The sequence below is a fragment of the Electrona antarctica genome, assembly GCF_951216825.1.
Source record: "Electrona antarctica genome assembly, chromosome: 4".
In the NCBI taxonomy this organism is placed as follows: Eukaryota; Metazoa; Chordata; class Actinopteri; order Myctophiformes; family Myctophidae; genus Electrona; species Electrona antarctica.
In genome coordinates this window covers 47142082-47210882 of record NC_136809.1, presented here as the reverse complement: position 1 = coordinate 47210882, position 68801 = coordinate 47142082, and the positions used below count along the sequence as shown (strand labels likewise).

The following is a 68801-nucleotide window of genomic DNA, read 5'->3' as shown; positions in this document are numbered from 1 at the left end:
CATCTTAAAGCTAAAGACCAGCCCACCCGGCGCCCCCGGTCTCTCCCCAGTCCGTCCCCTGTCCCTAAGTTGGCTCTCGTCCTCCCATTCAGGCCCACGGCTTTTAGGCGCAGCCCTTCTCTCAGATGGTGGGCCAGATTAGGGACGGGACAATAACAGTTTTCAATGTAAAATGTGCATCTAGTTAGTCCTTTCTCCTTCCCCTCCTATCCTATGATGGCTAGAGAAAAGGAGAAAGCGTACCCATTCAGAAAGTTATCTTTGGGTGTCTTGTCTCCCCAAAGGGCTGCAGCAGCGCTCCCTATACTCCCTCCAACTTGTCCTGTGTCTGTTTTTAATCTGTTTATAAAGCTCAGTTTTTTTTCTCCTTTTTTTTCTTCTTCTTTTTAGTTTTGTTGTTCACTGAGGGGAAGAATCTCAAACTCTTCATTGTTTGCTTCACAGTGGACCTGGGCTCCCATATGTACGCAGGCAGTTCAGGGTCTCCATACAAAGGTATAAATATGTCTACTTTCCAGTGTGGCTTGACTGGGGCAGGTCTATCATTTTCATCTAGAGCACTGGTTCCCAAACCTTTTAGCCCGTGACCCAAAAGAGAAATTAGACGTTTGCCCGGGACCCAAACTATTGAAAATAGCAGATATACAAGCTCACACAACGCGTCGCTTTGCGCTGCGTTGTGTGCTTGTAGATCGGCTATTTCCACGACTTCTTAAGCACTAGAGCGGTGTCCGTTGGGCACTGGCCTACTTGGAACGATGCAAGTTGGAAATGCATGCCCCACCCAGTAGGGATGTCCCGATCACGTTTTCATTTTTTTGCTTGTTTGATGATCTCTGACTGGGACCAGAAGGAAAACAACTAGCATAAACACAACAGTTTTTACAAAATCTCATTGCTTATACATCTTTCTTTGAGATTTACATTAGACAATTAAAATAAATAAAATCATGTGATCGGAGCCGATTTCCGATCACCCGATCCGATCGGAACAACCCTACCACACAGTTATTTTTTAATTTCATTTTCAATTAATCTCTGATGAATTGAAAATGGTGGACCCTATTGTAAACAAGTGTAATGCTTTATTGTGTCATCCACAGTTAACAGTTTTTGTATTGAGTTGTGCTTGAAATGTAGGCCTACTGTAATTCTGCAAACTGTTAATAAATACATCAATCAATCAATCAATCAAATTATATCTGTGTCCTTTTATGCCCATATATGGAGTTCTTTGTCAGGCATGCTCAAATATGGAGTGTATGCAGATGTCAGAACATCATTGTGATATCAGAATAGGCCAGCTCCATATTTGGAGATATAGGGTGATCAGGTCCAGAGCCCGGGCAGAGGCTTGTGTGCTGGTTCTGGACAACTGGCTATCCGACGGACTCGACACCGGGCACTGCACTCCCTGTGGGGCTGTGGAACACGTGTTGAATTTGAAGTCGGTGGGGCGAACGGTTCTTGAGTGGATTACAGGCGTACGTACACATGTACATACACACAGAGACGTGGTAAGCAAAGCAAAGCAAAGCAAAGCAAAGCAAAGTTACTATATTTACCCAGGGTAACTGGACTAAGCATCAGATGCATCTAAGACTAGACCGGTTCCGGCTGTAGTGCACCGAGTCAGTAACGATGGAAGTTGGAGATCCATGCCCCATGCACCCGGCTATGCAATGCCCGTTGTACCCGTGTCAGAGTACCCGTTCCACCCATCTGTCTGTGTCCCTTTTATGCCTATATATGAACATTTCTGTATCTGTCTCTCTGTGTCCTTGGCTTTATTCCTATATATGGAGTTCTGTGTCAGGCATGCCCAAATATGGAGTGTTGTGATGTCAGAACAGGCCAGCTCCATATATGGAGCCTGGGCAGGGGACCTGTCCAGAGCCCGGGCAGAGGCCTTTTGTGGCGGTTCTGGACAACCATGGGTTTGACCAACTCAACAACGGGCACTGCACTCCCTGTGGGGGTGTGGAACGCGTGTCGAATTTGAAGTCTGTGGGGCGAACGGTTCTCAAGTTACATGCATTTAAAAAAACAAAATTTAAAAACGGACCCATAAAAAATGTGTCCGCGACCCACAAATGTTACACAAACCATGTACTGTTAAATAATTTCTCTTGTGTGGGTCGTCAATGTAAAAGGAATAATTCATAGAGTTTTATTCAAACAAGTGTTTTATTTCAAATAAGAAGAAGTGAAAGTTAATTATTTTTCCGATCTGAATGTTGATTCAAAACTTTAATAACAAATTATCTTGGATTCCGTTTTGAATTCTATGTTTTAAACATTGGCACCATATGCCATTTGTGCCATGAGTTCCCTAACAGTTAATTTTATAAATTTTAGTAAAATGTTATTTGCCTGACGTATGTTATGCTTATCACAACATTCTGGTATTAAAGGACTTTACCAGTGTAAATACATTGTATTACGAAGCATTGTCTCTTTGATGCTCAATAATAGAGGAAAAACAACCATTTATCCAAATCATACATGTGCGAGTGTACAAAACGTGGCATGGGGGATTAAAACAATCTCTCACTTTCGGCATCTTCTGTGTGATGATTATGATGTTTGCGAGCTGGCTCCGTCCTCCTGTTTTGGAAGGTAACTAAGTATATTCAAGTACTGTACAGTTTTAGAAACTTTTACTTTACTTGAGTATTTGAGTAAACCTTTGACTAAATTAATGAATTACTTGCAATTGCGTGGAGCCCCGAGGTAGGTAAATCAATGATGTAGCAGTTGATTTTTCCCCAATAGCGTGAAGTACCGGTAGTTAAAACTATAGGCTACCTGGCTACTTCTATTTCCAGTCGTACAATTTCTAAATTACACATTTGTGTCACATTACAGACTAAAAACAAACTCTTGTTTTGAAATGTGCACCGTTTCAAGAGGAAACCGATTTCTATTGAGCCTCTTGACGACGATTCCTAATGCTAGGAATTCCTATAGTTTTAATTTAAAATGAGATATTTCTCAAAATCTGCTGTAGGAATATAAAAACAAATGAGTGCCGTTTTTAAATTCCAGCCCCTGCATCCAGATCCCTCTGCATGTCCCTGCATACTTTGTGACTTTGTATTAATTTAATTTAGGCAACAATGTATTTATTAACGTTCAACCATTCAAACTCACAAGCGACAGCCGGCAGAGGAAACCAAGCCACCCGCCTTCATGAGGCGCAGTTATAGGGGATCAGATTCTTGCTCAAGGACACACAGTCAGGGATCAAACTGGGCACCTTGTGATTCCAAGACAGAGCTCTGTCTGTCTGACTGCCTCCTTGGTTCATGTTGGTTCAAACTGGTTGTGAGTATCGTTGCTCCTCACTTTTGAATATCCAAGTGTTTGATATTTGGTATTGCCACCTTAGCTTGTTCCAGCTTTAACTTGTTCTTGTTTTGCCATCCAAACAATTTTCTGTTTTATTTTGAAGTAGTTTGTGTGGCTGTTTGTGACCCCGTCACCCCACCCTCCTTGATTGTATCACCTGTGAAAGGGGTAATCAGTCTGCACCTGTGGGAGGGACAGAAGGCAGAAAATTATTGTATATGCTGAAAGATGTTGTCTGTGCTGTTTAACACTACAGAGGAAGCATTTTTTGTAAGTTTTCTTTAGTTTTATTTTATGTAAAGTGTAACACATATTTGGATTTAGACAGAAATGCTGTGATTGATTTTTTTTAAATTTAACTGACAATTATTTGAACGTTTTTTGATGCCTGTATACATCATGCTGTATTGTATTTTGTACACTTTACTGTGTTACAGTTTCACACTGACTGGCTGCCTTAAATTGTCTTTCCAACACCTCAGTTCTCTATTGTTCTAAATGGAATAGCAGCAGCTCATCCTGCAGCAGCTCCACAGCTCCGATGAGTCCACCAGCTCCAGTGAGCTTCATGGAACCCACGATGACCGTTTCCTCCCTCCGGCCCAGCCGATCGAGGCGAGACCATCGTCGGGAGCATGGCAGCAGGTGACAGGTCCCTTTTGGCTTGAGGATTGGTCCTCTACATCTCTCTGCGATGCGTCCGCTGTAGTTGGTGGACGCCATCGCTGTCATTGGTCCTCTTCCTCACCTCCTTCACCTGATGCCCACAGGCACCAACCCGTGCCAGACCCTCTCTCCTCCCTCCCTCTTCTCCCTCCCTTCCCTCCCCCCATTCTCCCCACCCAGCACGCCGTTGTTCTTTTCGCATTGACCCTTCCGCCTCACCCCCTCAGTGCCCAGCATGTAGCTGTGCTCATTCCATCTCCAGCTATACCTCAATTTACAATTTACAATTTAGGCATTTAGCAGACGCTCTTAATCCAGAGCGACTTACATTAGGCAGGAACAAAAGTATGGGAATACATCACATATATAAAATGCATTTATCAAGAAACATGCGTAAGCTAAGAACGTAACTAGAACATATCTATATAATGACACTATACATATTAACTATACATATATACTATACTATGCTATACATATGTACTATGATGTGCTATGACTATATACAATGCAATTATTGTGCTGTCTACATGACATGCTATAAGTCTGTTTCAAATGCTGTCTAAAAAGTGCTATCTAAGGGGGTAGGATAAGTGCTATGGGCCATGATGGAGTCTGAAAAGGTGGGTCTTCAGACTACGGCGGAAGATTGGGAGTGATGCTGCAGTTCTGATTGCAACGGGGAGTGCATTCCACAGTTTTGGGGCCAGAAGGGAGAAGAGTTTGGGACGTGTGGAGCGTTGTCCCGGCGTTTTTAGTGAGGGTACTTCCAGCTTTCCTGCGTTGGCTGATCTGAGTGCGCGGGAGGGTTTGTAGGGTTCAATCATGCTTGCAAGATATGGGGGAGCCATACCTTTGGTTGCTTTGAATGCCAGCATCAGAGTTTTGTATTCTGTGCGGGCAGCGACTGGGAGCCAGTGCAGGGAGCGGAGCAGGGGGGAGACATGTGAGAATTTTGGCTGGTTGAAGACCAGACGAGCTGCGGCATTTTGGATCATTTGGAGAGGCTTAAGTGCACATGCCGGTAGGCCAGTAAGGAGCGAATTACAATAGTCAAGTTTTGACAAGACTGTTGTCCCCCTCTCCGTCCCGTGCCCCCTCCCTTCTCCGCATCCCAGATGTTTTGCTCCTATAGCCTGGCCACATCCCAGTCATCCCAGCAGTTCCTCCCCAGTCAGAGATCGGAGAGGCTCCGCCGACTCATGGCGCGCCGGCATTTACCTGCAGCCACGCGTCGACCAACCAAGCATATTATATAACATTTGCAGTTCAGTTGGCACAGCGTCCCAACTGAGAATACAGTTTAACAAACATTAGCAGCAGCAGGCACATGTGGTGGCCGTGGCCCATTATCAGAACAGTAAAGCAATGCTAAATAAATACCTGCACCGTGTGTTGTCGTCGTCCTCTTCTCCGATGACAACCTCATCAACGCTAATACTACTTAAAGGAGCATTCAGTGATTTGACTTAATCTAAATATCACTTATTTTTATTTTTTTTCTGGATAATCCTCCCTACTATAGAGTGTGCTGACCATATAAGGAGTTCCTCCCTGTCCCCAGTGAGCCCCTGGGGTCAAAAAACCCTAGTTTCAGTTTTGGTGGCGGGTGGCAAAGCCTTCATCCAATCAGGATGAGAGGGGCCTTCCTCCAATCATGATCGAGTGGGGTGCACATTAGAGACTGACATTTTGTCGGGACTCCCGCGGGTCACGGGATTCCCGCAGGATTCACGCGGGATGGGATTAATATTTGTATTAATCCCGTGATCGGGACGGGACGGGAATGTAAATCAACAGGAGCGTGCAGGATCGTGAATGACATTTTCAACTGGTCGCGCTGCCAACCAAAAGAACAGAAGCGCCCATCTTTGTTGTAGTCATCTTTCAGTGAGCCAACACTCTTTTGACTTGCTGACGCAAGTCAAAAGAACTACATACCCCATCAGTGCTAATGCTTCCAGGCTCCGCTGAGTCCGCTCCAACCGGGAGAGGATGAAAACTTCCTTCATGCAATCCAGTGGACGTTTCATTTAATATGAAGACATCGCAGTGCGGCCTTGCATGATTCTGCATCGCGCCGGTGATGTGATATAATCGATTATTTATAGCCAGATCATCCTGATGCATTTGTTTCCCCTGGCAGTGGCAACTTGCAATTGTGATGCTACGTTAGCTACATGCTAACGCTGTTACTGTTGGCACTTGCTTGGCTCCCTGAACAGCTGTCTTAGGCTGAGCGAATGTTCAATACATCGTCTCCCTTCTTTCTCACAAACGAGTCCCATACACCAGTGGTTCCCAAACATTTTCATGTTAAGGACCCCTAAATCAACATTTATTAGCCCGCGGACCCCCATTTGAAAATATGCCAGGGACCCCCATAAGAGAAGATCTGTATTACGTTTATTACTGTGTGTAAAAAATATTTATATATGTTTTTATTGGCTATTATATATCTAAAAAATTTACAAAGCACTTGTCAACAGTCAGAACTGTTCTTGGTTTTGTTTTAATATTGATATGAATAGGATATACTGTATTTGGTAGTCAAAGTTAAATCCACCATTGCCCACTTTATTTTATTTTTTTGTATTGGTAGGCTATCTGTCTTGAGAAGCAGGAAGCGATAGATAGATACCGGTAGATAGATAGATGGATAGATATAGAATAACTTTTCCTAGAAAAAAAAAAAAACAGGAGCGGGATGGGAGCGGGAGTAATTTCGAGTGGGAGCGGGATGGGATCAGGAGTCATTCTACAGGAGTGGGACAGGATGGGATTTTGTTTTTTACTCTGGCCCAGGATTGGGACAGGACAGGATTTTTTCTGCAGGAGTGGGATGGGACAGGAGTGAAAATCCACTCCCGTGTCAGTCTCTAGTGCACATGCTGTTGGCCTGTTGCACTTCCCCCCACTGTAGAGCGTGCATGTGCACATTTTGTTACCGGGGCGAACTGGGTGGTTTTCCAAATCACTCAAATCACTGAATGCTCCTTTTAAGTCTTTTTTTTTATTTGGGCCAACCAAAGCAATCACATATTCGTTTCTGAGCCATGCTGTAAAGTCTGTTGTCTTTGCGAGATTTCACGATGGCAATGTTGTTGACCATAGTCCAATGACCCAGTTCTATTCATAACTCACCATTTGTTTTGAAAACAAAACGCCTGCTGTCCCCAAGGCTAGTGGGACGGACCTATTGCTTCATAAAAGTATGTTCAATATTCCATATGCAACGAACAAAGAAAAAACCCCCGCAAAAGTCGACGAGAGAGACTGAGACTTGTTTTAGTCATAACACAGGCTTGACAATGTGTCAAGGGGGACCCATAGCCACCTATTTCCTCTCAAAGCGGACGGGCATTTCAAAATAAGGGTGTTTTTATTTTTGTACTTGGAATGTGATCATTCAACCCATGTTTTATTTTGGAATCGTACTGGAAATTGAAGTAGCTATGACCATGAAGACACATAGTTGACTTGAAAATGAAACTAAAATAACAATACAGACATATTGTATATTGTATGTGCATTTGGGGTGGCGGTATGCCCTCTAGACTAGAGGGGTACCGGAGCCCTTCTATAGGTAGCGGAGCACAGGAGGGAGTTTCCGTAGCTGAGCTTCGGCAAGTTCCGGCATTAATTAAGCACTGGTTGTTCTGTACTGTGTTCTGTACTGCAGAGTACTGTACTCCAGTACTGTACGCTGCACTGTACTGACTGTACTGTTCTAAACTGTTTGCCTACTGTACTGTATACTATTGTAATAGTTATACTGTATAGTGCACAGTGTGAAGCTCACACGTGGCCAGTCATTGGAGCCGTGTGCACCGCTCAAAAATACACCTACGTGTTGTGGCAACAATGCCTTCATCAGGGTGAAATATGTGTGGGGATAAAATAATTGGCATAGCGACTAAATTGGGGAGAAAAAAGTGGGAAAAAGCAATGCCAGGAGAGCAATACCGTACTCGAGTAAGTTACGGCTGGGTCTTTTACAGGGTTGCTACACTATACATCGTACCAGCATGAATCAGTGACTACTCAGTTGAAGTGTCATTATAATACAAATACACATATGAAGTGTTTTGGTATATTTATGTATCACTCATGTCAGTCATCGACTAACTCATGACTCTGCAAGTTATACTGATATCGAAATGTCTTTTAGCACCTCTAATAAATAGGCTTTAAATTGTCAGAGCTTCTCTGGTGCTTTGCTGACATGGTGAAAAATCTTGCCAGGCAGAAATTAGATTTTCAGGCGTGGCCTATGGGAAGTTGCATCGTGATGAAACTAATCTAGGCGGAAAATATATATTGTACAACTATATTGTACGGTTCAAGAGTTATAGGCCAAAAAGTGAAGTTTCCTGTCAAGAGTCACCATGAGAGGTTCTTTCTTGGCGTAGCTACTGGGAGTTTGAATGCAAAGTTTCACACCGATCAGTCCAGCAGTGTCCCAGATTAGCTGCTCACAGACGCACGGACAGATCCATGGGAAAAACATATTCCCAGTCCCCGGCTGTTCTGGCCTGGCGGAAATAATAAAATACCATTTGGACTACACTGTGTGTTGTTTGAGCTGATGACTGCAGTAATTGACACTTGTTCTATTGTCTCATGTTCTGGGTGTAAGACATCGGTGCCCTGCTGTGAAGGTCATGATAAGGTTGCTGGGGTATGACCAATTCACCAAAACCATGTCCATGATAATGCAACATCACCAAGTTAAACATGGTATTACCGAACATGTTTCTAGTTGACCCTGATGAAGGCCCATGCAGGCCGAAACGCGTTGGTCGTTTTTTTTAATTGTTGAAATTTGATGAAATAAAGGATTTTCTACTTCAACTGGACAGAGCTGCCTTGGACCCTCTTTTAAGTTCGCCACCTTCTTACCTCCTTCCACAGTGAAATTGTCTCATTCAACAAGGTATAGAACTTTTTAAGAACTTGTGTGCTATGTTTCTATCCTCATTCTGATTATGCCCTCAGTGAATATTATTGATTTGCTTCTGATTAAAGGCTTTAACCAATTTATTCTATAAAATGAATATATACATAAATACATGATGCTTTACTGATAAAAAACAACTTTTGTGAAGTTACAACTTATTTAGTTTGAATACAATAACTTGAAATGAAGTCTTCAACAACCCTTCGGCCATGCACCATCGCTGCATGGTCTACCAGTCTAATTTAAGCTTCTTCTTTTTTTTACCGGATTGGTCACTTAGATCATGACCTCAGACGCTGACCTGTGACGCCCTCAGTGTTCCCTTGCTGGCCCTGGACACAGCTAAATGCATAGGAGCGGCTGTCATCTTTGCAGACAAAAGACAGTCTGTCTGTGGGGACACACCTCTCTGGCCCCTCATGAGTCCAGCCAAGCGCACCGGGAGCATATTAGGACTACTGGATTTTATTTATCCTTTCTTCTGGGCTGTGCAAAGGGCTTACTGGGACGTCAAGTTTGTCAGATGCTTCAGCTGTGACTGTTTGACCACATCACCCACACCCTTTTCAGGCTGCCTGTGCACTTCATGTTTGATTTATCTGATTTGCGTTGTCGGTGTTCATATTCTCCATTTTGTCACTGAAGCATTATGTTGGAGAATGGTGCTGGCAGGACCCAACAAAAAAGCCAGCCACGATGCATTCCTGGTCCTCTTAATGTCTTTCTTTAAGGAACCTTTTCAAGTGAATAGAACCTCAGAGGAAACTGAGCGATTGAAATGGAAGAGACTCCTCTGTTCATGAAATGCAATTTCTGATGGGAATTTCTGTTGACGCTTATACGAAGAACACAGGAGAAGCAGCTAAAAGAAAAATACAGAATTAGAAACACGGAACAAATATGGCCAGAGACACAAGCTAACAGGATTGTTAACTAGTGTATCACATTATATTTAAGATTATGATAGACGGTGGCAGTGGTAAACAAAATGCCATGAGTGCCTGAGTGCCCTGACAGCTCATATAGTTTGTGCCTGACGTATATTATTCTTAATCAAGTGTCCTGGTTTTAAAAGACCATGCCACCATCAATAGTGTACATGTCATTTGACGCTTCGGTCTAATCGACCGAAACGTCGACCTGATAAAGAGCAACATTTTGGCAAGTGTCTGCAGTGTGCGGGACCTTGTTTTTCAAAGATACCCTTTAATTGTCTCCACCAGGCCGAAGGCATGGGGAGAGAGTATGTTTTGCACTCCGTCCGTGTGTGTGTGTGTCCGTGTGTCTGTGTGTGTGTCCTTCCGTCCGTCTGTTACCAGCTAATCTCCGGCACCGTTAACCCGGTCGATGCCAAACTTTGCACACACACTCCCTGGATGCCAACGATGAACCTCTGCCCCACATTTTCCAGAACGGCCTGTTATAGCGCCACCAGGAGGCCGCTTTGTGCAAAACAAGTTTTTGGACAGTACACCTACAGATTTTGTCCAAACATCACACAAATTGGTACACAGTCTCTCTAGAGCCATTCAACGAAACAGGTCTTTCAGATTTCTCAGACTCCATCCTGATTGGCTAAGATTGGCTTCCAAAGTTCGCAGGAGTGCTCAGTTTCAAACAAAATGCTGCAAATCATGAACACATCATGTGATTTCCGTGAAATTGTGCACGCACATTCCCACTAGGCCGAGGAAGAAATGCCACATGAACATTTTCAACTCAGCCTCATGGTGGCGCTATAACTGGCCGAAAAGTGTTTTTACCTCTAACTGCATGGATCTGTGGATAACTTTGTATGCCAACTCCCTAGAGGCCAAGGAAAAACCTTTGCCTGGAATTTTTCACATCTGCTCTTTATAGCGCCACCAGGAGGCCGACATATGTAAAACACATTTTCTAATATTACTCCTTCAGATTTTATCCAAATTTCACGCAAATCAGTACACATGTTCTCCATAGTCATGTGATCAAGACGGGTTTGTTTGATTTATCATAATCCACCCTCATTGGCTACGATTGGCTTCTAAACTTTTCAGGAGTAGCCTGCTTTGTACCCGTTTTGTACAAATCGCCACAACTACTCAACGCAGCGTCCGATTGCGGTGAAACTGTGCATGCATATTCCCACTAGGCTGAGGAAGAAATGCCACTTGACAGTTTTCGAATCAGCCTCATGGTGGCGCTACAACAGGCCAAGCCGCGTCTCACACACACACACACACACACACACACACACACACACACACACACACACACGTTTATATATTACTCCTACACATTTTGCCAAACATCACACACACTGGTGGAGACCTGTGCCCGGAAGGGCACTTTTTCTAGTTTTGTCTATTATTGACAGCTTGAGAAATTAATTAAGTTATTGGTAACTAAGCAGACCATTTCAATGGTCCTTATTGTTTTGTTAACATATTGCCTGAAGTAAATCAAATGGAACTGAACATAGCTGAATAACTGAGTCAAAGTTGGCTAAACGTTAAAGGACCACTTCACAGCATTTTCGACCTTTAAATCTTCTCCTAAACCTTTCTAAACTTCTCCTCCACAATATGGTTACATATATTTTCACCTGTTTTTTAACTTTGTGCTAATAAATAACTCGATTGGTTTTGGTTTTTAAGATATTCTTCAAAATATGAATTATTTGTCGACAAAAAGCCTTCAAATGGTAAATCATGTTTTGCTATTTGCCTCTCCTTGACACAGAGCACTTTGATGAAAGCACACAGGAACTGGAATGTGTAGTGTGCTCTTTACCGATCTACCATGCAAAATCACTTGATTTATCCTGAGCACTTTCCCAATGTCACACTGTCTGTGCTTGTGACAAAAGTGCCCCTTGTTGTGGCACACAGATAACCACAGTCACCCTCATGATGCTCAAAGGACTGATTTAAGACTCGCTTTTTCAACCCTTTGTCTTAAAAAACAATGGCAAACAGAGCACTGCACTTTCTCTTGGCAAATGATGCCTTAATTGTGCAAGTTAACAAGCTTGCTCTTTTTTCCCATGAATAACAAAGCATTTGGTGTAATGTTGTGGGTTTTTCTACTACTTTAAGAGATCTGTCAGCTCTTTTTTGGGGAAGTTCCCATGCTGTTGTCTGCTCCCCTTTGGCTCAATGTCTCTGCCAATGAAGAGTGGCAGTGCCCAGTTACAGGGTAGCAAAAATTGCATAACATATTGTAAATAGAACAAGAGGGCATGGCTGAAATTCAGTGCCACAGTAGGACATTTATGTACAGTATTCATTATATGTTCATTTATATCTGAAATGTGTTTGACCCTTCTCTGTGTTTTCTTTATAACAGTACCTCTTTTATCTCTCCATTTTTGGCTCAAATATCTTGGTCGCTGCTCTAAATAGAGGTTAGTGTTGAATAGGACATCTCCATGAATTTGCATAATCTGGTGGCACTGGGGTTGGATTGCTGGTGAGCACATAGTGGGTTGTGCCAACTGCAAAAAGGTAAAGCCCTCATCCCTTGGCAGGGGGTGGGTGCTTTGAGAATCTTAGTCCAACAAGTTAGTAGGCAAACTTTATAGTTTGTGTTTTACATTAATTGATGATTTGGGCAAACAATATCCCAAATCAATATTGTATTGTTTATATTTATCTAAATTGAACTTAAATTTTCTTCTCTCAGCATTGACAGCTATTGACATGTTTTTAAACCAGGTCTTATTTCTAAATATATCTACTGCATACTGTATATACTGTATCTGGAGTGTTACAGTATATGTGATTAGAGTGGTGTGCTTTCACATTAAGAATTCCCATATAGTTTTAAATGAATTGATACATATGCATTGTTTTCCTTTAAGGTTTCTTACAGACTCTATTCATGTCTGTTATGTTCTTACAGTGCCCCTTATTCAGACTGGTGCCAAGGCACTGCCTCTCCCTGATGGGAAACTGTTGCTTTATGGGTTGGGTTGGTTGCCAAGTTTTGGCATTGTTATCTGTGAGGGGAGGGGGGCTGCAGAAAGGGGGCCCTTTAAACCCTGTGAGATAGTGGTATCTGTTGTGGGAATGATCTCCATCCCCAGTTTCGCCCCTATTCTCACTCTCTCCATCTTGCTCACCCTCCTCCTCTCTCATTCCTTCCCCCGTGTCTCCCTTTTCCTTCACCCCTGTCTCTATCTTTTCATACGCCGCATCAGACAGCCATCCTGAGGTGAGCCGGTGGAGATCTGATGATGCCATTGAGGCACTTTGATTACAGACCAGCGCTGACTGTTGGATTTCACACAGCTTGTGCGCTACTTTGGCTTCGCTCCCAAAACCCTGTGTGTTTCCCCAACGACTAAACACCATGCAACACCCCCCCATCCCTCCATCCATAACTGCCCCGACCACAGCCCCGACCGACCCTGACCCCATCCCCGAACACCACACTCCATCCCATGAACAAGGAAACTATAAGTATTCTCAGACGCTTTAGCTAAAAGTCTTATTTTGTCATACTACAGTGTGGCTTTCCGAAAATAACTGTCATTTTTGGTGAGAGACACTGTTGGGGCACTGTTCAATTTAAAGTGATGTCAAATGTAAAAACATTACGTGTAACATTGTTGTATTTTGTTGCTAAAATGCTATTCCTGCTAAATCTAAGTGTTGGCACACTGCCAGTAAATATTTATTTATTATTTCCTTTTATGTTTTACTTAATAAGACAATGATGCCTCTTATCTACAGTATTATATTATATATTATATTATATCATATAATATATAATATAATACTGTAGATAAGAGGCATCATTGTCTCTTATAATAATTCTTATAATATATATATTATAAGAATGATTTACATCTCTGCACAGCACAAACTGAATTGAAATCATTCAACAAGAAAACTTTTCATGTATATCCTACATATTCCATACATGATATATTGATTATCTTTCTCTTCTGTATTGTGGTGAAGGAGTGGATTGTGAATCTTCTGTGTGCGATATTAATGTTGAAGATAAATATTTTCAAATTTGCCAATGAGGCTCAGCCAGTTCACATTACAATATGGTTTGTACTCATTCTTCTTGCTCAATTTATTATTATTCATGTGATGTGCTGTGGCAAATCTGTCTCATCTGGCTGAGCATGAGTCTCTTTCTCTGCTAAACTCTCTGTTTAGAGTCAGGATTTAAACCAATATTGGGGCTGTAGGGACCCAAGTGTTCCTTCAAAGCCCTTGCCTTTTATCATATTGTCAGTTTTCCATCTGTATGGCACTTTCATTTCTTTCTTTTGCTCTCTTGTTGCTTGTCTTTTGGTTAGGGCTGGTTAATGTGGGTTTATCCAGCCATCCAGGCGATTAATGTGGATTTATCCATCCATCCATCCATCCATCCATCCATCCATCCATCCATCCATCCATCCATCCATCCATCCATCCATTCATTTATCCATATGATCCATCCATCCATCCATCCATCCATCCATCCATCTACATAAAGCACCTGCATGACCCATGGGACTGAAGATTATCATGCCACGGTACATTTAACTAATTTGACAGACAAGTTCTGATTACGACTCTAGTTCTGTTTCTACAATAAGCCTGCGTGAGTGAAGCATTTCTTCAGCCTTCTCCTTGAAAAGAAAACTTTGATTTCATGGTTCTGATTATGTTTCTTCACAATCACTCAAGGATGAAGCCCAAGGATCTTGATATTTTCTTCCTTTCAGATGCAGGACAATAGACTTTCCAAATAAATAAATATAAAAAAGGAGTTCCACCCTGCAGTCTTCATGGCACCCTTTCTTCTTTAACTCTCTCTCTCTTCTCTCTTTTTTGGTACTTGCATAATGCTTGGAACCCAAAATAATACAACTTACTCAAAAACAGAGAGACGATCAGGAGATTAGTCCAGTTATTGAGACAGGGCTGGTATATATCACACATGGCCCAGACTAAAACGAACAATTTCTTGATTAATATGACCCCTGGCAGCATAGATGCATTGCACAGTCAAATGCTGACCTTGTTTTGGACCTTGCCCATTAGGGTGCATTTGGTTAAATCGGTGCAGTTTCAAACTTACATAGTGATAAAATGAACACTGGCTTTTTATAGTGTGGTTTCTCCCAACATGGCACAGATTTGTTGAGAGAACATGAGATAAAAGCATGTTAGTACAATTTCTTCCATTTAAGAGTCACAGATTTCAATGCACATCCACGTTTCTTTTGAATCTCCCCAATTTTGAGCAGTTTATTGTCTTAAGCTATTAAGCGATTGAGAATCCATGCCCCACCTGCAGCATGCATGGTTGAGAATATGCACTTAAAATAACACCTTTACCACACACTAATGAATGGCACCCATGTTTGTCTATTGAAACTTAAAGGGATATTCTATTGTCTACTCAGGCTTATGTAACACTAGTTTTTTAGTTGCTCGATTCAGTATTTAGATATTTGATATTCATTGTAGCTGCCCCTTGAAAGTGAAATATCCCTTTAACTGCTGAGTTATATTTTTTTCCACACTGATATTTTCCCGAAATCATTCATAATATTTCACATGCTAAGAAATATCTCTTTTACATCCAAATAAATATGAGACTCCTGCTTCCTTCTGAATTGTGGATTGTTTAAGTGTGTTAAGTTGTACAAGTATGTGTTAAGTTGTAAATGAAAATGCTGCTTCGCTGAGTGCCCTTGGAACAAACACTGTTTCTCTGTAGCTAAAGATTTTTATATCCTGTCAGTGAACAAGACTATATAAAGTAAAATCACACCCGTGTGAAGTGAGGGGTGCTCTTATCATCGTACATCATCAGACACATATGATGTAAATTCTCTTTGTGTAGGAAAGAAAATAGACTATTTGCGCGTCCACATATGACGTACTGTAAATTCTCCATTCAACAATGGGCAATGGGTTTGTGTAAGACGAAAATCTACACTAGCTGAATATATAGGAGGGGCTGGCGCCCCTCAAAAATCACACCTGTGTGAAGTGAGGGGTGCTCTTATCATCATATCATCTCAGTCCGGCCAATCACATTGCATCCTATGTCCAGTTTTTAATGTTTGTGTTTACACAAACACTCAAAACTCATTCATTATAATGGCATGTAATGTTTGTTTTGGGACATTGACGTAAAAATGGCCATTCATTATCAATGGCATTTAATCTTTGTGTTAGGACAAAGTTTGAGTTTACACGCACACTAAAAGCTGGACATGAGGGGCTAGCACCCCTCAAAAATAGACATTTTGCAGTCATTTCAAAATGCCGCACTATAGAATATAAAGGTCTTTAAGCTATAGCTTGATCTTCCAAGACATATCTCCTCAGTTTTACATATTATACAGAATACATTAGACAAATAAGACTTGTACCCTCCTTCTGTTCTCAATAGGTTAATAGTAGGAAATTATTGGAAAATATGTCTTGGCCACATCATAAACTATAAATCACTGCTTAATCAATACTGAACTCCATTTGTGTTTTCAAGAGGTCACTTTTGGTGTGATTGGAAGTTTGATACATTTTTTGTGATATAGGCTATACTACTATATCTATTCCGTATATTTAAGGTTATAAATCCTCATAATTCCTGTTCAATCATGACAAACATAATGTTGTTTAAAGAAATATTTATTCCATTCAGTATGCACAATCTGTATCTATTTTACGCACGCACGCACGCACGCGCGCACGCGCGCGCACACACACACACACACACACACACACACACACACACACACACACACACACACACACACACACACACACACACACACACACACACACACAATATATAAATAAAGACAACAAAAAAACGAGAAAATATTTACATGGCATGTTGTGCACTGTGCAGACTGAACGCGTTTGCGTGCGTGTGACCGATGAAATTGAAATAATGGTGATCGAGTCCCTGCACCGGCGACAGATATCCGCCGTGCTGTTGCGTGGGCGCGGAGAGTGGCACCGTTGGATACGTGATGGTGGGGCTGCGCGTCGCGCTGTGCCAGGAGAAGTGTCCCGTGGGTGGGCTCTGCTGGTGGTGGTACATGGAGTCGCTGGGACTGTGGCTTTGGTGCTCCGGGGAGGAGTGCAGGTGGTGGCCCAGGTAGTCGGTGACCGGCTCTGGCAGTGCGCCAACGGAACCGAACACGGGTTCGGTGATAACGCGCGACTTGGACTGCAAAAAGGCGAGGATCCGTGCGTACTTGATGTCTTTGGTCTCGGCCCGGTCCTCGGTGGTGAGGTAGTGCACCAGGTTCTTCATACACTCGTGATATCCGTAGTGAAAGTAGTTGGCGAACTCAGCCAGCAGCTCACCTGAAACAACACATGAGACCTTTTAGACTTTTGTATTGACTTCATTGCACGGTTTCTTGTCTTTGGTAACGTGGGTAATATAGGCCTATTTCTAAAGTCGCAGCAGTGGGCCTCGACTCCGTCCCACTTCACCTAAGTTTCTATATTTGTTGTTGGCACATAGGCCTACTCAATGGAAGCTGATGTGGTATACATTTATGATAAATGTATATTGATATTGATATTTAGCCTGCTATTTTGATAAATGATTTATCAAAATAGCAGGCTAAATATCAATATCATGCAGGCACATACGCACGGTTAATGGTTATACATACCCTTTTCTCGCCCCCGCGGGAAATCCGCTGAGTGGAGTGCCCGTAGGTATTGAACTGTCATCTCCAGGATTTCTGCCTTCTCGAGTTTCCCAGAATTCTATAATTCAAAATATAAATGGGTTAATAAATATACCATGCAGTCCCAGCCACTGGCACTGATACAGCGTATCGTGTATATAGACATCAATCTGATAAAGTTAAAGTGCCTCACCTGTTTAGCAAGTGCCATGGGCACTGTTTTTCCTAGTTCATTCAGACAGCGGTTAATACGATCCCGTCTTCTTTTCTCAATGACTTTGTGGGAGATGGGAGTTCTCTGTCAAAAAGAGCGGATGAGGGAAATGAGAAGGTGAAATACAATTCGCAATTTGTTCATTAGCCATGGCCCATGGGCCTATACACATCAAAGAAACTGAAACAATATACCCACGCACGGAGTAGTTTGGGTCTTTAGGATATGAAAATGTATACATATTTAGCTAATGATCAACTCGAATACGACAGAAAGACAGAACAAGTATAGTCCATGCAGGCTGTAGCGCACATTGTGGAATTGCGCTTTTGCGCTCTGCTGCACCAGTGCGCAACAGTGACTGTGTGTGCTCCACGGCTATTTTCTATTACTCCACAACTATTTGTGAAGGAGGTTGAGATTATGTTTGGCAGATGTTGTCATTTAAGTGTTAATTTTGTAGTTTATTATAGCATTTATACCAAAATGATATGAGCTCAAGCCTCAAACCCGAGGAAAACCAGCCAGTATCCCCAGGACGCACGGCACATGCGTGGAGTCGGATGCATTTCTCCTTACCCATGTAGCATGAGTTTTCCTTTAGGTGGAGTCCCAGTAATTATTTATTTCAACTATTGATGTATAATATTGAACTCGAAAAAAATTCCAATATAAGAAACCCAAACTTGTCCATAAGAGGCCGTTGTAATTCCCTGGGTCAGTCCTTAAAATGCGGAGCGCGCCAATATAATGCTTACCTTTCGATCCTTCATCTTAGATGCCATCGGCGAGTTTGTGACAGACGTCTTATCCAACAGCTCAGTTGTGAGAGTAAGATGTTCCTCTGATATAGAAGATGGGCCAGACTGAAGTTTTAGGGGAACCCATGGGCCTTATAAAGGGATCATCCATGAGACTCTGGCATTCATGATGCAAATTATTCCATGGGATTAAGAGGCAAGCTTTTGGTAAATGTGTGCGTTTAGGATCAGTTAAAGAAATAGTAAAAATCTCAAGCCATGGGCTGGCAGGGGGGCAAACCTGCTTTGTTAATCCACGTGGCTGTTCAAAAGACACGTGATTATTTTCGGAATATTATTTGCATAGTAACAACTCAGGCGGGAAATGAGAAGTGAGCGTTGGGTTCGCCTCATGCGACCGGGCGCACAGCGCGCACTGAAAACAAAGCCTTGGAAAAAAAGGGCCCTCTTTCTTCCACTCGCGTTTCTCACACGATCGCCTGTTTACAATCTCAGCAAGCGATCTTAACTCTCATCCAAGCTCAGTCTGAGGTTTAAGGCCTGTCCAGTGTCATTAGAGTAATTAAGTAAGCCTTTAATAGGCTGTTCCGCCAAGTTCAGGGGAGATCTTTTGGAGACGGAGTCCCCCGTTTGTTCTCAGCGTTTCTCACACGACTTGGTGACACGTCCATCTTTTATGAGAGATGGCAAGCTTTTTGTTTACATTCTTTATTTTGTTGAAGTCCTCGGCAGGTGTGTGATTAGCCCTGGCACACGAGCGTCGTCTGCGTCAAGGCCGGCGTCTCCAGCAGTCTCTGGCACACGAGGGTTACCCACCACTGGAGACTCTTTGGAGAGGCTCAATTTGTATCCTATTATCCTATAAGAAAATGTCTATTCAGTCGAATGAATAGTTTCATTGGCCTAAATTTTAATAATGCTGTGAAAGAAAGCGAGAAATAAAGAAGAATGCAGCTGGTGTGAACGTGCATTATTCCCCGTCACCTGCAAGATGGGTAGCCTGGAGACCCCTATTCATTTGCCTAATTTCGGTCAACTTAACAAACTTTGGAAGAAATTATACTGCCATTGTTATGAAGGGTGAAGCTTTCTGATCGAATTAACAGCATGTTTTGATCCGGTAAATGTCATTAGAAAGAAAGAAACAATCGCGTTTAAAGGGGCCTGGGTAATGCGCCAAGTGGAGACGCCAAAGCGCAAACTTCACAAAGGGGGCTAGTAAATGCCACAGGGGACTTTTGTACCCTCACATTGCTCAAGTTTTTCCCCCAACAAAGGGTATTATTTTATACTTGAATACATTTCATACAACAATTGCCTGTTTTCTTCAAACATATTTTCACAGCAAGGTTAACAACAGGTTTATTGTGTGCGTTCATTCTCACCAGTTCAACTCGTTTCATGCGCCAAAACAATTCGCTTGGATACTTTTTTTCCATTGAGAACGTTTTAATCTTTAAAGTTTCACTGTGTTTTTCGTACATTTGATCCTGTAAGCAATGTCGAAGAATAAAGAGCAATGGAAATTGTAAAAAAGAAGAAAAAAAAGAAATGAAAGAAAGGATCACAAGAAGCATTTGGAGAGTTTTATAGCGCCCATGGAGCGAAAGGCGCAAGAGAGTAGCAGGGGCATAAAATCCCATTACACGAGGAGTTTCTCTGTATTTGACATTTGAATATGAGAAAAATAACGTATTTTGCTTTTCATTAAGTTATATATAAAAAAAAAATTCTCACATCAGATGTCATTAATCAGAAATACACTATAATCACCTCGGCAAATTAAACCGAATGACGCGTAATTATCCTATATTCGCAATTATTGTAGCTATACTAATTTAATCGTTCAAAATGTTATGCACATAGGCTACACATGACAATTTGTAATAGGCCTACTTGTAGCATAATGTAATGTAAGCATAATTGTATTTAATTTACTTTGGGCACCAGCGTGCGTTTGCACACGTTTTACAACAGCATAACGTGTATAAGGATAACCTGCAGGTGCAATTCTGCAAAAACTGTTACAAGGTCACTAACGAGACGAGTCACTCCTTGTTCTCGACTCGGGTTTGGACATTTGACATTATTTTTCTCGCAACCCTGCTTATATCAATAGTCTATTTGAACGAAGCTAGAAGAAGACAAATACCAAATTGCGCATTCAGGAAAAGCTTATGTCATGCGTATTTAATTGTTACTATTTTATAGTGATTGAATTTATCCAGAAGGTCACGTGCAGGCCGTGTATATAGGCTTTGCTTGATTTAGTGTTGACACATGCTGGATATAGACCATATAATAGCCTGTTAAATATGACCACAGCATCAACGCATTACTGATGCATTAAATTAAGGGAGTCATAGACCTATATAACTGAAAGTGAACTTTTCCCCTCTCCTTATATACGCCATAGGCTTTTAGGTACCTGCACATATTCCGAGTGACAACATGCACCAAATTGGGTTGGATATCAATCAACATCTTCCTTTGCTGCATTAATTTCTAAATTTGATGCAGCTGCTTGACTTGATACTGAATTATCGCTCTGCAGGACTAAATTGTAAATTGTATACTGTCTGACACTTCGTAGACGTTCTGACTTCTGATTATTCCTTTATAGACTTCATCGTGTTTGCTTCATGTCTGACCAGTTATTGCATGATTCAAATTCTGTGTAAAGATCTAAGATAAGGGAATTAGGCTGTAAAGAACCTGCAGGGTATAAGGTCAAGAAAATAATTATATACATTAGTGTAGGCTACATATAATTACACTAATGTAGACTATGGCAATTTAATAAACATAATGGCAGCAGGCTACAAATCCATCCAAAATATTAGTGATATAGGCCTATAGCTATATATACCTCTGATGGTTACTATAACTCAACTCTTGTTTATATAGAATAGACAACAAAAAATAATAAAAATAAATAATAAATACAAATAAATACATAAATAAAAATAGTTAGCTTTGCCTATAGGCTATACTTATAGCCTATTCGTGATTGTTTTCCTGCAAACAATATTCTCAGATCAAACAGAGGATCAAATAATCATCTGGAATTTATGATTTGAAAACACAAAGTCCTATGTGTGCAAGTGTCAGCCATGTGACGCCGTGTTGTCAAGCGCTGCGCTCTGAACCGTGGTGACCTTGGTGGGTCCCCATGGCACAATCCTTTAGCTTGGCGCGCCACCCTCAGCCTGAGCTGCATCAGTTCACACGGCCCCACTGAACTGATACAAATCTGACAGCGCTACACTGATTTAAATGCTGCAGCAAACAGCAGTGCTGCTGTTGCAGTGCAGAAATAATAATCTTAACATGCAAAATAAATACATTGTTTAAAAAAAATAAGATATTGTCAAAAATGTAGGCTGGAGTGGCTGGACGCCTGAATTAAATGCATTATTCAGGTCTGCATCATGCATAGACCATATATGTTTATTTTTTTTCAACAGATTAGGAGCTTGCTAGAAAAAAATATACCCTATCCATCAAGACTATATATAAACAATATATATAAGAAATGTGCCAGACATTCGGAATGTTGAGTAGGCCTATACTGATGCTGGTGCTTTGGAAATAATTAAGTTTTCATAGTAATGATTTAAACTTAACTATGTCCATTTGCTTTGGGAATGGCATTAGTATAGCACTTGGTGTCAGGATAGGCTCCCTCTTGTGGTATAGGCTTGTATGTGAAGATTCTAATTCTAAACATTTTAAAGGCTATCTCTAGGCTGCCTTAGGGAAAATTAGCGAAATGTGTGGCAAATCTGCAAAAAAAATGCTTATCACTAGCTTTCTTCACACATGTGCTCATAAAGGTGCACCTCTCAATTTGTTCCAACCCTACTCCCTTGGGAAACTCATGTGACAGCTGCTGAAAGTTGGGGTACCATTAACCACCTATATAAGGCAACATTATCACAATTTCATTATGCTTTAAGTAGCATGTGACGTGTCTAACTAGGGGGTTTTCATGATTCTGAATCCATTGCGAGCATTAGTTTTGCACGAAAAACGCTCCTTCAGCAAAGAATGGCCATAGCCGTCATCAGGTTAGCACATTTGGGCAAGTGGCTATGACCGAATTTAGCCCAAGGAGTGTTTTTCATGTAAAACTAATGCTTGCAATGGATTCAGAATTATGAAAACTCCATAGTTTGACCCATCACATGCATGCTATAAAGCATAATGAAATTATGAACATTTTGTCGGCTGTTAATGGTACAGAAACTTTCAGCAGCTGTCACAAAGTTCCCAGAGGGAGTTAGCTTGGAACAAATTGATAGGTCATAGTAGACACCTTTTATGAATGCATTTGTGAAGAAAACTAGTGCATTTTTTTGCGCATTTGCCATACATTTCTCTAACTAGGCTACTATGACAGAAAGTGCAGAAAGTGTTTTGGCCTAAACAGAATCATTTCATGTGATTTTTTACCGCCTGCACACACGCACGCACGCACGCACGCACGCACGCAGACGGACGGACGGACGGACGGACGGATGGACAGATTGTCAGTTAAAGTCTGTACTGTACTGTACTGTACTGTACTGTACTGTACTGTACTGTACTGTACTGTACTGTACTGTACTGTACTGTACTGTACTGTACTGTACTGTACTGTACTGTACTGTACTGTACTTTATTATAGGATCCCCATTAGCACTTGAATAAGCGTACACGTACATACACATATACATACACATATACATACACACATGCAGTCATGCATGCACACATATCTCTGCATAGGAGTGGCGCTATAGCACCACTCAAAAGTTAGTGTCGTCAATTTAGAAAACGCCAACGATGCCCACCGTGGACAATACAAAAAAAGCCGAAGCTTGTTTCCATTGTGATCCACCTACACACAGTATAATTTAGACTAGCAATGGATCTGGTTAGGTGACACACCTTTTTAACTTAAAGTGGTATTATGTAACTTTTTGTAGTGAATAAAATGTTATTTAGTCCAATCAGTGAATGAGAGTAGCATATGTTAATCCATTACAACTTAAACAATTGAGGTGGTGTTGGTCTCCCTGCTTTTCTACTGAGACATTTGTGCCCTGTGTCTATAGGCCCAAACCACACTAGTTGCAACTCCTTGCACTCCTTGCACCTAAACAGCTTTTAGGCATGTCACAATGCAACTCCTTGCAACTGCCATTGGGGATAATGGTTGCAAGTAGTTGCATGTTGCAAGGAGTTGCGTGGCGAATGATTGGTGCGGTTTGGGCCTAGACATGACCTTTGACACAACCCGGTTTATGTTTGGCCTGAAGGTCCAAATAGCTATTTCTCCCCAGAGCAAGCAAGCAGCTCAGTCGTAAAATGTCAGCACTTGAGCAGGATATCAATGTCAAATCCGGGGTAGAACAATGCCGTGATGTAGTGCTACATTTTGAAGTGGGGGGACGCCCCATAATACATGTGCGCAACGCGTGCGACTACTATTAAAACATGCAGATGTGTATAGCCTATAGAAACAAGGTTTAAAATGCTTAATCGTATCCATAAAAGTAAATGACAAGTCAAAATACATAATAATTTTAGACGTGAGAGAAGTGGGGGGATGGCATGCCCCCCCCCCCCCCCCCCCCCCCTGAGTGTATTTCAGTTCATCAAGACATTTAAAGACAAACAATAATGTAGTAATGTAATTACTAATGTAATGTATTATGTAATAATTTAATACTATATGCAAAAACATAACTATATGCATATGAACTGAACTATGCAAGGTGCTTATAGCCTAGCTTTCTTAAAATCCGTGAAAGGCTCCTTAAGCATTTCCTTTTTTTATTTTGTTTTATTTTAATTGTATTTATTTATTTGACTTTATTTTTTTTCTTCTTTTTTCATTTGGGGCTGGGGCTATAATGATTAGGCCTATCATGTTATGTAGGAAAGTTGGGGCATTATACATGCGAGTTGGGAAAAAAAACAGCAACCCTATTAATGTGGCCTACTTTACACCAGATGGCACTGGCTAGCCATAGACTAAACTTGAGTCTACGGCTAGCCAGTGGAAGTAAAATGACTCAGAAGCTCTCAGACTGGAACCATTCATATTTTTTTTGTGGAAAGGGGGGCATAGTTATTTATTTATTTATTTTCAGAATGAAAATCATGGGTTTATGTTTGTGTGTCTACATGCTCCGTTGCTCAGCTCAACTATTTGCAAGTTTCCCTGTAATTTATACACACACACACATGCACACCATAGGGACACACACGCATGCGCGCACACGCACACACGCGCGCACACACACACACGCACACACACACACGCACACACACACACACACACACACACACACACACACACACACACACACACACACACACACACACACACACACACACACACACACACACACACACACACACACACACACACACACACACACACACACAATTAATAATAAATACCAAAACTGTAATAATAAATACCGCAATGAAATAAATAAAAAATGAAATTAAATAAACAAATAAATAATACAATTAAATAAATAAATGTATTCGTTTAATTTGAGTTTTTATTTATTTCATTGCGTTTTTATTTATACCTGATGGCCACAAAATATTGACCAATGACAACAAGCCTCTCAAACGCAACAGGAAAAACACACTTGAGACCATCCCTGATTGGCTAAAAGCATTCTACAAACGGAATACAATGCCTGACGCGCTCACAGCCCCTTAAAGATTTTGTGGTTCGAGCCTTCGGAACTGCTTCACATCACAGGTTTGTTTGTTGGTCATTTTTGCCTTTTCGCAGGTTTAATTTGTAGTGCTCTCACTTTTCCAATTAGTCTACACGTCTGTGTGGAGTAGCAGGCCTGTTACAAACGTACTACAGACAGTGATTCGTGCTACTGCGCGCTACATTCATCGGGGCTTGTTCTAACGTTGTTGACAGACCGTACCCTGTGTCTGTGATCAAGCCATGGTGTATAAATCAGACTTTCCCTTCAGTCGCTTTTATCTATATAGGCTAGTCGATAACGCCTCTGCACGAACCGCTAACGCAGTGACATGAAGTTGATGATGCGGTGTGATTCAATCAACATTCAACATGTAGGCCTATAATGTGTTGATGATGTCCAATGTGCTCATTAAACCCCGCCACCACCAGTTTCGCACAAAGTTTCTCGTCAATGCAAGGACGTGGAAGACATGGCTGTGCTGCATAGCAGAGTTTGTGTGACATTCAGCTTTGTTTAGAAGGCGCTGGAACTGGAAGCGTGTGTGTGTGGTATGCGTGTAATAGGCGACGGTTGATGCCATTTAACTCTATGGCAACGAATTAAAAGAAACAATGCAACCATTGACAAATCAATGTATGTCGCGAATGAAGGCGCCCATCTTTGACAGACTTTGGCTTGCTTGCGCCTCTCACTTGTTAAGTTGTTGGTAGTTCGTACATAGCCGCCAGCCAGCCCATCGGTTATAAGTATATGTACAAGTTCAGGTTTTTGTATACAGTATGTATGCCATGCTTTCCGTTCTCTTTTGGATTAAGTGAGTCTATAAACTTCCAACATACACAAAACACTAGATTAGACGGAAGGGTGGAGACTGGAGAGTGGAGACCAAAGGCAAGCTATAACTATGGTACGAGGCAGTAAGAGGAGACACCACGTCATGTCATGTCTGTGTGGCGTGGCGTCTAATGGGATTAAGAAAGTTGCCACCTATAAAAACACCCCACAAGAAGTGTTGAATATGTGCTTATTTTACCTGTGTGACTGAAACATAAGTGATTTATAATCATGGCACACCCAGTGTTGACTTGTGTAACAATACCTCCTGTGTATGTATATTTATGAACGAATTATATACGTTAGGTTATGTATATTGTTAGTTATGTTCGAGCAGGAAGTGTGTTGATGTTTAGACATGCAGTTATCTAGGTGGTACCCGGTACTATATGGTGCAAAGGTAGGTCAGTTGTAACTTGTGGAGCCCGGGGGAGCAGCACGTTTTATGGAAAATATCCCAAAGATCCCATGACAGGAATCTGTGGAATGTGTGGCTTGAGACTTTTTTTTTTACTTGATATCACCGTCTGTTCACAGCAGCTACAGTAAATGCCATAGGTTTCTTGTTTGTACTGGTCGTAGTGATTGTAAGTGTCAATATAATTATGACATTGACAGTCACATACCTTAATTGCAGATGCAATTGACTGTTCCTTTCAGTGTGGCTTCCCAAGTGTACCTATACATGTACAGCATAGCCTACAATATGGTCCAGTTGAAATTTAAGATATGTAATTTTCTTCTGCATCTCAAAATCTTTTGTGCATCGTCACAATAGCTTTTGTTCTTTCTATACAGTAGCATACTATAGGCTCTATATTCTTCTCTATCCAGCTTCTCTCTCTCTTATTCGTGGCAGTCATGCATTGCACAAAGAAGCTGTAATCTATATTAAACTCAGAGAGAAACTAAAACCACTTAATACGTGTAATAATAGTAGCCTATTCAATTATTAATAAGCATGTTAATATTAAGATATGATTTTTACAGTTGCCAGATAATCCAGTAATGGCTTTCATCAGAAGGAACTCTTTACAGTCAAGAACAACATGGGCTTCATTATTACTTTCTGCTGTCTGTGTGAGGCTGACTGTGTCATGAATGATGTTGTGACGCTGCAGTCACAGCCAGCCTGTGTGTCTGTCTTGGGGTTACTAACGGACACAAGCCTCAGGCCAGTACAAGTGGAGCTTGCCATTATTTACACAACACTTCCTAGTCAACTGTGGCTTTGACCTGCAAGCAACTGTGAAACAGGAAGTTGGCACGCGTGTGTAAGATTAGGGAAGGAAAAGTATTTGTTTGGAGTATTGAACTTGAATTTGATATATTTGAATGTTCGCTTTTATTTCCTGGCGCTTGCCAGCTAATAATTCAGTGCCTATTTTGTAAATCAATGAATTACAGTGTCGCTCTTTGAAAAGAACAGATTTTCTAAAGAACAATGTCATGTTTGTAGTTTTGCACGAGTGCAAGTCAAAGTGTTTAATAGTTAGTAGTAAACTACTGATAATATTGGTCTCATAAAAAGTATGATTCATGACATTCAGTAATTTTCTACAAAATGTATTTGCAAACTAGAAAAAGTGCCCCTCGGGGCACAGGTCTCCACCAGGGCAGGTCAGGTTCTGGCCTCCTGGTGGCGCTATAATAGGCCAATGTGAAAAGGGTGCCATTTCTTCATACGCCTTTGATGGCAATTGGATGATTTGAGGCATTTTGTTCCAAAAATGTGTTTTGCAGAAATCAACCTGTTGGTGGCGCTATAACGGGCCAATGTGAAAAGGGTGGGATATATTCCTCAGCCTAGTAAGAAAATGTGTGAAAGATTTCACGTAAATTGCACGCTGCGTTCATGATTTGAGGCTTTTGTTCAAAACGGGGCAATCTTGCAAACTGTGAAAGCCAAAGTCGGCCTCCTGGTGGCGCTATAAAAGGCAGATGCGGAAAATGCAGGTCAAAGGTTTGTCCTTGGCCTCTAGGGAGTGTGCATGCAACGTTTCACGCAGATCGGTGCAGTTTTAGGTAAAACATGTGAAAAGCTGCCTCATGGTGGCGCTATAACAGGCCGTTCTGGAAAATGTGGGGCAGAGGTTCATCGTTGCCATCCAGGGAGTGTGTGTGCAAAGTTTGGCATCGACCGGGTTAACGGTGCCGGAGATTAGCTGTACACAGACGGACGGAAGGATGGACACACACACACGGACGGAGTGCAAAACATACTCTCTCCCCATGCCTTCGGCCTGGTGGAGACAATAATCGTGTGTTATTCAATTGATAGGAAAACCTTAATTTGAGGCAACTGTCTCAATGTTATGCTCTTGGTGTGTGCCGTTGGACAAATGGGAGGATGTTTCTCACTCATCTCAACGCTTGCATTTTGCAGTGGTACTATATGCAGTAAATGGCACTAGTGGTATATAAATGACACCAGTGGTCAGTATGCGTAAGTGTCATTCTTAAGGTCATTTCAACACTGTGTGTAGCAGTTGATGAATGACCTTTGCTCCATTTCAGAGATCCCACACTCCACCCCTCCCCATACATGACTCAGTCTGCACTCATGTGACCAACAGTGCAGGTCTCTCACGTCTGTTTGGACACAGAGAATCTTGCCACCCAAGGTCATCCTTTGTGTCCAAAGCAAGGATGGAGTAGGGGGTGGGGTGGAAAGAGTTGTGCATTGAGGACAATTTATACTTTGTCGTAACCAACCAACAACATAGATAATTTTCATCTGGTGAGCGACAAAGACTGAATTAGCGATTATTCTAATTTTGGTAAATGTATAAGCTGGCCTACAGTACACAGATATTGAGCTACCCTTCTTCAAAGACTAGCATGCTGTGCTATTTGTAAGACTGTTGAATTATCAATGAGATATTGACCAACCACAACAGAACTCTCAAAAGGATCTTGTTAGATCTGCTGATTGATTTTTAATATCTTAATATTCTGGACATCGCTTTAACAGATTCTTTGTAAACCAAAGGTTATTCCCAGTTCCACATTAGACCATATCAGAATTTCATCAACATTTCAATGCTGCTAATAATTGCTCTTTGTTTTAAGAGCATAACATTTTAGCATGACATGTGGGGCCATGTCATAGACAGTTACTTTTTTTTCTTTACTTTTATTTTACTCTGAATTGATGCTGCCAGTAGCAGTAGGGCATTTCCATTGTGTAGAATTTTCTTTGATATCTTCGATGGGAATGTGTTCTTAATTCTGTATGACATAAAGATGATAATACAGTAAGTATGTTGTGCAACGTAGAGGGCCAGGGCTGAACTGGTCGTTTAACAGACGCTCTTAATCCAGAGCGATTTACATTAAGCAAAAACAACACATGGTAATACATCAAATACATAGAAATAGTCATCAAGGATCATAAGCATCCTAGTATAAATATCTTGCATAAATGTAGCCTTTGCATGTGCCTGTAAGGTCGTCGAGGCTAGTGCAAGTGCTACGGCACGTCGGCAAGTGCCATGTTGAGAAGAGAGTTGATGAGATTATGATGGGTAATTTAGTTGGCGGATTCGCTGATCCTGGAGAGGTTGGGATTAAGCTAAGTATGTTTAAGGACCATAGTGCTAATCCCCCATTCGGCAGGCAGTAATAACAAGCTTCAGTGGATCAGAAGGCTTTTAAATTGACTCTCAACACCCTAGTTGACAATCTCTATAATCTCATGAACAGGCCCTACTTAACTCAGATTTTCAGATGTACTGTAGCCGATTCTTTTTTGCAAGTCTCCTTCGCCAGTAATAATTGTAATTAATGCAATTTTCTTGTTAATAATTTTAATACATTTTAAAATACAAATGCATGAGTTTACACAGTATAATATGGGTGGGCTGGAAATACAAGCCTTGTTATAGATAACATCATTGTTTCATGCTTGCATTTAGGCCATCTTTCTTCATTGTCTCCACCAGCCAAAGGCATGGGGAAAGTATGTTTGCACGCCGTCGTCTGTCCGACCGTCCGTGTGTGTGTGTGTGTCCGTACAGCTAATCTCCAGCATCGTTGGCCCAGCTGATGCCAAATTGTGCACACACGCCAATGGCGAACCTCTGCCCCAATTTTCCACAATAGCCTGTTATAGCGCCACCATGAGTCTGATTTTTGCAAAACACATCTTTATATTACTCGTACACATTTGATCCATACATCACGCAAATCGGTATACACCATCTCTGTAGTCATGTGATCAACACCTGTCCACTTCCCCATATACCATCCCCATTGGCTAAGATTGCCTTCCAAAGTTTGCAAGATTGGTCCATTTTGAATAAAATGCCTCAAATCAATCAGAGTGCAATTTCAGGGAAATATTTCATGCACATTCTCACTATGCAGAGGAAGAAATTCCACTTGCAAATTAAATTTACACATCAGCCTCATGGTGGCACTATAACTGGCCCATTCGTGTTTTTACCTATAACTGCACCGATCTGTGTAAAACTTTGTATGCACACTCCCTAGAGGCAAAGGAAAAACCTTTGTCTTGCTTTTTTCACATATGCTCTTTATAGCGCCACCAGGAGGCCGACTTATGTAAAACACATTTTTTGATATTACTCATTCAGATTTTATCCAACTATCACGCAAATCGGTACACATGATGTCTATAGTCATGTGATCAAGACTCGAGTTCTCATATTCCATCCTGATTGGCTATGATTTGCTTCGAAAGGTTTCAGGAGTGGCCCGTTTTGTACAAAATGCCGTGCCGATTGTGGTAAAGCTGTGCACGCAATCATGCATATTCCCACTAGTTTATCATCTGCAATCTACCACTCATTTAAGAGTCTGATATGGTAACTTCCTCTCTGTTGAGCAAAGTGTGCTTCCACCCACAACTGCTGGCTGATCTGTATTCTTGATGTTCTGCTTTGTGTCAAACAGATCAGCTTGGTTTCTCCCTTTTTCCCATCCTCCCCCCCTCTTTCCACAGTCTTGTGTTTGCTGTCGAGTGGGGTGACTGGTAGGAAAGCACTGCCATTGGCTTGTCACCCTCCCAGGCCAAGTATGGAGAATGGTGGTGGTGTTTTGGGGGAGGGCTGCGAGAGTTACCTTTCGCCTCAAACCACTCACACTGCTGACCATGTGACACCCATGGCATGTTGCCACTCTCTTGGCCAGCTGACACACACACACGCACACACACACACACACACACACACACACACACACACAGCACGTGTTATAATAACAAGTGTTATTATTGCCTAAAATCTGTTTGTGGGGAGGTTCAAAGGTGGATGCACTAGATATTGCGCTTAATATTAGTTATATATATATATATATATATATATATATATATATATATATATATATATATATATATATATTCCACATTGATAAAGTTGGCTCAGACATTGTATGAATACATTTGCGTAGCGGCATCACTCAACTCTATGAACCTGCTTTATTTTGAATAATGGACTTCCTGGTGTCTGCACAGTTGGTAAAGAAGCTCTCAGTAGCTCTTTTTTGGCATTGAAGCAGTTACAAGGCCAAGCAGAATGGATAGGGTTGACTAGAGGCAGCAGCAAATCTTGCATTTCTTAATTTAATTTGATAATGTGGTAATTAAATCAATGTGATTGCCAGATTAATCCATATGTGTGCATTGGTAGTAGTACAAATGACTTTCTTCTGTGAAATTGAAAGGATCCTGACATATATATATATATATATATATATATATATATATATATATATATATAGGTTATAGGATAGTTATGATTTTCTTTTTGTAACTTAATACCCAGATCGTTCAATTGAACTCAATGATGTCTTGTGGGTATGAATTACATTGAGGGATTGAATGAACATACTCTCTGAATTGTGCTCCAGTGACTGGCAGTGTTGCTGTCTTATTATGCACCTGTATTTCTGTTTGAAAGGGGGTGTGCTCTGCTATTCATAGTTGACAGAGGTCTATTAGAGGTTACCGTAGTTCGAGACCCTTCTATTAACTGCTACTACAGAGAGCCTTAAAGACACCTGCAGTATTCTTCTTTCCCTTCCTTTGGCTAGCTTTCTAATTCTCATCAACTGTACTGTGTTGTTGTAAGTATGCTTCATTTACTTCTAAATTTGCCTTGATAATATACTGTAGACCTACTTCTTATTAAATCAATATTATAAGATGCACTTCTGATTTACGCTTTTCGTCTCGTACTGTAACAGACTGATAATTATTGGAACGCTCATCATTTCTTCAGTGTCGACACCTGAAGCTTGTATTGTGACACGTTTACACAGGTTTGGCCTGAGTGATGGTTACATGATAACCCATTTATTTTACTTTTTACTTTTTTATTTTTTACTTTAAACCAAAACAATTTCCAAAAATTCTCATTGATATTGATCATTCTTTGAACTGTTTTAAATGGGCTTATCTCTTAATAAAATCAAATCAAGTTTAGAAATGTTTCCCATTTGCCAATTCTTATACAGTGTTTGGTTGTAGTTGGCGTGAAGCCCATCTGCCGTAGTCTTGGTGATAATAATAGAAGAAGTAGTGGGTCATTTTTTGTGGTTGTGCACTACTGTTACCTTTCACACTTGAGTTCAAATGAGATGACCCTATAATTGCTGCAATACTACACGTGTGTGTGTGTCTGTGTGTCCGCGTGTCCTTGTGCAGGTTTTATGGTTGCATGAGGTTATTGAACATTCTTTCATGGGCATTCTTTTCATGGGATATAGCCTTCTATGTTATTTTATAACAGACCATATAGAGGGGCTTTTGACCGACGTTGCCTAAAGTTGTCCTTATCATGCGAGTGTAGATGGTGTGCAGGTTATTTTATTGTATTCTAGACATGATCTGATCCCTGCCCAGTGCCTACGCACCCATCCCTGAGCTGATCAGTTGTGCATAAGACCTTGCTTTTTCCAGTATTGTCAAATCTAACACATCTGTGTTCATTTAATTCTGAGATTGTTCAAATGGAACCAAAATGTACAGTGCAACAACTTCACCCATTTCAAGCTATCGTATAACCGGTCCTCACTAATGTTCAATATGGTACCATTTTCTTGTCTACTTGGTCTGTGTATTCTCCGAGGAGGGCTGTGGGTAGTTCACAAACCTGCCTAGCACTGACATCTTCGATGGGGAATCCAGGCTAATGGAAAGCACAGGCTTACTATTCCTGCGAAGTTGGAATGCTATAATAGAAGCCATTGTTTTCTCATTAATAGAAAAAAGAAATGGTTTGAAATCTTGTTTGAAATTACCTCACTGGTAAGTGAGTTTGCCCACAGCCCTCCTGATACACAGACAAAGTAGACAAAAATCACACCCATGTGTAGTGAGGGGCACTCTTATCACCATACATCATCTCATTCTGGCCAATCACAATTTGCGTCCTCACTTTTGTCTTCAATGTTTGTGTTTACACATACCCTCAAAGCTGGACGTATGAGGGGCCCTCAACAATTCTACCATACTATTTATAATAAGGGCGACTGTGGCTCGGAGGTAGAGCAGGTCGTCCAATGATCCATGGGTCGGCGGTTCGAATCCCGGCTCCTCCTGTCTACATGTCGAAGTGTCCTTGGGCAAGACACTGAACCCCAAATTGCTCCCGATGTGCTGTTTGGTACCTTGCATGGCTTCAGCCGCAATCTGTGTATGAATGTGTGTGTGAATGGGTGAATGTAATGCACGATGTAAAGCGCCTTGGATAAAGGCGCTATATAAATGCACCATTTACCATTCATAATGAACATTAGTGAGGAGCAATTATATGAAGACAACGGGTTGAAAATGGGCAAAGTCCCCCTTTTAAAATGAGTCATCCTGTAGTGTAAATCTTTACACAATGTACTGCTCACTAACTTTGGAGTAGAACGGAGCCTTGAGGCTTCCATGTGCACCGTAAAAACACTAACAGGAGATTCCGTGAGCTCATTTTCAAAGCATTCCAAGGCAGGAAGTCTCACTTCCCCGAATCCCCACAAAAGACACATGTGGCTTTGGTGTCCTCACTGTCCTGACAGCGCCTTTCAGGACTGATTTGGTCTTATATTTCTTTCCCTGGTCAGATTTCAAGTGCAGTGCACTTGAATAGCACGACACTATGTCTATTGTCTATTTGAAGAAATGGAAATCAAAATGTATGGTCAACATGGCGGCACTGTGAGATACATTTCAGACACTAGACGCAGTTACTTCTTGTAGTACTGTGTGTGTCTTACAAATTGTGCTCTGTATAATGGAAACATCACATCTGGCCTGTTGCACGTCAAAATGTTGATGAAAGGATAGCCAGTGCTGATCCAAATGGGTGATATTGTGCGATGGAACAGATTTCTGCCACTGACAGTGCCGTGCTTCTTGATTTTTCGATGCAGCAAGGCTGCAGCTGTGGAAATTGTGGTGAAAAAACCAAACATGTGCAATTGTGCAGCTGACTGCGTTTACCTTAAACGGCCCCTCATCTTCTCCTCCCTCTTCCAACAGCACAGAGCAGCCATGCAGGCTCAGGAAGTCCTGAGGCAGCTGCGGGTTCCCGAGCTGGACGACTTTCGGAATTACCTGCGGAACTTGCCCACCAATGCCATATTGGGCATGGGAGCCTTCGCTGCCATCACCACCTACTGGTACGCCACCCGGCCCAAAGCCCTCAAACCACCTTGTGACCTGGCCATGCAGTCTGTGGAAGTGGAGGTAATGTGTTCTCTTCTGTTGCACGCACCTACAACAGTCACAGTCTACGTTTGTGTACGACAGTTTTCTGAAAAAGCTATGTTTCTATGTCAGTCGTTCTTCGATTTTTCAAAAATAGCAGACCTACAAGCTCGTAGCGCGCCACTCGGTGACGCACTATGAGCTGGTAGATCTGCTATTTTTCAATAGCTAAAGCATAACATAATGCTAACACCAAAAGGGGTTCCTGCCCAAAATGGGTTAAAACTCAAGCAATGCTTAAATATACAAAGCCATCAGTGGCTAATATTCGTAGTTTCCATAGTAATTCCAGTTTCTTTTTATGTCTTTAGCAGTTGGTAACACAATTGCAAAAGAAAAATGCAAAAAGAAAAAAGAATATGCTACTCATACATTCTGTAAACATTTAAAATATATATGTTTTAAATTCTTACTGAAGTTCTAGCATATTTACTTTTTTTATTATTCTAATAGGCTAAATGTAAAAACGTGGTGAACTTTATTCACCCTGTCTCCATTCCTGGTATCTTCCTGGTACCTGGTACTGTATTCTCTCTGTGTATAGGAGTAGAACATGTGTGTGTACTTAATGTGTAATGTGTTTATGTCTAAAAGCACTTGAGCACAGAGCACATTCCTTTCAGCCATCATGGTTTTAAATACAGTAACAAGCCAAACTATGAACAACAAGTTCCTACCTACTGGCACCTAGTAATGGAAGCTGTGAAACGGAACTATAACTGTTTGCAGTTCATGCTATGCTTTATTCACTCCATTTTTGTAACAGCTAACATCTGTTTTTTGTAAACATCAAGTGATTGCTGTTCAAACAATTTAGCATCGCTCGCGTGCCAGGACTTGTCTAGTCTGCAATGTGTTTTGCCGCCTGCTGGCCTCTGTTGTTTTCCTGAGAACAGCCACATATTAAACCTGCTATGTGTATTTGGTTTGTGTTTTTAGTTTAGCTTTATTTTCAAAATAATAATAATAGTTTAGTTTGGAATCAACTAATTAACCACAGTTACACTGGTCACATTTTGTTTTAAAGTGTTATAAAAATGTTGAAAATCACCATAAAGTTAAATTCAGACCTGCACTTGCTAAAGAAGAGAACACATCATAGTTTCACGTGTCGAGGGGCGATGCATTGTGAGCTTGTAGATCAGCTATTTCTATTACTTCTGGTGGTGACACTGTTGGCAAAGTAGAGCATTGATTTTCCGTAATATGGAGATAACAAGGTTTCTGTCCGACAGCAACGATGAAGTAATAGAAGCAATGAGCTGACCCCGAATATGATAAGAGTCTCTTATCAGCAGTCAACTGGCCAGAGTATAGCCAAATGACTATACAGAGGTCGTGTTGGGTCATATTGAATACTGCTTAGTTACAGTATAATATGAACATTTTGCACATTTTGCGCATTATTTTCTACAGAGCCCCTGCTAGGACTTATGTGATGCTACAAAGGGCAAATCAATATATTTTAGTGTTTTAAAGTTTAGCTCCATAGCTGTTTTTTTATTTTTGCTCCATAGCACACAATTGTTACTGTAGCTATTTAAGTGTGTTACGTATTGTTGATCTTGATTCTTAATCTTAAAGGAGAATTCCATGCCAAAAGGCTTTCTTACCTTTCTTACCTTTCTTTGTAGTTGTTACGTCCCCACCAAAGAGGTCCAGGTGTTTTTTTGTGCAAAAACTCCTTATTGGCTATTTCCCCTACCATAAGCCCTCAATGAATTGCATTGAATTGAATGGGAATTGAATGGGGCTATGGGGTGTTGTGCTAATTCGCTTATTTCCATCGAAATAAGTAGTAAAGTGTGCCGCTTGGGATATTATTTACATTATGAAGAGGGGGTATATACAAAAAAATAATAATTTTGTGCGATGGAAATAAGCGAATTAGCACAACACCCCATATCCCCATTCAATTCCCATTCAATGCAATTCATTTAGGGCTTATGGTAGGGGAAATAGCCAATAAGGAGCTTTTGCACAAAATAACACCTGGACCTCTTTGGTGGGGACGTAACAACTACAAAGAAAGGTAAGAAAGCCTTTTAGTATGGAATTCTCCTAATAATAGTAATATCCAGCAAAACTCTGCACCTCCTGTATTGGGATTTTTAATTACCTCTTGATCTCACAAAGAGGTGGGGTTTCCCACCACAAGCATGGCATACAGTAAGTAAGCAAAACCTGGTCATTGCGTGGATAGATAGTTGGATGAGGAGCACGATAGAAATCCCCCTGCCCTGAGGTGGCTGTTTTGGTAATGAGTGAGCATGCAGGCCACAGTGTGCCTTTCCATTGGTGTTGTTAGTGTCTGGTCTGTGACAGTCCTGTTTATTTACAGCCAGGGGGATTACCAACATGCATGGAAAAGACCTTCAGGTGCTGTTAATTAATTGGCACAGGTAGCAAACAGAACAACAGTCTTCCTAAGCATTAAGGGCCATTCACACGGAGCACTATAACTATCTATGACTATAAAAATATAATTCTAAGTCAAGTGGATGGCAGAGTTCATAGAGTTCACACCAACTAAAATAATACAGTGGTGAACGATATAGTTAGAGTTATCGTTAGTTGTAGTGCTCAGTGTGAATGGCACTTTATACAGTGTGAATGACACTTTATACAGTGTGAATGGCACTTTATACAGTGCAAAGCGGAAACAGATGTGCCTCTTGTAGAGACCATGTCCGGACAAAAACCGGGAGAAATAGTTTTGCGTGCTTTACCTCGCTATCATTACGATAAAGTCGCTGAATAATCCCTCGTGTTCATATTTTGAACGAGAGGCATGTTGAAGTCGGAAATGAAGAGCTCCATCTGGTCAAAACCACGGAGAGCTCCCTAGATTAGGAGATACGAGGCATTCTTTCTGAGCCGTAAACAGGGAAGTGAACGCCCATGCGCGAAGAGCAAGGAGTATGGTGCAGAAGGAGAGGCCAACCCCCTAAAAAAGAAAAAAAAATCAGAATATCTTTCTCTTGTTTGATATCAATGAAAATGCACTAGGACGTGTGTACACGCACATCCTAGCAATCCGTCGGTTGGATTAATTTCCACACGTCCTACGGTCTAAATGGGTTAAGTGTCATCATGTGTCGCTAATCCTTAATATAATTAGATTCAGCGGTAATTAAAGGGCACAAGTTACAAGAAATGTTTTCTTTTGGGAAAAAGCATATGAAAAGCATAAAATCATACCAGAGAGATGTATCTCTACAGTCTATACTACACTATCCAAAATGACAAAAAAAAACTACAAAGCAATTGCATGTTACAGTGACAAATATAGTAAATATAAGTAGGCATATAACCAACTACAACCCATTCCTTCAGCTGTAAAAATCTACTGGCACAAGCTGTTCAGTTTAAATAACCCTCTGGCGTCTGGCATTTTGTTTTAAAATACAAAATGACCATCCTTTTTTGTCAGGGCTGGTATGGCCGACTTTAAGGATATACTCAACCATATTATGTTCATTGATTCCGACATAGTAATGCTACATCTACACTAGGTCATTTTTGTATTCGTTTTTTCAAACGCATACCTTTTGCTACATTGGCACCTGTCGTGCACACTAATCATAATCAAGCATTTCTGCCCCACATAAAATGGAGACATTTGAAAACGATGCTGACCCTGTTATATTTGTAAAATGTCACCGCCACGGGGCGCACTTTAGTGTGAACCATCTTGGAAATGGATGATACAGGCACGCAAATTCGTTTACTATCAGTGGTTAACTCAATGTGGATCATTAACTAATTACAGACATATTAAACTGACCTTGTCTATGATGGAAGCTGTTGTGTACAAGCATTGTATAATGCTACTACTGCCTACATACAACGGAGGCATGCTATGTTTGGTATGAGGAAAATGTACGTGTGTTTGAAAACGTGGGAACTGGGATGTTGACATGGCATGTTGTGTCTTGTCCTGAGTCACACTCATCATGCTTGCTGGATGTTTAAAACTCTATTTTGGTTGTCGACTGAACATGCGCTCCGTCATTTATAGGTTGAATGCTTGGACACTGCAGGCATAAACCTCCTTCACACACATGAGAAAGTAATGTAATGTACTATCCTTCTACCCTAATTGAAAGGGGGTACACAACCACTCCTGTTTGTTCCTATACTAGACCTGAAATCACCAGTAGCATTATTATGTTACCCGTCATGTCTTTCAGCACAGATGCGCGCACAGACAAGTCTTCTCTGACCACAGAAAGAGGAATCATTCTTTGAATGTGTAAAGCACTGTGTGACTGTCTGCAAGTACTGTTTCATCGATGGTGTTAACCACAGTTACGCTGGCTGTCAAATGTGAAATGCTCACACGACATCCGTTTTCAGGAATATCATGATTATTTCAAACCTTTAATGATTTTATTTTCGCTGTTTTTGTACACAACCATTGTAGCACAAAGTATATTACAGGGTTAATTGACCAATTTGATTTAGTTGAGTGTAAAAACAAAATCACACTTGTGGGCGCCTCACTTCTTTGGTATTTATTGTATCATGTAATGTTGTGAACAAACATTAAAAGTCCATAGACTTTGGCTGCCACTCTGTTAAAAGTGCTCCAAGTCTAAAACATTAAAAGTCCATAGACTTGGCTGCCATATCACGTAATTTATAAGCCAGTGACATCCATAGTGCATAATATGTATTTGTCTAAGCGCAAAATGGCTGCCGTGTGTGCACATGCATGGTTATATTGCATGAATAGACTGTTGGTAAAAAGGGCACCTTTTGAAACCACCCTGCCCTGAGGCGGCTCTATGTTCTAATGAGTGAGCATGCACGTCATTTGTGTTTGGGACAATGATCTTTTGTATGATGCTGAACTTGACAGATGTTTTAATCAGAACCTTAAAAATCACACCCATGTGAACTGAGTGGTGCAACTCCCCTCTCCCCCTGCTGCCCCCCCCTCTCTCTCTCTCTTACCTACCTCTCATTAGCAGGCAACAGTGCAGCACTATATCTCTCTCTCGGTTTCTGTCAACAGTGCCACTTTTGCCCCTACTGCTACTCATAGTCATATAGTCACATGGTCACATGGTCACATACATAGGTTAACACGGACATTGCTGTTCCTTGGAGTGGTTGCACCACTCAAAAATAAAATAATAATAAAATATATATATATATTTTTTTCTACAAATGAGTTGAAGATAAAGCAGATGTCCCCCACTTCTGTTTCACCTTTGCAGTCACGCACATAATACAAGCTACTGGAGATTACATACTGTACTGTAATTCACTGGCTTGAGAGACAACTCAAGGTTACCCCCAACTGCTCCCCTGGTGCAGGTAGTGCATATTTCTGATGGATGAAGATGCAGGACAAAATGTCATGTAAGTATGAATTACAGTACAGTATGTAACTCCACCTCACAAAAGTTCCGACAGGAAATTAAAAAAAAGATCTCCAGTAGCTTGTATTACGTGCGTGACTGCAAAGGCGAAACAGAAGTGGGGGACATCTGCTTTATCTTCAACTCATTTGTAGAAACTCTCAACCTTTTATTGAGAAAAGGATATCCCCTTGTGATGTATTATCTCGTTTTCGAGGGGGTCCAACAACATACAGCAAATACAGAACAATACAACAACAAATACATTCATGCATACATAAACAAGGACAAAAACAAACACAAAAGCTCTCCTACAACTAGCTGCTCCCACCCCACCTAATCACCCACAACATAGCAGACTTTGTGCGTCAATATATTCATGTAATGATGTAAAGATCATGAACATAAACCGGAAGCCAAAGACCATAACAGACATGAAAATGCGATATCCTGCATTAACCACATCCTTAACCCATTTAGGCCTGACGTCGAAATAAAAGAAAGTTTGCTCTGAAAGGATATATATTCAAAGATTTGCATTTTTACGATTTTTCAAATATAGCAGACCTACAAGTTCATAGCGCGTCACTCGGTGGCGCGCTATGAGCTTGTAGATCTGCTATTTTTCAATAGCTAAAGTATAACATAATGCTTAGTTAAAACACCAAAAGGGGTTCCCGCCCAAATTAAATTAATACACAGAGTACAAACATGCACAATTGCACATGCACCTTGGTTGTTAAATGACAGCGTGTTAAATTACAGTAAATTAGCAGCATGATTTATATGAGACAAAGAAAACAATCGGAGGCATACAGAAACGGGAGCAGGGTATTTGAAGATGAGTAACGATAGACACTTTAAAGATATTGAAGGAGTTAATCGAACTAGGGAGATTGTTGTGTGGCTATACAGCCTATAAATAAGCTAAGAGACCCCCTACGGTTGTGCCGTCTGTGAAACAAGCTTGTAAAAATCAAATCAAACTATTTATAAAGCACATTTAAAAACGACTGTCATCGAACCAAAGTTCTGTACAAGTCAAAAAACATATAGCACCAACAATAAAATCAAATAAGATCAATACATCAATATCAAGCTGGTACATATGGATATAATAAGACACTAAGGTGAACAAATAAAAGGTTGGAATTAAACTAGGCTGTGATTAAAAGCCAGGTCGAAAGAATGGGTCTTAAAAGTCTCAATGGACTGGGCGGATCTGATGTGAAGAGGAAGGCTATTCCAGATACATACAGCAAAAGCACGGTCTCCCCTGGTTTTAACTAGGGCTGTTTTGGGGTTCAATAGTGAGAGGTGCGCTGACCTCAGGGCTCTGACCGGCTTAGGGCCGATTCATACTCTTATTTTAGAGGCGAATAATAGTCGGTTCGGCGCTGTAGAGCCTACAATGTGACGTCATTTGAGGTTCGGGGGGGCGGGTACCGTCCTAAAGTCGGCTCTTCGGTGCTACTGAAAATTTCTGACGAGCCGAAATCATTTCGGCACTACAGTGCCAAAACAGCAGTAAAATAGGAGTATGAATTGGCCCTTATGGTGTTCAACAAGTTCTGCCAAGTAAAAGGGGGCCAGCCAATTGAGGGATTTAAAAGCAATTATCAAAATTTTAAAATCAATCCTAAATTTGACAGGGAGCCAGTGGAGTGAGGCCAAGATAGGGGAGATATGGTTGCGCTTTTTTTGTGGCTGCGATGAGGCACGCGGCAGCATTTTGTACTAACTGCAGTCGTCTGACCAAGGACTGGTCGATGCCAGATTATAAAGCATTACAATAATCTAATCTAGAGGAAATAAAAGCGTGAATTAGTGTTTCTAGTTGTTTCGGGGGAAGATATGGTTTTACTTTAGCAATCAAACGCAGCTGGAAGAAACTGGTTTTGATGACAGAGAATATTTGCTTGTTGAATTTAAAAGAGATGTCGATAATTATGCCATGGACTGGTTTTTAACATGGGGACGGATGTTGGGGGTGAAAGTGCCAAAAGTATGGGGCGGGATAGGGTTGTCATGGCCAAAGATAATTATTTCGGTTTTGCTGTCAGAGGATATAATTTGCTTGTAAGTGATCAGAGAGACCCTACGAGTGCGCCGTTTGTGGAACGAGCTTCTACATTTTCTTTCCCGCCTTGACTGCTGTGCCGTTTGTACACAATGTTATATAGCAGGGGTTTTCAACTGGTGGTCCATGGACCACTGGTGGTCCGTGAAGGAATTTCATGTGGTCCCTGATCATGCATTTGGAAACATAGGAAAGTGAAGGGTGTCTTTTATTTTTGAGTGGTGCAAAACTGCAAACCACTCCAACAACCAGCTTTGTCTGTATGTTTGTGTACCTGTGTCCGTGCACAGGTGAGCATGGTTACTATGGTCACTGACATTACGTCAGACCACAGCTGATCAGGCTATATAAGACCTTGCACCACTCAGTTCACACGGGTGTGATTTTTACATATATATTTTCCTGAGAAGCTAAATCACCTGGTGGCCTATGATGAGGCCTCAATGTTGTAATTTACTTGGAAGTTGGAGGTGAAGAAATTCCACAGAAAAAGGCAGTCCAGTCATTATTATTAGGAAATGTATACGTATTGCACGTGTGTGCTCGACGCTCATACAATCAGTATATTAATATAAAATAAGTTTTATATGAAGGTTGGATAAAGTAAGAACAGAATTATGGTAACCGTGATATAAGAATAGATCAGTGGTTCTCTACCTTTTGTGAGCTCTGGACCACTAGCATATTTCAGGTCAATATTGACCGATAAGGGCTTGATATAATTTGTTGCGCACCCAGGGGTTGACACTAAGGTCTCGGAGGCACTTGCCTGTCGGTCAAGTACAGGTCATGTTCTACTTGTCCAAAGGTCATGCCCTCTTGCCTGAAAAGTAAATCGTCCATTATAAAATGATAGATACAATTTGAATTATCGTTCAATTGAACACGGTTTTATTAGTTTTTTACTTTCTGGGGCTGTGTGATAAATGTAATGCCTCAATTTTTATGCCAAATACCTATATGGATTGGATTATTCATTACTGTGTTTTGTGGAAAAACATCATCACAACTAAAACCCCAGCAATATTTTATAATAATGTATCATTGTACTCAGATACACATCATTATTTTACTCGGCAGTCATCAGAGGGTCGTTTCCTGCTTCCTTCATGTAGAACAAATGATTAAACAAAGAACAGTTAATTACAGAGCAATGGTGGCATGGAACTCACATACCCATGTTTGTTGTTTATGAGGATAACTATGAGTTTTAAGAAGAAGCTGAAGTTGTTTTTGTTCACTCAAGAGATGTGAAAGAGATGCATATGAGCTATATATCCCATTATAATGTAGATTTACTTTACTATCAATGTTGAAGATTGGATTGTACTGTGGAGCTAGCTATCAAATGTAGTAGACAGATCATGAGTTGTTTTGTGTTTTGTTGTGTTGGATGAATGTGAATGTATGTTGTAGTAATAATAATAATAATAATATGGAAGAAATGTTTTTGATGATGATATGTTTAAGATTTACGTAGTATCGTGCAACCAATTGTTAATTTCTAAGCCTTTTCCCCCAAGCTTATTAATTCAAATATGTTTTTGATTCTTAGTCAGGGTGGTGGTCCCTCAGTTGAAAACCCCTGTTATATGTAGAACAAAAAAAACAAACATGGCATGGCTGCACCTGGGACGTATCCTCAGTGATGTATGCCAAGGTTATTAGGGTTTCGGGTCTCACAACATCATACCCCTCACTGACCCAGTCAGGGTGATCATGATCAAGTCCCGACTTACGTCCCAGTAGCTAGCTACCCTCGATCAGTCCCATTAGGGAAAGACCAGGGCCACACAATCCGTTGCTCTGGAACTACACTGCCGGGACTGGGACGTAGAACAATCTGGCGTGTGGACTAGGCTCTGTGGGTTGACTCCTGATCCGATCATGTGATCTGAAATCGGGCCGATCACGTCATTTTCAAATGATCGCAATTGGATTGGGAGCAAAAAAACGTGACCGGGACATCCCTAGTATCAATATTATATCCATATCATGTACATTTGATTTGATGATGCTCTTGAATCTTGAATTGCGGAAGCATAAGAAAATTGTGTGAGAAAACAGTCTTTAATATACAGTATATCGAGGAAATGGGGAGAGAGAGACAGGGTGTGAATCAGTGGAAAACCCCTGTTACAGTATATACAATATTGTTGTTGATTATGTTCTTCGTATGTCAGTTGATAATATCAATGATAAGGGCTACCAACTAAAACCTAGGAGAAGCTCTCGTCATCCTGCTAAATACCTAACCGATACTGACTTCGCTGATGACATTGCGCTTATCAGTCAATCATTGGAGTACGCTCAGGCTCTCCTTCAGTCTCTGTTCGTCTTTATCTACAAAAACTGAATATGTAAATATATGCAAATCCACATTATCAAAACAATTAACAACACTCCTCTGAAACAGGTTGACTACAAGTATTTGGGTTCATATATATATCTTCTCAAAAGGACTTTCAAACTAGGAAGTGTATGGCCTGGTCAGCCTGCAATGACATGCATAAGATCTGGTCGTCCCAGCTTAGTAAGAGGTTCAAAGTAAAAATATTTAGGACGACCGTCGAGCCGATTCTACTCGGCTCAGAGACATGGACACTTTCAAAGAAATTGGAGAAACGGCTAGATGGCACTTACACCCGCCTTCTAATGAGAGCGCAAAATCTCTCTTGGAAGAGCCACCCATCGACTAATCTAATATACGGCAACCTTCCCTGTGTTTCTTCACTAGTCCGATCCAGAAGAACACAGTTTGCTGGCCACTGCTACAGAGCTGACAATGAGGTTACAGTATATCTTCCCTTCTCTGGAATCCTGCCTAAAGGCAAACCAGAGGTAGAAAACTGTCGTTCCCTGATCACTAGGGACACATGCATCAGTAAGCAGGAACTGGGGATGGCAATGAAGGACCGGGAAGTCTGGCATGGCATTGTGAAGTCCATGATCTCGACCACGGTCGAAAAATTATGATTCAATATACCAAGACTATATGTACATTTGATTTGACAATGCTCTTGAATCTTGAAGCTCTTGATTATGATTCTAAATATTTTTCTCTCTCCTTGCTCTCTGTTGCATTCTCTTCCTTTCTTTAATATTTTTTATTTTTTTCCCTTTTTTAAAAAATCTTGTATTTAACCAGTAAAAACACAGAGACAGAAATCTCTTTTACGAGTGGGAACTGGCCAAGAGGCAGAAATAAAATTACACATCAGTGCTATGACAATACATGACATTACAGAATACAGACAGAGTAATACATCCATTTTATCCTCCAGAATACCTAAAAATAAGAATCTACAAAGCGGTACAACCCTAAGAGACGCAAAAAGGGCAAAGTGCTACATTATTTTAGAAATGTACAATATATAAGTGAATAGATATATACCTGTCCGAATATGTGTATGTAAGAGGTGATCCTTTTGAAACGCCTCAATGGAACTTTCAAGGCCAATTTTAGTCTAATCTGCAGGCCGTTCCACGACCAGGGACCAAAGAAAGCAAGACATCTTTTACCCCCCTCAGTTGAAAATGAGGGTACTAGTACTACACACCGTAGCCAGGTATTTGATCTAGGTTTAGACCGTTTTTGACCAAAGTGAATTTGTATCACTATTCACTATTCTTTATTATCTATGCTGCTGCATTGTCTGAAGGAAGCCAAACCAAATAAGAATACGAAAAACAAACCATAAGCTTTACTCTTATGTACCTGTACACAAGATGTAACAATAAAGTACAACCTTAATACACTAAAGGAAAACATTAATTGCATATCTGTGCAGAAATGGTCAGAAATGTGTTCTTGTTATCGAAAACCTCTTTTAAGCGAGTAAGTAGTAGTAAACCATTCTTAACAATTTATTTTCCCTGCAGGGTGGAGGTGAATTTGCGCGGAGGTCCCTTTTGAACGACAGCGACAAACCCATGGTTTACTACTACAGTGATGCTCAGACCATGTATGAGGTGTTTCTACGAGGGATACGGGTGTCAAGTAAGAACTGTTCTCTCAACAAACAATATCCACTCCAATAAGTTAATGTTTTAGAAATGTTAAAAGAAATTTAACATGGCAAAATACCGCATTGCAACGGGAAGAATTGTGAGCTTGCAGATTGTTGTAGATTGTTTTCGCTATGTGTCATACAATGAAGTATAAAGACAAAGAGCTTAGAGTAAGTGGTTAATAATGTTATAACTTTATGATGATTCATTTAGTGCAATTTTCTTTTTGCTTCACAGACAATGGACCTTGCCTAGGATCAAGAAAACCCAACCAGCCTTATGAGTGGTTATCATACCAAGAGGTGAGATACGATACGGGAAACTGGTATTTAGTAAACTAATTACATCAGTCATCATACTGTACCATACATTAGGGCTGGGCGATCAAATCAATACCACGGTTATTTCAACTCCTTTTTTTTAAATAATGAAAATGGCAGATCTACAAGTTCACAAGGCGTCGTGATGTGACGCGTTCTGAGCTTGTAGATGGTCTATTTTGACTATTTGTACACGCTAACCACGCAACCATTATACAACCAACTATAATACAGGACTTGAATGGTTATCGGTTAATCCGTCTAATGGATTTCCGTGTGTATATAAGAAATTAATATACTGTGTGTGTGTGTGTGTGTGTGTGTGTGTGTGTGTGTGTGTGTGTGTGTGTGTGTGTGTGTGTGTGTGTGTGTGTGTGTGTGTGTGTGTGTGTGTGTGTGTGTGTGTGTGTGTGTGTGTGTGTGTGTGTGTGTGTGTGTGTGTGTGTGTGTGTGTGTGTGTGTGTGTATATACACATATATATATATATATATATATATATATATATATATATATATATATGTGTATATATATATATATATATGTATGTTTTTTTAAATCACACCCGTGTGAACTGAGTGGTGCAACTTTGTGTGGGGGTCCCCGGAACTTCCAGACCCACAGGAACACGCCAAGGATGCCGGCCCAGTTCCGGCGAGCTGCCCCGTGTCCGAAACGGTTGAGATATGAGTTACCATGTGGGGGTCCCCAGGGGGTCCCTCTACTGTACTGTACTGTCACTGTACTGTCACACCCGAAATCATATAGTTAACATTTCTACTGCATAACCTGCGTTCCCCGCTATTTAATCCAATATTCTACGCTGCCGAGATCGCTTTATTACCTTAGCGACTATGGCGAAAAATAGTCTGATGGTTTGTTGTTGATCAGAAGAACCAGCGGCCATGACAATGCGAAACGAAACCACCCTGCACAGCATGTTGTAGTCTAAACAAACGGCCCGTTCATAAGCATTGGGCTCAATTTCCCAGAAGCCCTAGCAGCCCAGAGGATGACTTGATTTCCGGTTTCGTCATCATAACGCGACGGCCTCGTCACCAGGTCCGGGACAAATCCGCTATTTCTTTTTCATTATTTTAAATGGCGAATTAAACGCATTAAACAAATAGCGGGTTTAGCGTATTACGCGTGGTGGAACCCTGGATTAAACAATTAGCCGCCGTCAAAGTGTCAATGTGTGTGTGTGTGTGTGTGTGTGCGTTAGACTGCACAACAGTGACACTTGGTTGTGAAAACCAAGCAAACGTAATTTCGTGCTCGGACAGACCCAGCCAGCCCAGGGATACAGGGACCCAGGGACACACAAAGCTCTGTAATGGAGTGGCTGCACCACTCAAAAACATGCTCCTCTGTTATGTCTGTATTGGTTTTGATAGTCTTGGTAAATTCACCCAACCCTACCATACATGTTGGAAAATGAAGTTATTTGATCTCTTTGTCAAGGTGGCCGACAGAGCAGAGAATGTCGGCTCTGCTCTACTGCACAGAGGCCACTCTAAGGCAGGAGACAAAAATATTGGCATTTTTGGCCAGAATAGGCCAGAGGTAAGATTTTCTACAAATAAAAGGAGCTTTGTTGAATTTTTACTTTAAACTCTCCTCCTTTCCTAAACTCTTGCTTTTCTTATTGCTGTGGGCTACTTGCATCAGCTGAAAAAATGATTGTATCAAATGGAAAATTTGGAAGAAAGACAAACTTTTAGGAACATTTATGTGTGACAGCAGGAACAACATCCTGAACAAATGTCCCCCAAAGCTTGTGCTTAAGCCTCTTAATGAAACATTTTTCTTTGGTGTCTTTGGTGGCATATTCTGGAATGTTGATGTGTGTCTGCTCAAGTCCTGCATGTATACTGTAGCTCTTCAGTTCTCGCTAACTTGTTATTGATTGTTGCCTTCACTACAAATCATTGTTCCATTTTACTGGTTAGATATTGTTCCAGATGTTGTTACCTTAGATCTTTAGCTTTTTGTGTGTAGCTACAGACTATGGTACTGTACATCGTCTCTGTCGGGTGAAAACCTCATATGTCCCAAACTGTTACTTTTCAGGATTCAAAATCCAAAGCTTCAAATGTAGAAGATCTAAAAGCTCAAAACAAGACACTTCGTGTTTCGAGCTTGTATCTGCTACTTCTTTTGATGCTATTGTATGACACTGTAGTTGGTGGTATGACTATGATCAAATTAGGCCATTCATTTACGAAAGAACACAAAGTTGAAATATGGAGATAAGAGGTTTCTACCCGACAACAACAATATCTTACATTAATACTTAATGTACACTATTGTTACTGATCCATGTTGTCTTTTTCAGTGGACCATTTCAGAGCTGGCCTGCTACACGTACTCCCTTGTGGCAGTTCCACTGTATGACACACTAGGCACGGAAGCCATTGGCTACATTATTGACAAAGGTATTTTTAGAGGGCACCATGAAATCTTCCTCGCAAAGCACCACACCATCTAGAGTCTGATCACATATCACCCTGTCTTCTATTGTTGTTGAGCTTTTCTTTTGATCCAGGTCAATTCAATATGGTTCTTTGTGATTCCAGCGAACATCTCCACTGTGATCTGTGATGTACCGGAGAAGGCTAGGCTCATTTTTGACTGTGTCAGTGGAAAGCAGCACACAGTGAAAGCCATTGTCCTCATGGAGGCCTTTGACGGTGAACTGGTGTCTCAGGGGCAGAAATGTGGCATTGAGGTTGTTAGCCTGAGTGCGTTTGAGGTGAGAGCAATTAGACTGATTTGATTGCAGGATTTTGTTGTTAACTATTTATTCATTTGTTTTATTGCATATATTCATTTTTGTTTTTGTTATTTCTCATGTCACAAATATCTTATAAAAGATGTTGGACTGAGTCATATTAGTCAAAACGGTTTATTGTATGGTAAATTGTTGTCTTCCCAGGTGAATATGTAAAAAAAGTTGGACTGAGTCATATTTGTCAAAAAGTTTTATTGTATGGTAAATGTTTGTCTTCCCAGGCGATTGGTGAAGCCAACCATGAGGATCCAGAGGTACGTTGGACTGACACACTGTTTTTTTTTTTGCATTTGAAGACTGTGTACAGTTGTTTTTTCTTCTGTTAATCGGCCCTTGGTCTTCTCTTAAGTCCAGTCGACACCAATGATTCGCAATGCAATAAGTTGCAACTGCAACCACTAGCAAACAGAATCCCCAAACTGCACTGACCTGCAACGGGTCAATTCAGACCGCTGCAACTGGATGCGAGTTGCAACGAGAGGCGTTACGCATCCTTGGTGTGGACTGGGCTTCGCGTACCTGTCTCATTGTAGGTGTGCCAAAAGTCTTGCTTTATTGTTTAACATTATTTAACAGACTGTACTTAAATGGTATTTAACATACTTTACTTGAACAGTATTTAAATTATTGAATGCCAGAATTATTTCTCGCTGCGTTTAGCTTCTGCCACGGTCTTTTCAGATGGTACTCTTAATTCTTTTGAAGACCAAAAACTCATGGGCTGTGAACCGGTAGTAATTTCCTGTTTATCGATCGCCTAGCAACTGAGAGCTATTCATACGGTAGTGAAGAGCGCGATCTAACTTGATCAATAAAAACCTAAAAACTCGTCTAACTCGTCCTTGGCAGTCTGGGCCTTTGGGGGGAAAAGAAAACTCGTCTGATACTTGTCCTTTACTTAAACAGTATTTTAACTGAAATAAAATATGAGAACATCAGCTCAAATCCATCTAGGGTGAAGCAATCATATTTTAATTTTGACTATCAATTTTAATGTTCTCTACTGTACTGCGTCTAAAAGGACGATAGTATTATGTTTTAGATTGACTTGCACTAGACTTCAGCACTTGTTATACAGTAGTACAGCAATTTATTCATTTAAGCAATTTACTAACACATATGTTGTTGGTATGGGTTTAATGGTTTCATTTTCTGATTTGTTCGTTATCTGGTGACAGCCACCTACACCAGAAGACCTTGCATTAATCTGCTTTACCAGTGGAACCACAGGTACGGAGTTTATATTCACATACACCATAGTAACTACAGTCCTTTTGTTGACTGGTGACTCTCGGTCTCAAGGGTCTATCTTTGGCCCCACATTTTCTCCCTCTACTACAGCAATCCTCGCGTTGCAATTGCAATGTGTTATGAGCTCTGCTATTTTTTCACCCAATGTTCTTATATAATTATAAGTAGCGGTCAGTTAATTAATATCATCAGTACGATTTAACTACTGTTGGAGCTGCCGAATCCATTGAGATTTTGAAGTCCCTTCTTAAAACTCACCTTTTTCTCTCTGGCGTTTACTGTTGTCTGATCGAAATGGTTACATATAATTAAATTTGCCTTTAATGCTGTCTGATTTGAATGGTTACGTATTCTTCTTTTATTCTATCACTTTCTTGATGTAATTCTTTTTACCATGTTTACTTTATCTACTGTGAAGCACTTTGGTCAATTTCGGTTGTGTAAATGTGCTATATAAATTAAGGTTGATTGACTGTTTTCTTCACAGGAAACCCAAAGGGTGCAATACTTACCCATGGAAATGTCATCTCCAACACTGCAGCTTTCATTAGAATAACAGAGGTAAACAAAATACGTGAGAGCTTTTTATCTTTATTCATATAAATGATGTTATTACATTTACCCTATTCAGAATCTTACCTTGGGTTTCAGATTCTGTACTCGGACTCAGACCAATTTCTTCTTTTCAAATGATAACCACCTTAAGCCCTATATAATTGGTTGTATACGATGAACAGAGAAAATAGCCAATCTACAAGTTGCGACGCATTGTGAGCTTGTAGATGAGATATTTCTGCTATTTTTGGAAATCTTTGACAACGTTTTGTTTTGACAATATAATGACTAAGATATTTTGGGCGTGTCATAAGTTGTGAAAGGTTTTCTGTTATTGTTATTATTACACTGCTGAATGCATGCTGAGACAAACATCCAGGTCAGTAGTTGGTTGTCATTTTCCCATGTCTTGTCTTCTCTGTTCCTACTCTCCATTTGTCTGTCTTGTGTGTGTGATCCAGGGCATTCTCGAGCCCAGTCATACAGATGTACTCATCTCCTTCCTTCCTTTGGCCCATATGTTTGAGAGGGTTGTAGAGGTATGCCGTGCTTGACCTGTGTGACTGTGTGTGTGTGCTGTGTGTGTGTGTGTTGTGTGCATGTGTTTTTGTGTGTCTTCCACAGGTGCACTGCATGCTGACCGTAAATGATATTCATATGTCATATCTCCCTCTAGCACACATGTTTGAGCGGGTTGTGGAGGTATGTTTTTTTGAGCTGATTTGCCCTGAAATATCATGGGGATGATGTGTGTGTGTGTGTTTACATGCAAACTAAAAATGTTTACATGGTGGCCAGTATGGCATGTTCTTGCATAAACAGTTCTGCTTGGAGGAGGTGTTGTTAACTGTAATAGGCTACAGACATTATTATATAACATCAGATGTACAGATCTATTGGTAATATTTGTGATTCAAGATAACTTTATTGTCTGTCACTAATAACTGAACCTTTTCAGGCTCAGTCATGACTCATGGCAGTGCACACACATGCACGCACACACACACACACACAGAGATTCTTTGCAGAACAACAGTGCCCTCTTGTGGCCAAATATGACAACACTCATGAGTGAGGGAATAACACCATTAACCATTTAACTCAGGGTGTCATCCTGATCCATGGTGGAAGAATAGGCTACTTCCAGGGGGACATCCGTCTGCTGATGGACGATTTAAAGGCCCTGCAGCCAACGGTCTTCCCCGTTGTCCCGCGTCTTCTCAACCGCATGTTTGATAAGGTCAGACAAAGATCCATGTTTCCGGCACGACGGCATTACAAAGTAAAATACTCTGTTAATTTATCTCGGAGAGACTACAAATGTAATTAAATGGACCTGTTGGGGTCGCTCTCGGGAGGTACAGATGAATAAATGAACACTGAGGATTTCACTGTTGTACGATTCACTTTAAACCTTTACACTTGTCATGATTTTTGCAACTTCTTTCCAGATATTTGGCCAGGCCAACACGCCGCTCAAGCGATGGTTGCTGGACTTTGCCACCCGGAGGAAGGAAGCGGAGCTTAGAAGTGGCATAGTCAGAACGAACAGCATTTGGGATAAACTCATCTTTAATAAAGTTCAGGTAAAAGTCATTTTTACCATCCCAAGGTTATTCTTTAAATGCATCACGATGTGATTGAAACTTGAAAGCATACATCTAGTCTGTTAACTCCACCATGTCACGAGAATTGCTTATTTTTTCCTGGAGAAAAAAAAGCGTTTGACACGAGAAGCTGTTTCGTTCTGTGGAGTTTTATATTGCATTAAAATAAATGACCTTCACAGTTCACACACCAGTGTCTTGATGATTTGTGAAATTGAAATGAGATCTTAGATTGTTCTTGTTTGGTTGCTCTTATCAGGCTAGCCTGGGTGGCAAGGTGAGGCTCATGATTACAGGAGCTGCCCCAGTGTCCCCAACCGTCCTGAGTTTCCTGCGGGCTGCCCTCGGCTGTCAGGTTAGTATGTCTGCCTGTTCCTCTTTTGTTGTCACTCCTTTTCATAGGTGATTGTGTCTAAATATAACATGTCCTACTTCATCCCAGTTTTATGAAGGTTATGGCCAGACTGAATGCACAGCAGGATGCTCCATGTCAATGCCTGGGGACTGGACAGCAGGTAATTACATCAATATTGTTGCTGCAAGTTATGAGATATTACTGCAGATGAGCACAATTATACAGTATGCAGTTGTGGAAAACTAAAAATGTCAGCGTTGCTTAATCAAGTTGTGTTAATTGATACCATATTGTCTTGACTGCTATAATGTTTCAGGTCATGTTGGGCCTCCTCTACCCTGCAATTCTATCAAGCTGGTGGATGTGGCTGAAATGAACTACCTGGCAGCCAATGGGGAGGGCGAGGTGAGGATGTTTGGTTTGGTTAGCCATGAAATAAATGAATATGGGAACTTAACACAAGACAAGCACCACTTTCACATATCCTCTCACCCTTGTACAACAATGAATGACCATTCAGAGAGAGGGTTACTGTAGGGCCACAACAGGAGGTAGATTTATTGAAATCACAACAGAAAAAACCAATGACAAATATGAGTAGCAAAAGCAGGGAGAGGTTAGAAATTGTAGAGCTTTAGCCAGATTGTAATGGCATCTCAAAAGTTATTTTACAATGTAAGAAATCACTGCTCTGAACTTTCTACTTGTTTAGATTACAGCTAAACTGGCATGCTGCTTCTCCAGCATGTCATGTACTGTACATATTGTATGTCATTTATTTTATGATATATCTTTCCTTGCTAGGTGTGTGTTAAAGGACCAAACGTATTCCAAGGATACCTACAAGACCCAGAGAAAACTGCTGAGGCGATTGACCAGGATGGCTGGCTGCACACAGGAGACATTGGGAAGTGGCTACCTGTAAGCATCTCTATGAAAGCAGAGGAGACTGGATTGTCGTATTTTCCTTGGACCTGACAAATATTTGATTCAAATTAGATGGTTCTATGGTTGAATAATTTGGCATCGTTTACATGTAGTGTGGTACGACCATAACCATATGGTGGAACCTTTCATACCTTTGTCAACAACACCAATTGCAGCCCTTATTATTTCAATGACCCTCCCCACTATTTTGCAGAATGGCACATTGAAGATCATTGATAGAAAGAAGCACATTTTTAAGCTGGCCCAAGGTGAATACATTGCCCCGGAGAAAATTGAAAATATCTACAATCGTAGTGATCCAGTGGCTCAAGTGTTTGTCCATGGTGACAGCTTGCAGGTGAGCAATTTTGTTATCTGAATATTATTTAACATTATTAAATACTATTTGGCTACTAATACATTTGGGCAGGTTAATGCAGATTGTAATATAGTGTATAATGTCACTGTTTTAAGGCATGCCTGGTGGGCATAGTGGTACCTGATCCTGACTTTTTACCTGGTTGGGCCCAGAAAAGAGGGATTGAGGGATCCTACTCTGAACTCTGCAAAAACAAGGTTATATTTATCATCATAATGATCCGAATGCACTTGGTATAAGCATTGTTACATACTTCCATCTGACTGTTTGTCATGACTATTTTAGGATATAAAGCAGGCCATTATGGAGGACCTTCAGATGTTGGGGAAAGAAGGGGGACTTAAGTCTTTTGAACAGGTAATTATTGTTATTGTGTATTTACTTGAGTAAACTACTCACTTATGCATAATATGACAACATTGTGTATCATCTTCTCTGCAGGTGAGGGACATTGTACTGCAAACAGAAATGTTTTCTGTGCAAAATGGTCTGCTGACCCCGACTTTGAAGGCCAAGAGGAATGAGATTCGCAGCCACTTTAGAGAGCAGATCGATGCTCTCTATGCAAACATTAAGATGTGAGTCCTGGTGATGGATTAAGGGAATGATGACAATCATTTGAAACCTAAATCCTGAATCGGATATTCCTCATCCACCAGTAAGTTGATTTGTGTGGATTGCCATCTAACAGGATAATGTCACACAAACTTGGAATCACAGGTTAACCTGCTTTATCCCGGTCTCGTTTTCTTTGGGGAACAATATCCTCCATGTCCATTGTAGTAAATGGCTTGTCAAATATGAGTGTCCCAGTACCAGAAACATGTTAATGCCATTTGTAACTCATCTTGGGAGAAGAGGTTTAGCAAACAAGGAGACATGTGCCTCATTGATGCCTTAACTGCATTCTTTTTTTTTTACTACATTTTTATCCCATGATTTTGCAACCCATTTTTCACCCAGTGTCAATTATCTAATGTAATCCTGGGTGCTACACTTCCTCTGCCAACCTGGGGAGGGCAGCGGACTGACCTCATGCATGAGGAGTCCAAGCTGCTTCTTTTCACCGCTAGGGCGTAACGCGTGGAAAGAACATGTTATTCCGACCAGATGGCCCGGCTGGCCAGGGGGAGGTAGTTTAGAGACCAGCATTACTGCATGTTTTTTGTGAGGGTACCTACCCTAGGGGACACAGGGAGAACATGTAAACTCCACACAGAAAGGCCCTTTCGCCAACTCCATTTTGACTATATGTCAAAATTATATTATATGGAATGTTATGTCGCCTGGTCAGAAACTGCCAGTCAATTTTCCCCCGTTTTAAAATGAGCCTTTTTTGTTTTTACTCTTTGCTTTATGTTTAGAATTTACAAACGTGCCACTGCCACAAAAAAAAATCCCCCCACAACAAAGACAAACATTGGCTATTTATATACAATTGTATTTAATATTTTGGATTTATATTTAAGTTTATATTTAATGTCATCATTGAACCTGTAAATAGTATGTCTGAAGAGAAAATCTATTTGTATAATGGCCGATAATGCATTAGACATTTTCTGCATTCCCATGGTTCTTGATGCTGTACAGTACACAGTCAAATCAGTGTTAAATTAACAGAGGATTTTAATGTGTAAGCAAGAGGTGCCATTTGTCATCTAGACTTCATCTAGATTTCAGTGTAGTCGATAGCAGAATTGTTTGTTTAGCATGATTTAACAGGGTTTCTTGTGAGAGGTTGACTGTTACAAGACAAGTTGGACTGAAATAAGTAATTTTTTCTTATGGTATTGTTGTGGTCCATATACTTTATGGCTTGTCTCTCCTTTATTAAAAGGGTCACTGTACAGAAATAAGTTTAATACTGCGACTGCGATCTCAATGTAAATGTTCTCAGAGCCAGTGATTCAAATGTCTTTCACCATCAAATGTTTGATGTATTTATGGATAACAACAATTTGATGTTGCAGTTTAATCTTCCTTGTAGGTGAGCAACATCATAGTATGTATTTTTTTTTATAGGAATTGGTCTCGCATTTCAATTTACATTACATTTTTTTAGTCCTAGAGTACCTAGACCACCGATAATCAATGTTTTGACCAATATTTTGTCATAAATTGCACAACCCATCGCGTTGTGAGCTTGTAGAACTGGTATTTTTGAACCCGTTATCTATGGATGATTGGGATACAGCGGCTGCATGATTGCAGTTACTGATGTCGTCCAAAAAATAAAATGGCATATATATGCACGCACACACACATACATATGCAATGCATCAGGCAGGGCTCTAAACATTTTGACCCTTTTCTCTCTGCATAATGTAGCAGTCCATTCATTTGCTGTTTTTTGTTTTTAACAGGATTTTACATGTGTAGAATCAAAAGTGTTACAGACTGCCTTGGACAAGAAGAAATTATATATTTTTGGCATCTTGAGAAAAGCAGAACTACTTTGTGAACTCCATGTTTGGAATGAATTGTTATCACTGTGCATATTGATTAATGGTCTTTTCTGTGCATTATTAAAAGGGTTTTTATCTCTCATATAGAGGCCATGTAATGTTTCAAGGCAATGTCATTGATTGTTCAAGCCATCCTTACTTGACGGTTTATCTCCAAACAACTCATGACCTCCACTACCATTGCAAGGATCTCACAATATTATAGACGCTGGGTGTAACACCACTGTAAGCCAATCATGCCCATTTCTAAAGTTATTTAACAATAAGGGGTCCAAACTGTACAGGACAAGTGTTTTGTGCTTGGGCAAAACATTTAAATATCATACTCCACTGTACCAAATAACCACTTCTATTAAATGTCTTGTTTCACAATATGGTTGTTATGCTTTATGACATGACCGTGACTTTCAACAAAATATATTCAATAAATGTTTAGCTCTTTTTATATATATAAATTGTCAAAACAGAAAATCGTCCTTAAGTTACAGTCTTAATAATTTAATAATTGTCAGCAACGCCCAGTGACACTAAATGTAGCACTCGACACCTGCTAACCAGACTCGTACATTTGGGCAGAAGCTGATCTGAAACCTGCTAATTGGACTCAAACTCCTCCACGCATTGGAGCAGAAGCTGATCCGAGACCATCTCTGTATAGTCTGTGCTCCTCTCATACTCTTGCATTGCTTCAAAGTAGGCCTTGTCGTCTGCTCCATCTTCCAAAACCTCAGCCACCTCTTCTAGATGTGTTGTGCTTTGTAAGGCTTGGCCCGATGCCTGACTGAGCTCAATGTTACCAACATCGTCTATCAGATACGCCTGGTGCTGCTCGTCCTGTCGTAAAAAAAATATGGGACAATGACAATATTGTTTTATTTCACAAAGAACTGTGTACTTATTTGAGGATTTTAAACAAAGCTGGTTAAGATTCCCAGACACTGGTGCTTTGTTCAACTTGCTGAAATTAAAGAAACAAACCTTTGTCATGAGGTGGCTTATGCAGATGTCCAGTGGTAGTGGGTAACCTGAGCAGGAACAGGTTTCAATAACATTAGTGCTTGTCTCGCATAGCCAGATCAGAGATATCTGCATACTGATACGTCTGAGGAAATCTAAATTCAATGTTCAGTATGTTCACTGTCCCATTAGAGAGGACTGCCCTAAAGTCTTGTGGAATGCACAACCAATTTCTCTGTTTCGGAATAGCCATTCACTGAATTTACTGTAGATGTTGCATATCAATAGGTGAAGAACTCTGATCGTCTTTGATTCGTCTATGTGTGATACTGCATTAATACATGCATGCAGTGGACTAAACAGGCTTTGACAAACAGTAACAACCCTTAAAGCCACTCCATACTTGAGGATCTGAAATTCTTGCAAGCAGGATCTTGACACTTCTGGTACCAGACTTCTTCTTTGAGATCCACAAGAATCCTACAGAAAAGACCAAAGAATATACTATATATAGATGGAGCACTCAAAGGTAAAACAAGCTCTTGTTACATGACATGAATAAGAGTAGACTCACATGATGTTGTTGCTTTTATGGAACCTGTCTACGTTCTCACACCAGCGGTATTTCAGGATGTCATAGACCAGCAGTTGTTCAGAGACAAAGTAGTTCCATCGCCTTATGCCTATTAACGCATTTTGACCTGAGATCAGATTCTAAAAATGTCTTCTACATCCTGACAGTTTTCTGAAAAATGTTATGTTATGAAAAATGCTATGTTTCTATGTCAGTCGTTCTTCGATTTTTCAAAAATAGCAGATCTACAAGCTCGTAGCGCGCCACTCGGTGGCGCGCTATGAGCTTGTAGATCTGCTATTTTTCAATAGCTAAAGCATAATAACATAATGCTAACACCAAAAGGGGTTAAGGGGGGAAAATGGGAAATGTTTGCTAGTGACCTATACTCTGATACAACAAGTCTATATAGAAAGCACATACTTCCTTGTATCCCATCCTTTTTAATCTCAGTGAGAACAAATGTGTCCACTTCTTGATAGGGAGAGAACTGGTGGCCATCCAATGCACCTGCCGGCGAGGAATGAAAATAAAGCATCGTAAATTCTACACATCCAGTAAGGCGAGTATTACTGAAAATACACTCAATTTAATATTACATGAAATGTTTGTTGATCTTTGTTGACAAGGCATCCTTGTTCTAGATTCCTCGGTGTCAGAAATGTCCCACGTTAGAATTCTCTGACCGGTGTACCTGGTGACATAAGCATAGTGTCCAATGCAGAAGCTCCGTTAACCCTAGCATTCGTAATTAGGTATGTGTTGTGAGCAGACCAAGTACAGAGCCAACCCGAGTGAACTAAGCATTAGTTTTACCAAGTATACTATTTAAGTGGTTAAAATTATAACTGGATAAGTGTGATCATCATGATTGTACCTCACATTGCAGACTAAGGAAGACAAGAATATGCGTTCTTCTGCAGAAATGTTCCTTTCAAGCTTGGCGACAAACGTATTGTCCTCTGCAACACTGAACGCAGCATTCTTTCCAACCTTTGATGATTTGTAGAGGCGAAAGTTTCTGTTCTTGGTATATACACCTGTTTATGTAAATGATTACAAATTCAAAAAGGACATTCTGGCAAGTTTTACACAATTAATTCAACAACAAAACAAATATCTTTTACCAAGATCTACAAAGAGACATTCTTGTCCATCTTTGTTTTTGACCACAAGGAAGCCGAGATCTGTTTCGTTTGGTTTCCACCTCTTGGCCTGTGGATTCTCCATCTCCGTGGGAACAGGTTTTCCTCCACTGTCAATAAACAAACTTATTGAGGAGTTGTCTTACTGTATATACTGTGTCGCAGTTGTTCTCATACTTTTCCATGTCAAGGACCCCCAAATTAATTGTGTATTAGGCTGCGGAACCCCATCAAAAAGTATTTTGTGACAGGGCCATCCTACAAGATTTGTGTTGTTAAAATGTAAAATATTTCAAGATGTTTGGAAAATAGCCAATCTGCAATTTCACAACACATCGCTTTGCACCGATGTAAAAGGGATATTTCACTTTCAAAATATTTTTGGGTCCATTTATTGTCTACTCCGGGAGCACCCCGGACAGTTTTTTAAGTTGCTTTATTCAGTATTTAGATATTTGATATTAATTTGATCAGACACGCCCCGTTCCTATACTAACCCACTGTAACTTCAAACTAGATGATAAAATTAACATTTTTTGAAAGTGAAATATCCCTTTAAAGTGGTTCAATTGATTTTTGTGCTATATTAACTCATTTTGTTGGGGACCGCCTGGAACCCTCTCAACGACCAGTACACCTGTACCGTATACCCTACGTATGCATATACAATATACAGATACATGTCTGTGTATACGAGTCATTACAGCTGTTATGTTGAGTTAGATTTACAAACTAAAGAACATACTGTGTTCCAGTTCCCTCTGCCACTTCCTCTGTCACACCAACATCCGACTGACTTCCTCTTTTAGAGGTAATCAGAACTGGTCGTAGAATGGCATGGATGAATCGACCTAAAGTGAATATCGGAGAGAATATTAGGTAAATCACAGAGTGAATGAAGTGTTTAACAAACATGTAGCAACATCAACTTAATGGGCGGTCATACGGTAGCTGAATAGGTAGACACTGGCTGTCTGGGAAATAAGAGGGTCCCCGGTTCAATGCCCCAGTGTCGAAGTGTCCCTGAGCAAGACACTTGACCCCTAACTGCTCCCCCATGAGCGCTCATCATGATCATTTGAACAGCCATCAGCTGGGCGAAGCTGAAACCGAAGATCCCCTCCTAGTCCCTGTCTCACCGTAGCCAGGCAACTATTCCACATTCCCTGAATGCTATAGAGTCTGGAACTACACTTCGTGAATGCTATAGAGTCTGGAACTACACCTCCTGAATGCTATATAGAGTCTGGAACTACACCTCCTGAATGCTATATAGAGTCTGGAACTACACCTCCTGAATGCTATAGCTATAGTCTGGAACTACACCTCCTGAACGCAGAGAAAGGAAGCAGTCATCGGTTTGTCATTTCCGTTCACAAAAATATATTTTATTTTTACATTGCCATTTCTGATAAGCAGCAAGCTATATAGGCTTCAATTATTTAGATTTATATTAATTAAGACAAATTTGTGAGACTGTAAAGACGAAACGGAAGCGGACAGTGTCACATCTGCTTTACCTCCGGATCATTTTCAGAGCTTCCATTGCTCCAGAGACTGTATGACGGAAGCATTTGGAATATGTGGGAGAACAGTTTGGCCCGCAAGACTACTCTCCCTCTGAATCAAGCATTTGCAACCGTATCGAATTATACTTTGTATTTGCGTTCGAGGCTACAATGTGTATAACATAACATACCAACATGTAGGTTGTCTTTGAAAACTGCATTTGGTAGGATGAAGATAAGATGACGGCTGAACTTGTCCTCTGTACTGGAGTCTAGATTCAGGACATCTTCTCCGGAGCATGCAATGCCATAAACCTCCAACAGCTTATCACAAACATACTGACAACACACAAAGCAGAGACTAGTGAATGCTCAATGTCTATCTGGTTCAGTTTGAAGACAGGGAAGGTGGTATTTGGCTACTGACATGTACATTGTGGATAAAGGTTCTGAACAATAGCTTACCTGGATAAGAGAGGACACCATTGATTTCCCATCAAGCCCTTTATTGGAGGGCCTATGAAATTCCAGGTCAAAGTACAGCTTACAAACTGCCCCCTCCGGAATCACCTCATAGCAATGCATCAGGGACTGCTGGTAAGTCCTGGTGAAAGTTTATATGTATTTGGTCGTGGACTCTCATTATTTTGTGCTAGGGAGTAGGGACCCCATACAAGATTTCTGTAGTATGCAGCAGTAATGTTACATACCTGTAGTAATGCCATAGCTCGGTGTAACTGGTGACTAAATACATCCTTTGACCCAAGGATGCATTTTCCTTTTCCAGCGCAAAAACATGCACATCCTGATATAGAGGGCACAAAGTTATATGTATGACGTTTGAGTTTTAGTAATATCTGAGGTACGGAAAAGATAACTACATTGTAAAATCCTCAATGTAATTTTATCCATTTGTAACTGAGAACAGAATGTAAGCAAATGTATCTAAAACTGAGAAGGGTCTGAGAGGGTATTCGACCACGTCTCGTGCCTCACCACGCCTCTCCGCCATTATAAAATACAAGGTAACCTCACACCTCTTGTGGCTTATTGCTTTAGTAAACTTTACCTCTTTGGAGCTCTGAGCGAAGCTGATGGCCAGACACTGACGAGGGAACAGTCTCCACACGGAGGACGGCTGCTGGGGCTGCAGTCTGGGTTTGTAGCAGGAGGGAAGAGGACTCTTCTGGAAAGACTGAGCCAGCAGCTCAACCTTCCTCCGTCGCTCTTCACTCTTCTTCAGTCTCACGTCAGTCATAATATCATGTAGGTGTTTAGCTGATGATCAACCGTGTCTTACAGAACAAGCTTCACCTACATAAAAAAAAGCAACCAGCATTCAATCAAATCCACTGATGTTGGAGGGAAAGGTTAGGTTTTGGAGCAATTTAAATTGGATAGAAGTTACTTTTTTACACTTTATTTTCCATTATTGACACTCTTTCGCACCTTAATGTCTAATCGCATGTACATAGCTGCTGCTATGCGGACCTATACCGATGTGCTCCCACCTTTGTGAGTTTGTGACAAATTAAATTATGCAACTTATGTCGAATGTAGCTGGTATGTGTATGTAGATATCTGTTATCAACTGCCTATATACCCTCTGTGACATTTTCTTCCCTTTCTCATACTGAACACAACAAAAACGAATTTCACATTTTTCAAAAAACTAATTTATGACAATGAAGCTTCAGTCAGTATTACTGGTCAACCAGCAGGTGTTCCACCAGCATCTAAACATTACCAAAGGGGGTAGAGATACCCTCGAGAGACAACCTCCACAATACTCTAAAGCAGTGCAGGTTTTCAACCCTTTTCATATCAAGGCCCAAAATTCAGCATTTGAGCCACGGTCCACCATTTGATGACATTTCTCAGACCCAAAACTTAGCATATTTTCATATCATTCATATTGGATACGATTTTGTCCAATTAAATAATGCAGATGTTTAACAATAATGTTGAACACTCTCAAGAGTTAAAGATCTATATGGGTCCACTCCATTTGGTTACCAACTCTCTAGCCCCCCCTAAACCCCCCCGCCCCATTTTCCCTCAGTGTATATGTTTCTTTTCCCTTTTTACCTCCTTTATGATGAATTCCTGTTCTGTTCTTTGTCTATATAGAAGTGTCTATTTGTACGTCTCTAAATGTTTTGATGAATTGAACATGGTGGACCCTCTTGTAAACAAGTGTAATGCTTAATTGGGTCGTCCACTCACAGTTAACAGTCTTTGTGCTTGAAATGTACTGTAATTCTGCAAACTGTTAATACATATTTCAATCAATCAATCAATCAGCCCTGGTTCAGTGCGTCAGCGAGTCATTGGGAGACTCGCTGACACAGTCACACTGGACCAGGGCTACCAACTCTCAATCATTTATCTGGGGACCACCTGGGACCCCCTCAATGACCTGACCACTGGTAGTCCCCGGACCACTGGTTGAAAACCACTGCTCTAAAGAGACGTGAGTTTTGGGTACTATTAAACAGTAATAGTAACACCGTCACGTCACGGTCACGTAGCCTAAGCCTACATAATGCTTCCATAACTTACCCAAAACACACGCAATGGAGACTAACAGTAGGCTACTAGAAAATGGAACATTCAAAGAGGAAGTTTTCCTCAATCCCTATAGTAAGAAAGAGATATGTGACATCCTCCGTCTTGTAGATACGTTTCGGTTTGCAGCTCTAACCCTCGTAAATAAAGCAAAGAGCAATGTAAGCCGAAAACAGCATTGACTGTAATGTCTGTTCCTGGAATCAGAAGAATGTATATTTATAAAATGTTCCAGAGCTAAATAAACTATCACTGTGTCACTGACTGTACCACATCTGATCTGCCTCCTGAATGCTGCCATTCAACGATTAACGCGTTACTTAACATGACAACAACACTTACCAGGCTCACTGCTGGTGGGACGTACTTATGGATATAGACTGTTTTTGCAAACTCGCGCAGTCGTTCAAAAACGAAAACATTACCCACGCCACGCCTACTGGAGGCTGTCGCGCGGGAAGCCCAGGAAAATACACTTTCCATATCCGGTCCATAGAGCCCGCCTACCGCATCCGCATAACAAAGATGTATCCGCTCTGGACCAGATATGCAAACTGGAGACTAGTCCACCTTTTAGGCCGTGAGGGACCCAAAACAGAAATTAGACTTATGGTCCCCCATGATGACATGTGAGCTTGAAGATCTATTTTATTCTGTCATTATGGACATGCCCAGAATAAGGATGCTAGGATTCATGTGTTTAAGAATGGATGCCTTGCCTTCTTGCAGCAGTGCAGTCTTATGTATTTTGTAAATTAAGAGTACCGATTCCGAAGTCATTGATGGATCTGGTAGATCTGCTATATTGGTATTTTTTTGTGGACTTGTGTCAATATGTTTCCTTTTGACCCAGACCGTGTTCTCCTTATCATCATAAATGTCATGTCATCCATGTTTATGGCCAAAATATGTTTTCATCTGTCCCATTTAATATCTTGTTGACTCCTTATTCGGTCTCCATACTGTCCGGCCCCAGTCAAGTTAAGTCGCATACTGAGAGGTCTATTTTGATTTGAGACTACATGCATTTGACCTTGGTGCCCAGTGAGAAAGTAGATAGGAGTATTTCTCTCTGTTAAGAGTTCACAGCGAAGAGGGAAAGAATGTTATCAACAGGTTGCCTGGCAACGCCAGCGTCCACGCTTTCCCGGTCTATGGCTTTCATGACGGAATTAAGGAAGCTGTCCCGATATCAGTCTCATCATCTATGTGCTGGTCCAATGAGCGTTCGACACCTAGTGCCAGCGTGTCCTAGTGGAAATTAACTGTGTATTGAGCCAATGAAATGTGTATCAACAATTGTATTCTACAGTATGAATGCCTGGCACATGATTGTGTCCGGCAGAGAGAGACTACCCTGTGCCCTTTTGGTGGTACAGGGGAGAGTGTAATTTGGCTGTATGCGGATCTGTTCTGTCTCTCTGATCTGAAAATGAATTAACTAAACCATATTTGTTCTGACTCGACAATCCTTCTTCTGGTGGACTCATCTTTTTAATTGACTACTAAAGGTATTTTTCTAAAAGCTAATTGTTAACTTGGTCATAGGCTCTCGGCCTGTTGTGGTGCTGAGTATTTCTGTGTACTCTTTGAGTACTTTCTCTAAAGTATTTTTTATAGTTTAGCCCTGTGTGGCTCAGTAATTCAGTATAATACAGTCCTTTATATCTTTGGTCCCTTTGGCATTTTATGCAACAAATGGGTTTTATCTTAATTATAAATCCATCAAATTGGTCCATTTCGAACCGTCTTTTTTCCGAGTATAAGTCTAATTTATTTAATTAGCACCTCCGACAAAAAGGAACCAGCCCCATCCCCATTTTCATATTTTTTTTTTCTGCCGGAAGAACAAAGTCCATAGTCATATTTTTGGAGCAGTGGTTTTGGTCGATGCATGTTCAGTTCTGGAACCTATCCTCCCCATTTTTGGGAACATACAAGCCGCGGATCTGTGGACGAACGGACGAAGCATGAAGCTTGAACGGTCCTGCACAGATTTCCCCCCCTACCCTCCTGTCGTCTGTCCGAACGACGCTTCCTCTCCGCTTCGGTGCCCTCTGTCTGGGTCCGGTCTGCCTACGTGATTCTCCCAGCTTGCCTTTCTCAAGTTAAGTAATTTACCCTTTCTGTATCTTTCTTAGATTATACTGTTATTATAATTTATTGCCGTACATTCATGTCTGGGACTTAATCCTTGAACATGTCTCAGTCACATTATTTTCCTCTACTTTTATTTTCAGGAGGCAACGCTCCGCGGGCGCTGCGTCCTAATTTTATTTTATCTATCTGCTCCGAGTTCTTATCTGTTTAGTATTTATGCGTTCCTGTTATGTTGATATATCGCTGTAGGAACCCATACATGTTACTTAATTTATAGTCTTCTTTCTCTCAAACCTCGGCCGGGGTGCGAGAGTAGAAAGGTTCTTTTATACCGTAAAAAGGTCTGTGATTCCTTTCACCATATGATTACACATTTTTTTAACACCCCTTTTTACATTGTTTTTAGAGTGTGTAGGCTCCTTATCTAAGGAATTTAGGGAGGAGAGCAACAGGCTCTCCTTTGCGTGTGCGTGCGTATTAGAACGCATGGCTCCGTCTCTTTCTCTCTCCTTCTCTCCTCTCTGTCTGTCTGCGTGCGTGTTCGTGCGTAGCTGTGTATATCACTGTCTTGTGTTTGGATGGATGTATATGTTGTCCCGTAGAACAGTTATTCTTCTTTTAGGCCTAATAGTTGAATGATGTGGGTGTGTGTGTAGCGTGCCATTCGTTCAATGTCACCTATTTACGCTGTACATAATTTTATTTGTATTTAGAATGACTGAGTGAGTACGTTTATCCTGTGGGCGGATATGTTGCCCTTGTCTATGTGTGTGCATGCGTTCGTGCGTGTGTCAGTAGCTGAGACAATTACGCACAGGGTGCGTGTGTGCGTGCATATGTGTTTGTCCGTGTTCAGGTGTATATGTGTGTGGGTGAAACACCATTTGATTGTTTGTTTTTTTAAGAGTGTGACAGTACGGGTACTTGCGTATAGCCTCCATTCTAATGATTAGGGATAATATTAGGGATGCGTGACGACTATTGATTATTGATTTATTTATCTGTCAGGCTCCGTGTCCCGCCATTTATCATCATTTCATACACTTTATAATTGCCTAGTGGCTGTGCCATGGTTTTTCAATTTCAGATAGGTCCCCTTCAACATTTAAATGCCCATTATCATGACAATTTATTATTGATTTCAACCAATCCCCTTATTGATTTCATTCATTTATTATTTTGTTATTATTTCATTTCATTTATTTTTTGAGTGGTGTCAACCATTCTTTCCCAAGACATTTTATTCCTGTTATTTTAGATTTTGTTGGATTTTTTTTTTGGTTTAAACTTTTTGCTCTATCTCTCTGAGACCTGATGTGTACAAATCATGGTCAATTTCGGTCTATCTTGACCTTGGCTAACCTGCGTGTGGCGATTAGCTACGTCTTAATGACGCGCAGGGGACAGTGTGCGACCCAGATTTAAGTTAAATCCCAGAGTGGTACAGTTCTCTGTATTCACTGATTTTTTTTTCTTAGGGGGGTCGTATAAGCCACCGGACTACATGGGAAGGGGGTCTTGATTTAAGTTAAATCCCAGAGTGGTACAGTTCTCTGTATTCACTGATTTTTTTTCTTAGGCGTTCAGAAGGCTTCCCATCCTATGCAGAACATATAAACGATTCTGCGCCCCATTTTGGGCAAATCTTCGTCTATATACTTTGTTTTCTACTCGAGATATCGTTTTATTGTATTCTCCCTGCCCTTTATCGTTAAGGTGCACATGCGTACGTAGAACGCTGGGTCTCTCTCTCTCTATCTCTCTCTCCTTGACCTGTCTCTCTAAGTACTCTCCCTCCATATAACTGTGAAATGCGTGCTGTGAGAACGTCTGTCTCTCTAAGTACTCTCCCTCCATATAACTGTGAAATACGTACTGAAAGAACGGTCAGGAGAAGTACAAATATTAATATTATTTTTTATTATTATTTTTATTTTCATTTTTAAACCATACCCTGTCTACCTACACGCCCTACTTTCACCTTGGCTGTGTAACATGCGCGGTTGGTAGAACAGTCATTTTCATTTTTTTTTAAACTATACCCTGTGGATGTTTACCCTGTTGATGAATTGTTTATAAGTATTGTTGTTTCATTTCATTCACCAGTTTGTTTTTCTCTTTCTGTTTTTATCTCACAGATACGGATTTCTGGTGGTTTCGTGGGTCAGGAACAAACCCGGGACAGAGTAATCTGAGGTCAACAAAAAGTGATGGAGAATAGAGTGAAGGAATGTGTTGTCGACCTCGAGATCCCTTTTCCCTTAAGTTTAGGGTTTGCCCTTAGACCCCGACCCACTCAGAACCGTTTAAAAAACAGTATTAGGCCCGACCCCTTAGAACAGTATAGGCCTTATGCCATCTGCCCATAGATTTCCCATCGGGAACAAATTAGAATTCCACTCATGTTTCACCATGCACATAATTGTTTTATGTTTTTCTTTTTTAAGACACTGTATTTTGCTAAAACGCTGTTACCCTTCCCTACCTAGTATTAGGATTCATTTGATCATTCCTTCTCCCCTCAATTAATTAATATGGTATTTTGACTATTCATTTTCCAGATCCCAGATCTGCTTCATTATATAGATTATGTAAACTGAATTATCCCATCTTTGAACAATCTAAATTTCCTTCCATTATGATTCATTATCCCACCTCATCATATTTTTATTATTTTAAATTTGATTCATATTTTACCTCTGAATTTGGAATATCCCTCCATTGTAAACATTTAACCTTTATTATCCCCGAACCACCCCTTGACCTTACATTGAGATATTTTAGAATAGGGACATCTTTCCCTTCCATTTCATTTTATTATTTTGTTTTCATCACCTTGAGTTTGACTTGATTAGGCATATATATCCTCCCCTGAATAGACTTGATTCTATATTTGGCCTTCATGGTACTAATGGACTCGCCAGGAAGCGACACGACATCATTGCAATTACC

General features: G+C 40.7%; 3 protein-coding genes and 1 long non-coding RNA gene across 8 annotated transcripts; 2 read left to right on the top strand and 2 right to left on the bottom strand.

Annotated features, from left to right (window-relative positions):
* Positions 1–3310: 3310 nt before the first annotated feature.
* LOC306922032 lies at positions 3311–14242 on the top strand. Of its 3 annotated transcripts, XR_013789879.1 has the most exons (5): positions 3311–3327; positions 3528–3621; positions 3834–3996; positions 12305–12362; positions 13158–14242. It is a non-coding gene; the product is annotated as an uncharacterized lncRNA (long non-coding RNA). The 3 variants fall into 3 exon arrangements; XR_013789880.1 differs by lacking the exon at positions 3311–3327 and having other exon boundaries at positions 3336–3621; XR_013789881.1 differs by lacking the exons at positions 3311–3327; positions 12305–12362; positions 13158–14242 and adding an exon at positions 9258–10086 and having other exon boundaries at positions 3343–3621.
* A 2559-nt stretch (positions 14243–16801) lies between these two features.
* Positions 16802–18653, bottom strand: helt (helt bHLH transcription factor; the record flags this gene model as incomplete). Its single annotated transcript, XM_079499865.1, has 4 exons — positions 18600–18653; positions 17821–17925; positions 17610–17706; positions 16802–17292 (listed from the first exon to the last, which is right to left on the bottom strand). Exons 1-4 carry the CDS (start codon positions 18624–18626, stop codon positions 16802–16804), a joined length of 720 nt encoding a protein of 239 aa, XP_079355991.1. The 5' UTR covers positions 18627–18653.
* A 13437-nt stretch (positions 18654–32090) lies between these two features.
* Positions 32091–59085, top strand: acsl1a (acyl-CoA synthetase long chain family member 1a). Of its 2 annotated transcripts, XM_079500147.1 has the most exons (22): positions 32091–32254; positions 34659–34865; positions 46218–46335; positions 46584–46648; positions 48129–48230; positions 49003–49102; positions 49244–49419; positions 49680–49712; positions 50637–50688; positions 51197–51270; positions 51889–51966; positions 52370–52504; positions 52716–52850; positions 53131–53226; positions 53314–53386; positions 53543–53631; positions 54031–54147; positions 54368–54511; positions 54628–54729; positions 54818–54889; positions 54974–55110; positions 59011–59085. In XM_079500147.1, the coding sequence occupies exons 2-22, from the start codon at positions 34671–34673 to the stop codon at positions 59069–59071; spliced, it is 2154 nt and encodes a 717-aa protein (XP_079356273.1). In that variant the 5' UTR covers positions 32091–32254; positions 34659–34670; the 3' UTR covers positions 59072–59085. The 2 variants fall into 2 exon arrangements, with proteins under 2 accessions (XP_079356273.1, XP_079356274.1); XM_079500148.1 differs by lacking the exon at positions 59011–59085 and having other exon boundaries at positions 32100–32254; positions 54974–57079.
* primpol (primase and polymerase (DNA-directed)) lies at positions 57423–64196 on the bottom strand. 2 transcript variants are annotated; one of them, XM_079500149.1, is made up of 14 exons: positions 64092–64196; positions 62251–62495; positions 61892–61986; positions 61647–61785; positions 61373–61520; positions 60419–60524; positions 59656–59783; positions 59406–59568; positions 59128–59222; positions 58952–59038; positions 58529–58637; positions 58358–58434; positions 57976–58022; positions 57423–57831 (listed from the first exon to the last, which is right to left on the bottom strand). In XM_079500149.1, the coding sequence occupies exons 2-14, from the start codon at positions 62437–62439 to the stop codon at positions 57592–57594; spliced, it is 1623 nt and encodes a 540-aa protein (XP_079356275.1). In that variant the 5' UTR covers positions 62440–62495; positions 64092–64196; the 3' UTR covers positions 57423–57591. The 2 variants fall into 2 exon arrangements, with proteins under 2 accessions (XP_079356275.1, XP_079356276.1); XM_079500150.1 differs by lacking the exon at positions 64092–64196 and adding an exon at positions 63744–63885.
* Between the last annotated feature and the right edge of the window lie 4605 nt (positions 64197–68801).

What these genes read in the sequence shown, in the direction of transcription:
- acsl1a (XM_079500147.1), top strand. Translation starts at nt 34,671, where the DNA reads ATGCAGGCTCAGGAAGTCCTGAGGCAGCTGCGGGTTCCCGAGCTGGAC. An exon ending in CTTTACCAGTGGAACCACAG is followed by an intron (nt 50,689 to 51,196) that starts GTACGGAGTTTA and finishes TTTTCTTCACAG; the next exon opens with GAAACCCAAAGGGTGCAATA. An exon ending in TCCATGGTGACAGCTTGCAG is followed by an intron (nt 54,512 to 54,627) that starts GTGAGCAATTTT and finishes CACTGTTTTAAG; the next exon opens with GCATGCCTGGTGGGCATAGT.
- primpol (XM_079500149.1), bottom strand. Translation starts at nt 62,439, where the DNA reads ATGACTGACGTGAGACTGAAGAAGAGTGAAGAGCGACGGAGGAAGGTT. An exon ending in GAGCTATGGCATTACTACAG is followed by an intron (nt 61,786 to 61,891) that starts GTATGTAACATT and finishes AACTTTCACCAG; the next exon opens with GACTTACCAGCAGTCCCTGA. An exon ending in ATGTCTCTTTGTAGATCTTG is followed by an intron (nt 59,569 to 59,655) that starts GTAAAAGATATT and finishes TTACATAAACAG; the next exon opens with GTGTATATACCAAGAACAGA.